We start from the raw sequence: 72,089 nt of genomic DNA, 5'->3' as shown, positions 1-72,089 counted from the left end.
CCTGTATGTTCTTTTAAGGTATTGTTTTTCTGTACAGTGCTATGCAAATAACAATACACATAAAGCTTTAAAACCATGTCACTCTACTATAATCATTTTTAAATGGTGGCTACCACAGGATGCATCATTTCTGTTCCATTCTCAGTATTCACCTGCTGATCGTCTGAATACTGCACGTGACCAGTATTGTGTTACAAAGTAAAATCTGCCTCTACATATATATATATATATATATATATATATATATATATATATATATATATATATATATATATATATTTATTTGCTAGGCCAGTTACTTTGATATTCCATGTACTCTGTTTCTACAGATAGTTCAGACAGGTGCTGGAGTTGATCTGTTTTACTGCTTGAGTCTTTGCAGCAGGAAATGTGGCAGTCAAGAAAGGTCCAAACCAAACCAATCCTGTGATCGATTACACAGCCCCACAGACCAGTTTCTGGCAGTTTAAGCCTCTGCCTGTCAGAATGTGAGGGATATGTACTATCACAAGGCATTGAATAAAAGGACTGCAAGTAGAAAATGCACCAATATGTAGTGGTTGTTTTATAAAACACTTTCCTAAAGATACAATATTAATTTTCCTCCACTGTTTTACACAGCATGATAAATAGGCATGTTAATATTTTACTAGTGAACTACTTCAGCCTCAGAACTTTATCCAGCTGTAACCAACTGAACCATAACCATGGCTCCAAACTGAAGACACGTGATTGTTTGTACCAGCTTGAAATTGTTTCAGCTTCAGAGAAAACATTTCCACTAGTGATTCCCCTTGTTTAAAAAACATATTCCAGCATAAATGGACCCAAACATATTGCTGAGTGTTCTGTTGCACGAAAAAAAGTTATTCATTGATTTTATTTTGCATGTTTTTTTAGTTTATAAATGGTTGAGATAGTATTAAAGGAAAGAGAAATGAAAGTAAAGGAAGGAGCTAATACTATATTTAAATATCTGCATAAATAATAAAACCTACTTGAGAATTTGAGATTTATTTAACGATTACAGTAATGACTGCATTTAAAAGCTATGACAGCATACCAATAGGATGTGTCACATGGGATGGTCATGCTTCTATGGATGCTTGTGCATATTATACACTGGACTAAGAAATATGTCCACTTCAGAGTTAACATTTGAATGAATATGGGGCGCTGAATTTCTTCACACAAATCTGGAATAGAACTTGCACCAGTTTTAATAGTTGTAAGTATTTTGGCATTAAAAGAGCATATTTACTAAAGATATAAACAAGAACTTCGAACAGATAACCAGGTTAAAATTCAGCTAATCTATATTCATTTCTAAGGAAGATATACAGGTATGGGACCTATGATCCAGAATGTTTAGGTATGGGACCTATGATCCAGCTATGGGATCTTTCTGTAATTTAGATCTCCATACATTGTCTACTTAGAATTAATTTATACATTAAATAAACCCAATATGATTGTTTTGCTTCCACTAAGGATTCATTATATTTTAATTGGGATCAAATGCAAGGTACTGTTTTATTATTACAGAGAAAAAGAAAATCAGTTTTAAAAATCTGAATTATTTGATTAAAATGGTGTCTATGGGAGCCTTCCTGTAATTTGGTGCTTTCTAGATAATGGGTTTCCAAATAAGGGTTCTCATAACTGTATTTATCAAAGGGTGGAAATTAACTAACTGATACATATAAATAAATGACTAGTGACTGGGTGACCAAGGCAAACTCTAGTTCGACTCTGATAAATACAATGCATTGACTACATTTTGCTGGAGAAAATTACCAGATTGTGTTAAACTGCTATAATTGCTTTGCTCATACTTTTTGATTTACTTACCTCTTGCAGACATACTAGGCACTACTGACACCATCAGAGAGCATCAAGCATAGAACTGCCAACACAATATGTACAAAAACAAGAGCTCAAGTGAAAGCAGGGGTCAGTTTTTTACATATAACATGGCTGCTAAACCAAAGCACAATTCAGATTTTTAAAACTGATTTTCTTTTTCTCTGTAATAATAAAACACATTAACTCAGTGGACAATAACATCAAGTTCACAAGGGAAGATGTCCACGAGAACAAACTTGCCTTGTTGGACTGTTTGATATGCATCCAAGAGGGGGGTAACTTGAAGACGGCAGTTTACAGGAAACCCACTCATACGGATCAATATCTGTTGTTTGATTCCCACCATCCGCTGGAACACAAACTGGGTGTCATTAGAACTCTGCACCACAGGGCAGAATGTGTGGCAACTGATACAGAGTCCAAAGACAAAGAGCAAAAACATCTTAGAGAAGCTTTGAAAGTGTGTAGCTACCCAGACTGGGCCTTTATCAAAACAGCAGCAACCAAGCCCAACAGGAACACCAATAGAAATAACCGCCCGGAGACACATAGTAGGCGAAACATAGTCATCCCATATGTAGCTGGAGTGTCTGAGAAACTCAGGAGGATTTTTAACAAACACCACGTCCCTGTGTTTTTCAAACCTAGCAACACACTGAGACAAAAACTGGTACACCCAAAGGATCCAAAACAACTGCTCACCAAGCAAATGGCTCAGCATAGGAGGGCGAACTCTATGGGGCAAGACTCAGCTGTCTTTCTACACCTAAAAGACAAGGGACACTCCTTTGAAGATAGCAAGGTCCAAATATTGAATAAAGAAGACCGCTGGTTTGAACGAGGCGTGAAAGAGGCGATTCATGTCAAGGTGGAGAAACCATCCCTAAACAGAGGCGGGGGCCTTCAACACCACCTGTCTGCTACATACAATGCTGTTCTAACATCTAAACCCCGGCGGTTTCAGAACACTTCACACATCCATTCATGCAACTTTCACAATTAACACCTCTTTCTAGGAGTTGCATGACACATTGGATAATCCTATCACAGTAACTACACAGAATCAACACCTCTGTGAATTTCTTCAGATGTCACCTCTTTCAAGAGTTACAATGTGCCATTGTGATTGGATTTAGTGGAAGAGTTTATATGCCAAGAATTTCCCACACCAGTCAGTTGAACTGAAGAAGCTGCTCGGATGAGTAGTGAAACGTCTTCATTGATTACTCAGCAAGTCCAGTTGTTTTAAATTTACCTATACTAGATATACCATGACCTGGATGAATGAAAATCTTCATAGTCACAAAGCACATTTAGGCAAGTTATTGATCAGGGCTTTAGTATGCTGCAGAGAAAAATTTGTGAAACTTGAAAATTGACGCTAAATTGACATTTAAATCTGAATAGTGTTGACACGCAACATATCCGACGTGCGTCCAAAATTTTCCAAAATAAAATGACCTATAACAATAAATGTGTAGCTTAACAGAGCATTTGTTTTTAGATGGGATCAATGACCCTCATTTGAAAGCTGGAAAGAGTCAGTAGGCAAATCATTCAAGATCTATGAAAAAATAATAAAGACCAATTGAAATGTTTACAATTGGCCGTTCTATAACACATTAAATGTTAACTAAAAGGCAAACCACCCCTTTAAAGGATAATGGCATTAAAACAATACGTTTTTTTCTAAATCAATACGTGAAATCCACTAAAACTGCTCTTTTCAGAATCTACTTTAATGCAGTTGTATACTGTAATTGATTTATTAAAAACAAAACTGTTGTGCTTTTTTAGGGAATACTATGGGAAAGACTGATAATGAACAATGCTGATAAATAAAACTAGAGCAAGGCTTTTGGGTACCAGAGTAAAACTGTGAGTTGGTGTAATGTTCCACAGAGGGCTCCAACTCCGTAGCACCAGATAGGTTTAGAAAAGCTGTGGGGAGAAATGGAAAATATGCAGATGTTAAGGAAGGGGTAGTGAGGCTTGAAATCATCAGGAAGGAACATTCTACAAAAAAGGAGAACGGCACGAGGGACAAAATTAATAAATAACACTAAGCAGGAAGGTGGAGATAAAGCTAAGCAAGGGGTGGGGATTTATCTGACTGACAGCTTAGCTTTCCACTAAGCACAAAAATGAGCAGAGCAGCAGCCAGCAGCAGCACAGACACCAGGAGGAGGAGGAGGAGGACGGGAGTCAGGACTGGTTAGAGCAGTGTGTTCAGGCTGTCATGGAGAATACAGCACAACCAAACTTGTCTGTGCATTAGTGATTGAATCATTCCACCAAGTATTGTTGTACAGCAGCACTGCAGCATGTCGCTAAACTGTTTATTCAGGGACAAAGACCACTGAGAATTGGCTTCTGTTGCAATTCACATACCTTTTAAGGGTTCAGTTCAGTTCAGTGTGAAAATAAAAACTGTGTAAATAGATAGGCTGTGAAAATAAAAAATCTTTCTAATATAGTTAGTTAGCTAAAAATGTAACGTATAAAGGCTGGAGTAACTAGATGTCTAACAGAACACAACTTTCTGCTTTTCAGCTCTATAACTCTGAGCTAATCAACGACTTAAAGGGCCACATGGGACATAACTGTTCAGCAGTGGTGGAACTACTGGGGGAGAAGGGGGTGCGAGCAGGCCAGGTCCCGCACCCCCTCAGGGCCCCCCGCAGCCCGACCGCCATTGAAATGCGGGCCATATGGAGGGGGCGGGGGCCCGGCTGCGCATCAAGCACCAGGGCCCGCCCCCCTCTAGTTACGGTACTGCTGTTCAGTGAGTTTGCAATTGATCCTCAGCATTCAGCTCAGATTCAAAAGTATGGGTCCCCCCTCAAGTCACTGATTGCTTACTGCCTGGTAACCAGGGTAACCAGTCAGTGTAAACCAAGAGAGCTGAAAAGCAGGAAGTGGTTTTCTGGCTATTATGTTACAAACCCAGTCACTCCAGACTCTATACATTACATTTTTGGCTAACTAACTATATGGGTCCGTTCACTAAAGCACGGTAAAAATATGCGCACAAAATATAGACAAATTTGTTGGCAAATATGTTTTCACCAGTTTACTAACCTGCGGTAAATATAAATTTGCGAATTTTCTTGTGCAAAAATATGTTTTTTTGCCAGTTGCCAGTTATCGCATTCGCTGAAAATAACACTACACACACATTAACGCCTGGTTTACTAAACAGCGAAATGTGCAAAAGACAAAATTTCGCCAAATTTTTCCGCCACTTATGTAGTGGCGTAAAAGTATTTTTTTGCCAGAAAATTCTCAAGGGGAAGGAAATATTCCATAATACTTTTTTTTTTTACCCATCATCCTTTGCTGACAGGAGAGAGATCTGTAGCTATTGCTGACAGGATGTTTTGGATTCTGCTTCTATCTGTTGCAACAGCAGCAGTTTTAGCTCAGAGGAGTATTATTGGCAGCAGGCATCACAGTCCAAGGATTCGTCAGCCTCTACGCTTTTTTGGTTTCATTGTGATTGGCTACATTAAACTGTGCATTTCTATGAAGCAAAGAGATTGACTGGTATGATTTCTTGTTCATATGATACTATTGGCAGAAGGGTTTATATGATGCAGACATGTTTGATTGCTGTCACTCTGGTGATGTTGTTGGATGGTATAATCATCAGTCAATAAAGTTTATGAGTTTTGAAGATGCATTTCTGGCCATAAATGTCACGGTAAAAATTGCCATAATAACCTCCATAAAACAAGACTATTTTATAGCATAAATATTCACAAAAACGTAATTTGTTGCCAGAAAATGTGCAACTCGCTAAAATTACCTCTAACGTAAGCTGGTTCGTTAACGCAGTTAACGCAAGTGATCGCAATAACTTCTGAGCGCATCGCTGTTTAGTAAACTTAGTCGCTGTGAATAGTCTGGCGTAAAAATATTCTCAGTGATAACATGCGGAAACTTTAATTCAGATATACCGCACTTTAGTAAACGGACCCCCAAATTAGAAACATTTTTTATTTACTATCTATTTACCCAGTTTTTATTTTTACACTGAACAATTCCTTTATAGATGATTTCAGTAAAACATGCAGCTGCAGCTCACGTCAGTGTATGTCACGCTTACAATGTAAAAATATATTTCCTCTCTCCTCTCTCTACAATGAACCCGTATTTTGCCATGATTTAGGGGCAGATTTACTAAGGGACGAAGTGAATTCGAGGGAATTTTCGAAGTAAAAAAATCGAAATTCAAAGTAATTTTTTGGATACTTCGACCATCGAATAGGATACTTCGACTTTGATTCAAAGTTTGAATATTTCGATTCAAAGTTTGAATATTTGACCATTCAATAATCTAAGTATTGTCTCATTAAAAAAACTTTGACTTCAATACTTCCCCAAGTTAAACCTGCTGAAGTGCTATGTTAGCCTATGGGGACCTTCTACAACCATTTTCAAAGTCTTTACACATCGAATAAAAATCGATCGATTGCTGAAATCATTCAAATTGTTCGATTCAAAGGATTTAATCGTTCAATAGAAAGACTTTTATTCGACCGCAGGATTGCCAAATTTGCTGAAAAAACTCGATATTCGAATTCAACGTTTTTTAATTCGATGGTCGAAGTTTTTTGTACTTTGAAATTTGACCCTTGATAAACTTTCAAAACCAGCCAAAGTCAGCTACAAAACCAGCCCAAAACTAGCCAAGAGGCATTTCAAAAGTAGCCACAAAATGAATATATATGAAAATATGCATTTTTCAAATTTTTCCATGAAGCAAAATAGGACGGATTCGACCGGCACCGTAACTATAGAGAGGGGCCCAGGAGGTATAGGTGCCCCATAAAGGCCTAATACATGTAAAATTTCAATAAAGATTGGTAAAACAGGTCAACCTCTAGACATTTTGGTGGACAGCAGATTTCTCCCAAAATTGTCTGAAAATGAGGACCAATCAACGTTTTTGTGTATCTGTGACTTGTCTCAGACTGTGTACCCTATATTCTGGATCTGTGTACATTTATGTTTTTGTACATGGCTATTGTTTGATCTTGATGATGTTGTTGTGTATGAGCCTGTGGGTGGCTTTAGCGTAGTCTAGAAATAACAGTCAGTATAAAGGTATGCCTGCTTGCTTTATACATGTTGTTTTGTACTGTTCTTAAAATTCTTTTTTCTAAGACTAGATGCTTCCAGTACATAAATAATGTATTTATCAGAGGGTTAAACATAGAGCTTACTACTTCTGTTCTGAGTAGTATTGGTTGAATTTATTCGCCAGGCGCGAATTCGCTGCGAATTTGCGCGATTCACTGCCAGCGAATAAATTCGCCCGAAAAAATTGCCGGCATCAAAAAATTTTTTCGCCAAAATGGACTCCATCAACAAAATGGGCGTGGTCAAAAAATCTTTTTGTTCCTCTTTCTATTTCCAGAATGTTGGGAGGTTTGTACCTGTACTACTAAAGACAGAGCTGGGAACTTTCCCTCAGAACTAGTGATGGTCGAATTTGCGCCGCTTCGCTTTGCGGGAAAATTTGCGAATTTCCCGCGAAATTCGCAAAATGGCGAAAAATTCGCGAAACAACGCCGTTGTCTCGTTTTTGACGCCGGCGCCCGTTTTTGACTCCGTTTTGCTTCGCCGGAAAATTCGCGAAACGGCGTCAAAATCGGCGTCAAAAACGAAATTCGCCCATCACTAGTTCTGAGGGAAAGTTCCCATCTTTGTCTTTAGTAGTCATATAAGTAACTTACATGTGACTGGTCCGCATCTACCCTCGTGGTGGCCCTCCGTCGGCCGGACTCCGCTCCAGACACAATAACAACATCCAAAGTAGCAGTAGTGCCAGAGAGAGAGAGAGGCACGAAACGAGTCAGGTGACTAGACACGTCAATGGTTTAGTTAAAGAGCTCCAGGAGGATGCCTGTTTGTGTTTTTAAACTTATTATCTTTTTTTGGCTGTCGTCATTTTAGTTACAGGCCGGGACTGTAGGTTGAGCTGTCAAAAGCGGGACTGTCCCGCGAAAGACAGGACAGATGGGAGGTATGCATGTATGTCCCAGAACACTTGGGACCTGGGGTTTTCCGGGTAACAAATCTTTCTGTAATTTGGATCTTCATACATTTACTAAGCTCGAGAGAAGGATTCGAAGTAAAAAAACTTTTTTTGGGTACTTCGACCTTCGACTACGACTTCGAATCAAATGATTCAAACTAAAAGTCGTTAGACTATTCGACCATTCTACCATTCGATAGTCGAAGTACTGTCTCTTTAAAAAAAACTTTGACTACCTACTTCGCCACTTTAAACCTACCGAGCTTCAATGTTAGCCTATGGGGACCTTCTCCATAAGTTTGCTAAGCTTTTTCTGATCGATCGATTAAAATCCTTTGAATCGTTCGATCCAAAGGATTTAATCGTTCGATCGAACGATTTTTCCTTCGATTGTTCGATTTAAGTATTTGTGGTAAATCCTTCGACTTCGATATTCGAAGTTGAAGGATTTTACTTCGACCCTTAATAAATGTGCCCCTTAGAGTCTATTAGAAAATCATGTAAACATTAAATAAACCCAATAAGCAGGTTCTGCTTCCAATAAGGATTAATTATATCTTAGATTGGATGCAATACAATATACTGTTTTATTATTACAGAGAAAAAGGAAATTGTTTAATTTTTTAAAAATATGGAATATTTGATTATAATGGAGTCTATAGGAGATGACCATTCCGCTTTCTGGATAACAGTTTTCTGGATAACGAATCCCATATCTGTATAGAATTTTCTGGGAAATATTTATCAAGGGTTCAAATTTATTCATGATAAACAGGCCTCTAAAATATATATAAAGAGCTGTGGAATTTCCCTCCAGAGAGTTGTGGCCAGCACTTTTTTCATTCTATGCTAAGAATGGCCCTATGTTTTCATACTCTGTACATGAAAATCAGTATTGCATTTATTTAACCATGTGTTTGAGGAGATAATACATAGAGAGCAGTACTGTACTTATACTATCCTGTTGTACTATCCAATACATTGAGTTGATATTGTACTGTATCTTGCCCTTAGTTCTAGGTCAATATATCATGAATATTGCATGTATTAACCCCCCCCAAAAAAATGAATTGCCTTCCACCTATAATAAAAAGCAGCGTTAATTCTGAAATGGCAATGTCTACTGCTTCAAACAATGGAAATTTATGCTGGGTCTATGAAAATAACTTATGTGGTGCATTTTCAAATTCTGTAGCCATTAGAGATTATGGAAACAAGAAAGGGATTTTAAAAGGGTGATTCACTTTTAAGTTGACTTGGGGTCAAATTTCGAATTCATGTGAATTTTTTTTCACTCTAATGCATTCAAATAAACACTAAATTCGATTGGGGGGTTACTCAATTAAAAAATTGAATATCTAAAACTCGAATGAATATTACCGACCTCTCCCATTGACTTATACATGAACTCGGCAGGTTTTAGGTGGCAATTCTAATTTGAATTTTCATTTCCACCCTTAGTATGTTACAATTTTTTTTTATTCCTAACAACTTTGCATTTGGGTTTGCTCTCCAAAGCTTCAATTTTATTATTATTGTTAGTTTTTATTACTTATCTTTCTATTCAGTCTCCTCCTATACCTAGTTTAGTGTCTTATTCAAACCATTGCCTAATAGCTAGGGAAAATAAGACCCTAGCAACCAGATAGCTGCTGAAATTCTGAACGGGAACAGGAACTGCTGAACAAAAAAAGCTAAATAACTGAAAAACCATGAAGAATTCAAAATGAAGACCAACTGCAAACTGTCTCAGACTATCACTGTCTTCATCGTACTTAAAGTTAACAAACATCCCCTTTAATACAGGTGTGGGTGTGGGATCTGTTATCCAAAAATAAATTCAGAGAATTGACATTTGCAAAGATGATTTAATTTTTCTCAGTAATAAAAATACTGTACCTTGTAGTTTATCCTAACAAAAATATAGTTAATCCTATAATCCAGTTATTTAATATTTAAATGATTTTTAGTAGATTTATGGAGTGTAGAGCCACAGTAAGGAAAGACCCCTTGAAAACCCCAGGTCCCAAGGAAAGGTGGCAGATGGATTATTTACATCTCCAACTTCACTTGGTATTCCTCCCTCAAAGCCATTTGTCCAGGGGTGATCCTAGCCCATTCGCCTCCTGAGGCAGCTTGATGTAGCTGCTGCCCCCCCTCGCCCATGTACTCACCTTTTTGCGCCGGAAGGGGTTGAGGGGCGGTCCACGAAGATCGCGTGGAAGAAGATGTCGTCTGTGAACTCCCTGGACTGGACCTGCCCAGAAGGGTAAGTAACAAGTTAGGGGCATTTGCCCAGCGGGACGGGTAGGCCAGGGGGGAGGAGGGAGGGTGGGCAACAAATGGGAGGGGGAGGGTTTTTGCGCCAACTAGGTTTCCTTCCCCTTTAAAGTTACCAGGAGTAGCATTTTTGCCGCCCCTGGTAACTAGTGGGGTGCTGCCATCTGAGACGAGTTTCTCCCCTGCATTTGGCAGCACTTTGCTTCAGTTTCCACAGCACAGTTTCGTCTGTGATGTCGCTAGAATTGTGATGAAAATGCTGCATTGTTTTACATGCACTTGCGCATGTAAAATAAGGACATTCAGTGGTATATGAACCCTTTAAAATTTTCTATAATTTTATATGAATGTGACCTAAAACATCATCAGATTTTCAAATGAGTCCTAAAAGTAGATCAAGAAAACCTAGTTCAACAAATAAAACAAAAATGATTATATTTGGCCATGTACTTATTGAACAAACCAGAAAAAATAGAACTTTTTGGCTTAAATGAGGATTGTTACATTTGGAGAAAGAAAAACACAGCATTCCAACATAAGAACCTTATACCTTGCACATATATGTCCTTATTTACTGGTCATTTTGTTAACAGGCATTGTGATTAATTGAGTATTGACTGGAAGAGAGGTATTGCTACATTGTTTAGGCACAGGACCCCCCTATCCCCCAACATTTCTCATCACCCTCAAAAATGACACAGAGACTTGAGTGGTGGCAAAATCTGTGGAGGTCACTTTCTTTATTTAACAATTTTGATAAAAAGGAATAGGTACACCCTGACCCCCAGCTGCGGCTCCTAAAATCCACTTGGGCAATGTGCCCACACCGTAATGAAAAACCAGGGAGCAGGGATCATGTGGCAAAGCGCCCTCTGTGACCAATCAGTAGCCCATCCTCCTGCTCCCAACCGTGTGCATAACTGGCGCTAACCCCAGCCTCTTGCAAGACCGTGCAGTCAAACTCTGCTCCACACTAGTGACTCTACAAAGGGTAAGTCTGCACTGTAACCGTCTTTTCTCCTGGAGCCACACTGATGCTAACATCTTGGAGCCGCAGCTGACTCAGGGAAGTACCACTGACCGACACAGATAATGGTGCCCCAGAGGAAGGCCAAACCCTTCAGTGGCCGTTAGTGATTTGACGCCGGCGCCCGTTTTTCGACGCCGGCGCCCGTTTTTCGACGCCGGAGTCCGTTTTTTCGGAAATTTTTTTTTTGACGCCGGCGAATTTTTGACGCGAATTTTCGCGGGCGTTTCGCGAATTTATTCGCTGGCGGCGAAACGCGCAAATTTGCCGCGAATTCGCGCCTGGCGAATAAATTCGCCCATCACTAGTGACCGTAGCCAATTAGCACCCTCAGGGGAAAATTCCTTCCTGACCCCTTCTAGTCGATCGATCAAGAGAACCCTGGAGCACCTTCTTTCGAATCCATTTACCTGCGGGTGGGAAACAACAAACAAAAGTTAGTCATTATAGACAAATGGCAGGGGACCTTTTTACCCATAAAGTGGATCACCGTACCAGAGACCACCCCTTTAGACTAGAAGAAAAGAACTTTCATTTGAAGCAACGTAGAGGGTTCTTCACAGTCAGGACAGTGAGGTTGTGGAATGCACTGCCGGGTGATGTTGTGATGGCTGATTCAGTTAATGCCTTTAAGAATGGCTTGGATGATTTTTTGGACAGACATAATATCAAAGGCTATTGTGATACTAAACTCTATAGTTAGTATAGGTATGGGTATATAGAATTTTAATTAAAAGTAGGGAGGGGTGTGTGTATGGATGCTGGGTTTTCATTTGGAGGGGTTGAACTTGATGGACTTTGTCTTTTTTCAACCCAATTTAACTATGTAACTATGTAACTATGTACCTGTCTTGGCTTTTACACCTCCTTAAGAACCTGCTTCCACTGCTCCAGCCCCCGTCACCTACCCTAGCCCTTTTTTCCTGCCGCCAGGTATTGCCTCCTTTGTCCCCTTTGTTTCGATCTGGGGGAGAGAAGGGGGCTGGGGGCAGCTATGTGACCAAACAGACCCATTAAAATAGGTAGTGAAGTAGAGCACACTCCTCAGTGTAATCGATGACGCCCGGTGCTCAGGGTAGAGGGCTCGGCAACCCCCTCGGTAAAGGCTTCCAAAAAGGTACACTGGCACACAGGGCAATTGAAAAAGCAGGGTTACCCCTTGCTACTTTTATTTAAGCGGACGTGCGACGTTTCGGGGTTCCTACCCCTTTCTCAAGCATGCTTGAGAAAGGGGTAGGAACCCCGAAACGTCGCACGTCCGCTTAAATAAAAGTAGCAAGGGGTAACCCTGCTTTTTCAATTGCCCTGTGTGCCAGTGTACCTTTTTGGAAACCAAACAGACCCATGCCATGGGGGAAGGGTTGCCCTGCCTAAACTCATCTAGTCCCTATACAGGCCTCATTACCCCTTACTTGTACATGTAGTCAAAATCAAACATTGCAGAAAATAGCTTTCAGTAGCAATGACAATTACAAATAACTTTAAAGTTGCTATATAAATATGTATTGGAAAGTTGAGTTTAATCTGCTTTCATTATGAAAAATCTTGTACTGGTTTGGGATCCGTTATCCGGAAACACATTCACCAGAAAGCTCTGAATTACAGAAAGGCTGTCTCCATAGATTCCATTATAACAAATAATCAGAATTTTTAAAAACAATTTCCTTTTTCTCTGTAATAATAAAACAGTAGCTTGCACTTGATCCAAACTAAGATATAGTTCATCCATATTGGAAGCAAAAACAGCCTATTGGGTTTATTTAATGTTTACATGATTTTCTTAAAGGAGAACCCTTAACTACAAAAAACTCTACCCCCCCTGCATAGACACCCCCCCCCCAGCCTAGCCCCTAACTTTTTACTTACCCATTAGTGCAGATTCAGGGATCACAGTTCACGGCAGCCATCTTCCGTGGAGGAGGGAGGGGTGTATATATAGGGTAGGGGGTAGGGTTTTTTTTAGTTTATGGTTGAATTTTCCTTTAAGGTATGAAGATCCAATTATACGGAAAGATCCATTATCCAGAAAATCCCAGGTCCCGAGCATTCTGGATAACAGGTCCCATACCTGTAGTTGGGTTTACATTCTTTTTTAAATGTAATGGAGTGCAAACTTTGTCCAAATGTCTCTCACAATTATTCTGAGTAATTTCTTTTGTTTTTAATTTTCCACTTAATATTACTATTAATGAGCTCAACTCTAAGCCTTTCAGCCCTTTATCCGCCACTGGAGATATGTTTTCTGTTTTCAGCTTGAAGCCACTTGGCAAGTAAAAAGTTAACTGCGTCATTTTCTTGGGGCCTCTCCCTGGATGCAGATTCAGTCAATAATAAACAGATTTCAATGCCAACTGCGTAAGAAATTATGAATGGAAATTTCCTATTGTGCCAGGGAATAAATGGAGGATAAGAGAGACCTCTCCTGGTGAAATGTTGCATTTCATGAGTACAATTCTAAGTGCAGAACAAAATGTTTCACTGAGGCATAACATCATGGACCAAACGCTTTGCGGTTTATTTCAAAATTCAAAATCCGAATCACTATTTTCTGAAAACCAAATCACATCACTCCGCACAGATTTTTCCCAATACATTTTTCTGAAAAGTTCTTGTGGAGGAAAAAATAAATAAAATCATGAAAAAAATCTGAATCGTACGAATTCTTCAGATGATGCCAAAACCTGCGACTTTTTCAGATTTGTCGCCCAAAACCTGCGACTTTTTCAGATTTGATGCCTGCAAACCATGAAATCTTCAGATTATTGGACAAAACCCAGCCCAGATCAGGATATCAGCATGCCATCTGCTATTGACTTCTACATGAACTGTGCAGGTCTGAGTTGGAGTACTTTTTTATTCGGACTTTTAACACCATCAGGGTTTGAAAAATCACAAAAAAATAGATTTTTTTTCCTTCTAACCCCCTTGAAGTTCTACTCTCAAAAATCACATCACACTCATGTTTCTATTATACTATTCTTAGGAAGAGGGTCTAAAAATTATAAAGGGTCTATATAAATTATAGGCTCTTAATGGCAGATTGATTAATCAATTACAAATACATGTACAGGATCGCTTATGCAAATATCACCCAGAAAAGCCCAAATTACAGAATTACCCATAAGATAATTTTTTAAAGATTAGCTTTTTCTCTCTAAAAAAACCTTCTACTGGGGGGTAATTAAAGTCTTGAATCCATATTGATGCCAAAATGATACTACTGTTTTTATTTCATGTTTAAATAATTTTTAGCAATGTAAGATATTGTAATCCAGATAACAGAAAGATCCCTTATCTGGAAAACCCCAGGTCCCAAACATTTTGGATAATAGATCCTATACCTTATAGATAAATATGCTTTTGTTCCTTGAAGCTGAGGGTGTTTCCCCTAAAATGTAAGATCACTACATCTGATAGAGCCGAACAGTTAGTCTTATGCTGTTCTACAAATAAACTTACTTCACATTTTTAAGTCCTGTGAGTGCTGATCCTTTTGAAATGGACGGAAATGATTCACTGATCGTGCACCCAGGCATATGAACACTTTATACGAGAATGTATATATTTTACCAGCTAAATAAATGTAGGGTTAATCTGCCCTGCAGCTTTAAGGCCCCCACCTTTTTCTTAGAGTGATCTGCCAGGAGAGAATGACACTCCCCTGCTACACTGCTATATAGTGTGTGTAGGGCGTGGCCACTTCCTCTTTGGCCTGTGGATGTTGATCCAGCTGGGTGTGCTCAGGAGAGCCTGGGTACAGCTAGGCCCAGAAAGGCCCATGTGCTTTGGAAGAAGAAGTCGGGGACCAGGAAACCCCGTGAATGAGGAATAGTTACACTAGGGCAGACTTGTCATAGTCTCTCTAGGAGAGAAAGACACAGAGGTGAGAGAGAAAGAGCAGCTGAAGCTCCAACAAGGATTTGCAGTAAGGGAGTAGCTTCCCAGAGGCTCTGTGTGTTGCCTCCAGTCAGGGACCTCAGTGAAGAGGGACTGTAGGGTAGAAGCTGCTTTCCTGACAACTTCCAGGAGGGAATGTGTGTGAATACTGCAAATGCCTAATGGAGATCTTTTCTCTGTGAGAAATGCCTAATGCCTGCAGCTCTGTGTGAGAAGTGTGCTATTGCCTCAGCTCCTGCATGAGTACTAAACCTGAAGTCACTTGCCTCGTGCATAGTTAATAAACCGTTTTCTGTTTTACTGCAAGAACCTCCTGGCGCCCATCTTTTGTTGTATGCACAGTAGCCTGGGGGATGTAGTTGCACTACACCATAGATGGAACACTTCCACATGGCAAAGGCCCTGACTCTGTTGTGTGAGTCACAGTGTAACCCATGCTTCTACTGCTAGCTGGACAGTTTAACTATTTGTGTGCTATGCAGCCCAAATAGGTGTTACATAAAGAAAGAACATGTAAATTGTTGAGGGTTGCTAAAAGTTAGACATCCCCACTGATTGAAATAAAATACCCTGGAGCAGTGCTCCTGTCAGCAGAAAACAGCATAGGCCCTGGATTCTTCTCAGAGAGCACTATGGAATGATCCTCTGCCTGCATCGTCTTTGAGTGAAATGCCAAACTTTGACAAAAAAAATCTTGCTTTTTACTTTGCTGTGCATGCGTTTGCCCTGGGCACTCTATCATGCAAATTATCTCAGACTATCTGTATTGTCTGCATCGTTCTGAAATGTATTTTAAAGCTAAACTTCCCATTTAAATTGCTTTTTTTTTTTTTTTTTTTATTAAACTTGTAGACACCAAACAGCTGTAGTTTTTCCAACAGTCAAACTAAGGATGACAGAAGGCAAATGTAACAAAAGTTTATTTATAAAAGGTTGCTGCTTCAAAAACAAACATTGTTCTTTTCATTGCATACACCTCGGTTCCTAGTTTTGTATTTTCTAAAGAGGTGCCATGAGTATCATCCATGTTTTGACAGCCACATTTAAAAAAATTTTGTACAAGTTTTGTGCAGTTTCCCGTTGCTTACGATATTTAATGTTTCATTAATTTTTCCTTTTGTTGCTGCAGGATTGTTGTGAGTAGGACTGCAAAAGAACCGCAAAGCCAGTGCTGAAGATACTATGAAACGTGACACTTAAAAGGTTCTCTCTTAATTGGTTTAGCTCAGAAACTTAAACAGGGGTTACAGGCTATATTGATGTAAACATGGGATGAGTGACCACTGTGACAGGTAGCTGCTGCTTTTGCAGAAAAAGTAAGAAAATACATCTACATAAGTAACAAAAAACAAGCCCCATATTCAAACACAAAACAATTGCTTTATTTAGACATCTGGATGATGTGTCCCTAAAGAAAACTATTACCATTTGCAATATAGGGATTCATTTGTTTATAACAAAGTTACCTTGAAATATACAACTCTGGTGAGGGGGGAGGCATATATAAAGATGAAAGATCTGACTTTCTAAGCTGCATGTGGCTGCAATAACGTTAGTCAGATCAGCCCCCACATTAGTCATACAGTAAGTTTGTTCATGCCTACACCGTGAGTCATTATGCATTAAGTAAATATACACTGTACACTGCATGTGTTCACAAAATCACAACTATGAACACACATATATATATTCCTAAAATATATATATAAAGTAGGGTTGCCACCTGTCTGGATTTCACCCATCAGCCAATCGCTGCTTGCCACATCATCAACCCAGCCCCTGATGTCACTGGCCCGCCCCCGACATCACCAACCCACCCCCTGACGTCATCTGCCCGCCTCTTGACCAGTTTCCAGGAACTAAAGAGTTTGCAACCCTAATGTAAAGCATTGACATATATATAGTCAAGAACAATTTTACGTCCAATTAAATTACAAATACAAGGCTTGGACCATCTTCTGGCCTTCAGCTCTTCTCTAAACTTCAGTTAGGGTTGCCACCTGTCCTGGGCGGTAAGAATAATGGTTGATCCCAATGTTATTAATAAGGAAAACAGATAAATATATAGGAAGGCTGGTATTTTTTTCCAAAAAAAGTGGCAACCCTAACTACAGTCCCCATTATCTTTATTTATGAGAATAAACATATGAAGAGTATAGAGGAGCACAGCTTTGCTATAGTCATTCTGAAAGAGCTTTACTGTCCTTTAATGAGTGAAAGTCTGTTTTTATGGGCACCAACCTGACTATAATAAAGCTAGTCTTTGCTGCTGTCTTCTAATAGATGTCCTAGCAAAAAAAAAAAAATGTTGAAAACACGGTGTATTTTAAAATGTAATAACTTAATTTTTACAAGACTACCTGAAATCAATCTGAATTTATAATAGCACTGAAGACTAGACTGTGATTTGCAGCCAGATTTCTTACTGCATTGTCATTGCATCAGGGGCGATCCTGGACCCTCCGCCGCCTGAGTACTTTAAGAGCGATCCCCCGGAAATTCGCTCTTAAAGTACTGCTCCTGGTACCTAGTGGGGCACTGCCGCCTGAGGCGACAGCCTCAACTCGCCTCATTGGCGAAGCACCCCTGCATTGCATCCAGTTAAACACTTCACTGATATAAACAAGAATTTTAGTGAACCAGTGAAATTCAAAGGGGCATATTTATTATGCTGTGTAAAATTACACTTGCAGAAAAAACTGTGTAAAAAGGCGTGTAAAACAAATGGTGATGGTGTGTATAATTTTACTGTATGCAAACACCAGATTAGACACCTTTATTTTACATTGCTTCCAGCAGTTTTTTACAATGCAAAGCGTGGCGATGTGTGTGTATTATGCCAACATTTTCTACACAGCATAATAAATATGCCCCTTTGAGTTCAATTAGTGTCTGGCATATCAAATAAATTGAACCAGTGCAGTTGAAGCAACCAATGAGATCTATGCTTTCATCTTCTTAATTGTAGCAAATAGAAAAAAAAAAACAAAATTGACTGGTTTTCAGTTTTTCACTGGTGCCTGCACTGGTGGAATGTAGCACCTAGTTTAGTAAAACATTTTTTAAAAAGTATGCTCATTTTTAGAATTATTTTGGCAAAAACTGCTTTTGATCAAGTATGTTTTCATCTAAAATATCCCACTCCATAAACATATACGAAATGTTGAAATTTGCAAATAAAGGTTACTTTCCCATGAAATGCTTAATTTACATATTCACAAATTTTCCAGATTTCAATTAGTCATTCATGTCTTTGGCTTTAGTTATGATAAAGAATAGAATCTGTACAAAAGACATGAAGGAAACAGATATTTCAGACTTCTTTTTTATCTGTACATGTTCCAAGTTTAATTATTTGCTTTTCACCCTCAGTTCATTAAGTCTTTCCTTGTTAGACTTTGGTGTCTGACATAGTCTGCTTCTTCGCTGAGTGTCCATTGGTTGTGGTTGGTGTGCTTGCCTGGCCTGTTCCGTTCTCTCGAGTTTCATTGTTGGCCTTTTCCTGATTGTGGGCAGACACAGACACTAGGGTGTTTCCTTGGCTATCTGTTTCAGTATAATATGGGTCCTCACCCTAAAGGCAAATTGAAAGGGAGCACATATAATATGGATGCAGCCATTCTGCAAAGCTACCAAAACTGTCCATGCTACTTTTGACCCAGTGACAACTTTAGTTATGCTTGTATATCTAAATAAAGACACGTTTTCATGTATATCTCAAACTGGTAAATTGTCGGTTATTTTATCAGCTGCATAAACTTACCAATCTCTGTCTGCCAGGAGTCCAGCTTTCCCGGTTTGAGAGATAGTAGCCAGTTACAATAATAAAGGCCATCAAAACACCAACAGTAACCAGGGCAATCAATGTCTTCTTCGTTTTTGTTTGATGATCAGAAATCTGCTCCCACTTATACACAAAGTCTTTCTGGAAAAATAATAAATAATAATAAAATATTTCCCTGCAGGTCATCATAGTTAGAATACAACCATTACTATGCATTTTTTATATGCTCCCATAATACTTTAATGCAGTACTTTAATTCTACTTCCCCTCATATCTTTTATTTTTTTATCTCACTTACTGTCTGACTGTCTGAGCCAGGGCCATATGGAATACACCCTCAAGTACTAACCGAGCTTAGTTCAGTTTTAGACTGGACTCTATTTCTGATTATCTGGTATGGTACCTATGGATTGTAAGAAAGCTGATGCAAATCCAGTATTTAAAAAGACATTATGATCTGAGCCTGGAAATTATAGACCAGTAAATTTGACATCCATGTGGGCAAATAACCTCCTTTTGTTGAAATGTTTTTTATGAATTAAAAAGTAATGCAATGCTACCCCACAGTGGGCAAAAATATGTAACTCTAATATATCATTGTTTATATAAATAAGTTCTTGTGGCCATATTGCTTCATTAATGGCATAGGACCCACATTTGTATGACAGATAAGTGGTAAGAGGGCTCATTTAATAATACAAGTGATAAATGCAAAGTGCTGCAGTGCCCACAACGCAGAGTGTTTTAAATTATTCCATCACTTGCACCTAATGAATTGTGATACATTATGTGCAATACTTTACACTATCCACAAGTTTCATTCAAAGTGTATACCTCATTTACTTACACAAACAATCCTGCTTTCACTTGTTTTAGTACTTACAGCTGTAAGTGGAAATTAATGGAGGTCAAAATTAATTAATTACTCGCTCTACCCAGCTGGAAATTGTTGCTGCCTAGAAACATTTTATTTGCAGGTGCTAGACACAAACTGTAAGTCTTAAATGTAAATAAAATAATTATACTTATGTGGTTACTGGCCCTTGGTGGCAAGATTTTTTTTCCTAGGTGTTTGTGGCATATAGCCAATGTAACTAGTTTGAGTTTTATAAAGTTCATAAAAAATGTTGTGGCCTTTAACCACTTTTAGTTAAAAGTTTACATTTGGCTTTTGTAGGCCAGCAATAATGTTCCTTAAATGTTTTATCTCTTTGCCTATTCATGTAAAAAAGATTCACACACAGATCAATGGGCTACGATTTTCTATCACTTTTCTTAGTTTACACACTTTTCTAGAAGATACAGTAGATCCATGGGACTTTTGCATCTTAGCCAAAATGTTGGGTGTATTCACTAGCAATACCAAAAAAATTAATTGGGAAAAGCAGTGAATATTTGGAACATTTGAACAGAAAATTACTTAAATATATTGAATGACATAAAAACATGTGAATAAAGTTATAGATTTTTGCAACAAGCTTGTGGGGGAGACCCACAATTCTATTGCATCCTTCCCCCTCACCCACTAATAGATTTATGTATAGGGAAAAGAGAGATGTGTAGAGTTTTCAGAAATGGTGAATATGTCTTTCCAGGATAATAAAACTTTTTTGTATTTTTGGAAAACATGCTGACAGAGGGAGTGAGAACTATACCACCAGTGGTTACAAGTTGGTGTCAGTCTGTTGTGTGCTTGACCTGTTTTTGTGCCAAGTCAGCCTACTAAAAAATATGTCCCTTGTGCTAATCATGAAAGTATCATAGAGGAAAGAAAGGTGTGGGGGGAATAACTCTTTGAAAGATAAAATGAAAGTATGCCAAAGAGAGATAAGGGCCCAAATCTGTGCTAATTGTAAAAGCTTGTAGGAACCTATGGCATTTTTTTGGAGGTAAGGGGATCTTGTTACAAAAAACTTGAAGTTAGACCACCAGTACAAAATTAGGTCACAAATGGCCCCTTAGTGGAAAGGTATAGGGAAGATATTGAATCAGAAACTTGTCTATCAAGATAAAATATTTTAGACAGTATAGACAGAGTTGATGAGACTCAGAGATAGGTAAGGCCATGTAGATGACGGGATTGTAAGGGATAACATAGAAAATAGAAGGATGCCCAATCAGAATAAACCTCCAAAATGCAGGAGGTATATAACTTCCTTTGAAGTCTTTGATTGAGACTTGTCCTTCACCACTATAAAGATATTAATGCACACATACGGAAAAAAAAACAAATTACAAAATGTATATGTATCCATGTGAATCACTTTAAAATAGATGTAAGAAATGGGGTTATCATCAGTATAAAGGGGTTATTTAATAATATCTGAAAATTTCTCACTATTCTCTTAAAATCACTGAGACCATATGCCCATGGTTGAAAATGAGAAAATTCAATAAATTTACTCGAAAAAATCTGGTGCTAAAAAAGATTAGATAAATATAAAAACTCAAAATTTTTTTCAGATTATATGTCCAAAAACTCAGTTTTTTTGCAGATTATCGCCAAAAAAAACACAAATTCTTTCGGATTAATGTACGAAATCAAGCGCAGATCGTGATATCTTCCAATGGCAGACATCTGCCATTCCTTTCTACATGACCCCTGCAGTTTTGAGATGGAATACTTTTTTATTCAGACTTTTAGCAGCCTCAGGGATAAATAAATTAATACATTTTGTTTTTGTATGAAAAAATAGTGTTTAAAAAATTTGGGACAGTTATATTGTTAAAAGGCAGGTGAAAGATTTCAAGATAATTATTCAAGCTGTTGCCAAGAGCTTCTATAACCAGTAGATGGTCTGTAGAAATTCTCGATTATTGGGGTGTGGTTCACAGGTTGTTTAATTTGTTAAACTTGAACTTGTTCCCTGCCTGTGTGAAGATTGAATTTTGCTTTATAATTTTAAACAAAATAGATTTGTCTCTTATATTTAAAACTTTATGTTCTAGCTTTGTTTTTTCCCATATGAGAATAAGCACTTACCATGCTACACAAGTGACATTCAATCACTTTCTGGACTCCCTTGTCTTGGGATGTTCAAATGTCATGTTGTTTATTGAGTTTATCAAGAATGTCATGCTTTTCAAGCTTATACAATGTGCTACGTATGTCCTCTTTTGTTGCTCATCTACTGAGAGTTCACATTCACACAGTAGGAAGGAAGTTATTCTTAGGATAAAATACAGGAGGTAGCTAGGAGACCCATAATGGAAAACATTCTCAAACAGTGAAACTTATTTTTTTTATTTGGGGGGAGAGGTTGTTTTTATTTCCTCTGACCTCTGGCTGTATTTTGGTCAGAAATGTTGGCAACTTTTACTGGACCAGATTCAAAATAATTTATAGTTGTTTTTACTCAAGAAGCAGAAGGAGAGGTTGGGATGGCCTTCAAAACATATACATAACAACAGCTGCGTACACAATGCAAAAGGTTAAGATGAGGTAGCTACATGGTTCCTTTTTGTTTTGAAGGGCTATCCCCATAATCCCAAACTAACATCGAGTGAAATTAACTGCAGCCATCCAGACATTGTTTCTACATGCTGTATTGCTATGAAGCCTGATTGTTTTTCACTGTAAGACCTACCATTCCAGTATCCAAGGACGGTATTAAGTCATAGTTCAAGAGCAGTTGGAGGTCTCTAGGGTTGACATTCCTGATGTAATAATATTTATATATATTTACTTTCATGATACTCCCAAAAGTCTTGGGAGTGGTCTCTATAAAGACCAAAAAATGTGGGGATTTTTGTTAACGAGTACCTTTTGGACTGAGCTAATCTCAATGTTGAGGGGCCATATTCACAGTCTGTTTGTATTGATTTCTATGTTTGTCGGTCTTAAAGGCCACCTGTTTACCAAAAATATTTTCCCCCTCCAAATGTGCAAGCTAAAAAAGGCTGCACTCCAATTGGGGTTACAGTAGTTTCTTTTTAAGTTGCTCCCTGCCAGCACTAGGACATGCTGGGGCGCATGCATGCACATAATGAGTGAATGCTGCAACTTCCTCATTATGTGCATGACATGAGCTGCTCATTATGCGCATGTGCTTTGCACAACATGGCCACTCCCTCCTGCCACAAGTGTCCTAGTGCAGACGGACAATTATTTTTTAAAAAGGGTAAATGATGCCCTTTAAAACAATGTGTAGTTTTTCTGTTTTGCCAATGGCTCAACTCATTGATTCAGTATCTTGATTGTGTAGAAAGACACCACTTTTCATATAGCCTTTAAGTCCAAATTTTGTTGAGTAGGCCTAATAATATTTGTAGTAGCAAAGGAGCATGATGCATTGCAGAGACCTAGTAGATGAGGGTTATGACCAGCTGTTTTATCAGAATGTTATACCATGTTCAGAAGCAATCTATTTAAAGACCTTACTACAGATCATGTTTGGCGATGAAAACATGCTATTAAATACTTATGGCTAGAACCCTTAATCCTAAACTAAAGGAAGCTGTTTTTTTTTCTATATTTTATTAAACAGCTGCTTGTCTTAGTTGATAGAGAAGCCAACTATGCTTTACTGGTCATGTAGTTTTTAAATATATAATAACAAATATCTGCATGACATCATATAAAGTACTGTATTTTTTTTAAAAAAATTGAGGTGATCTAGAATAAGAAAGTTAAACACAAACTTTAGAAAAAACAGCACTGTTAAAAATACCAGACTTGTATAAAGAAACTGGCACACGGGTCAGGCAATAATCGACCCACAAATGCAATGTGCATGTCCAGAAGATTATCATTCAAAAGAAGAAAGGGTCAGTGTAAAGAATTTTGCCATCCACCAAATGGGCTAGAAATAAGACGACAAAGTGCTATGTTGAGCTAGTAGAAAGTTTAGTGAGAAGGGGAAAAGAAACAGAAATAATCAAATAATAATAATTTTAGTAAAAATAAAAAATGAATGAAACTCTTGCATACAAACTTATAGTGCACCTAGCCTGTATATACAAAGTGAGGGAAAATCTTTAAAGATATGCCCTGTAACCTTAGTAGACATTTGCAAAAAGTAAATTGCAATTGCAAAGTAACTTTAAAAAAGGACTTTAAAAAGTAGTGTGCATGGTTGTCCAAGTTGCCTTTCTGATTGGTGGTCATACAGTGGACTCTTCCTGTGGGCCTGGAAGAAGTGTGTGTGTGGAGAAATACATAGCTTTTCATCCTTTGGTAAATATAAGATTGGAATAAATAGGAACTGGGTCCACTCCTTTACAATGCAGGCCAGATGTGCGTGCATTAATACAGAGGTTGATATGTCACCATACCCCTTGTCTTACTTTGAACCTGATGGCAAGTTAGGTAGCAATAAACAATATGGTATATTGGCCATGTTAGGATTATGCTCTTAGACTGAATGCTTTATGGCTTTGCCAAGGTGAGTGATAATCTCCTTTCTTTCATACACTGTAAATCAGAATGCACGTTGAATACTATTTTTCCAAATGGTAAGGGCCCAATGCTATCCCATTTACAAATAAAATACACAGTGGGTAAAATGTATGTTCTATATGTACAAAAATGGATTACTATTTAAGAAGTAACTATATCTTTGCATATGCCTAAACACGGGAAAGACCACACTTTAATTATGGATTGTAGATTTTCTTCCTTTTGTAGAGAGTTTCATAGACTTTAACCCAAAATTGGGAATAGATTATTTTTAAGGGGTTTCATGTATAGGAAAAACTTTTCATTGTGTAAATAACAAGCTGTAATAGGACGCCTATTTAAAGTAATGGGGTAGGGGGTTGGGGATGTGTTTACCATGAGAAAAAAAGGGATCTTTGTGTGGCCAAAATCACACTTTACACTTTCACACTTTAATCACACTTTAATTATGGATTGTAGATTTTCTTCCTTTTGTAGAGAGTTTCATAGACTTTAACCCAAAATCGGGAATAGATTATTTTTAAGGGGTTTCATGTATAGGAAAAACTTTTGATTGTGTAAATAACAAGCAGTAATAGGACGTCTATTTAAAGTAATGGGGTAGGGGGTTGGGGATGTGTTTACCATGAGAAAAAAAGGGATCTTTGTGTGGGCAAAATCACACACAGATCTTATCTCATAGACCAAAAACAAGACTTCCAGTCTTTGCCCAGCCTAATTGTTGCCATCTGTTAAACTTTACAGGATGACATGGATTAGTTCACTCATGTTGCCTTATCTGACATGAACTGTCTTTATTTATAGATGTCTCTATTTCCAGCATCATAGCTTAAACAACTTCTACTTTTCACCAAGGCGTATCATTTTTACTGCTCCCCCAGTATAATGCATGCAAAATCATATTAATTTACCTTTTGAAGTGCTGAATAATGACTCTCTAGAGCTTCCTTTGCATCTGCAGGGCAAAATAAAAATGATTATCCAAAACATTAGAAATGTATTGGAAAATATACCCTTTCTGCGATGAGCTCATTCAGTTGGGCTTATGTAGAAAAGGTGCATAAACACTGCCTAAACTTCTAAAACTAAATATGATCATCCCGATTCCATGGATTGGAATGAAACCATTGTGCTCATAAGAACCATTTTCCCCCATGTAGAACTCGGCTGCCAATTCACTTACATGATCAGCAAACTCCTTATGATATTAAGGCCTACTTAAAATATATTCAGTGGTAAAGAGGCTTCATCCACACCACACAGACACAGGGGTAAGTAGTGCATTTAGTATTTTCGTAACCCACCTACACAGAAATAATATGGAACATCACACCATTACTACCATCCTTCATAATTCCCCATCAGAGAGAGAAAACCCTTAGTTAATAAAATGGCACATGACTAATACTTCCCTCATAAGTTTTTGTGTTAACTGAATTCAAGCACATCACAGGTAATTTATTAAAAAGTGACATTTTACAGTCACCAGAGACCCTTTTATGAAGTGCCGAGTGAAACTACTCAGATTTCCATACTAAAGCACTAATAACCGCTCTAGACAAAACTGTGTCTATTTAGCAATAGACCTATCACAAATGTTTATGAGGGAAAACACAACCCAGGTGCCAGCAATCCTCACAATTAATGTATGAGCTTGACTGCTCTGGCAAATTCTTCTGGGATTTCCTTATTGTTATCAAAGTGATTTGTATTTTTAAAATGTTCCTTTTCTGTCTACTTCCAAAAAAGTTCTGCCCCATTAGAGGTAATTTGGAATGTCTAACTGCAAAACAAAGCTCATGCTTTTTAAAACCTAAACAACATAAATGGAAATCCTTCGACTTAATTAGAAAATATAAAGCTGGCCAAATTTCACAATCCGAACAAAACTAATGCAGTCTGTTGCCTTCACACGAACTGGTAACCACATAGCTGTGATTTTGGCCTCATTGTCCAATGTCATAATTTATTTTAAGTTGCACATTGATTTTATTACACTGCAAAATAGTTGTGTGTGGAACCCACGGTCATTTATGGAGCTCATTTGCTAACACAGAGAAAACTGTAACTAGGGAAGTAGCCAATGACAACCATTGGCTACTTCCCTAGTTACAAATATTTGCTTTCAATATTTTACTTGCAACTGATTAAACATAGCTAACCATTGATTCATGGCATGCGTTACTCAGTCTACCCAGGTTAATTTCACCAGCTTTAGTTACACTTTCATTGAATATAGAAGCATTATAGAGCAATCAGACAATATAGGAAGATAGATAGGGCTGTAATTTCTATATAGGCACCACACCTAGGGCAGCAGCTTCAGTAGTGGAGTGGCCTACAATGGCCATTTTTATTTCAGTTTATTTGCATATACTATATTGTGCATGCAGCAATTGGGTAGGAGCAGAAGCAGAGAGCGGACATTCCTATCGCAAAATCATAGATTTATTTAGTGCTGAAAATAAGATACATACCTTTGCTGGCCATTCCTTTTAAGACCCAAAGGATGCAGTTCTGATTGGTTTCGGAAGTGTAGAGGCTCAGATGGCACTGGCTAGTGTAAGAATTGGTGACATTGCACAGAACAGACCTTAGTGTATCTCCCTGGTCTAGTTTCAAAAGGTCATCCTGGCAAAAATAAACATAATAAATATAACAAAATAAAAATATAATAAAGCTATTAAGCATTTATATATGTATATATTTAAATACAAAACGTGATAAACATATAGATGCAAGCTTGTCAATGCTTTGCTGTGTAAGTGCTTTCTACAAAGTGTGGTAACTATAAATTCTTTTTTTTTTTCAGGATGGCAAAGCTTGACTCTATCAGACCCCTTAAATTTGCCCATCTGTAAAGTTTGTCCTAAAAAAATATATACACATATATAAACAGATGTAGATTTCCTATTTCCTGTAGATTATAAAAATCTACAGCAGCTTCCCATTCAGTTTGAAAATGTGCTCTCTGTAGCAGATACCCTAGCTGATAGAAGAGTATAATTCTTGAATGTGGAAGTGACATCTGTCAAAAAGCCCTGTTGAACAAAACTAAAGGTAACTTTAAAACAAAAAAATGTATTTTTACAAATTCACTCTACAGATGTCAAAATTAATCTAACAGAACTTTCAATGGCTGGTGTTAATTGCCTAACTTCCATAAGAGATGCTCTCTAGCTAAGGGATGGTTTTAATTGATACTTATTTCACCATAAGTACTTGTAAGTAAGAGAAACCCCAAATTCAGGTTCTGTAGTCTTTACAATATTATGCTGTTTAGGGATTTCAAGTGTAACTTTAGAATTCTATAATATACCGTGCAACAACATCTGTGTTTGGTCTTCATTTGAAACTAAAGTCCAGCAGTATTGGCAGCTGCTTAATCTCAATCATTGTGTTGCATTAGTATCCAGTGCTGTCTAACAATAGAGGGCAATATATTTCTAGGCAACCCACTAGAGTATGGGAGGTGTCTTGCATAAAACTTTATCTGACCCACAATATCTTGTCATGCAAAAGCACAAAGCTTTCTAGGATCCTATGAATTCTGATCCCCCCCTGCTGAAATGAAATTTGGACCTGATAAAGTTGAATTGAGTGAATTGAGTGTTTTGTTCATGCATCTACATCTGATATCAGTGTATTTCAATGAGAATCAAAAGTCGGTCAGACACCATCAGATTTTATCTCATCAGCTAAAGACATAGCATTCATCAAGTGTCGGGCGGCAACACTTCCGTGTAGTTAACATAACAGTTCTATTATTTTTCGACCCATCCAACTACATCCAACTTGTAGGATATGTTCTGTCGATCCAACACCATCCTATAACATCTCACATGTAGTTTAGCTCCAAATGATTTGATTTATGAAGTACATATTACCCGTCCTATCAGAATTAATCAACACTACATACAAACTTATTAGTACACCCCCTTTCTAATGAAAAATTACTGTTTTAAAAACCATACCCATAAGAAGGTATCCCTGCCCTCCTTTATTTTTAATTATTTAATATGAATTAGTATAGCAGCCACTACATATTTATGTAGGCACATTTGAAGTTTTAATATAGGCCTTGTACAGTTTTTCCTTCTATTTTCTTCTCTACAGCTATAAACTTGTTACAGTGTATTGAAATTCACCTAGGCCCCTAACGTGCAAGATATAAAAACAATATATATAGATAATTGAAAACAACTCAATGAATAATTAAATAGAGTGCCTAACAATAATAATACCAATATTCACTGGTTTTGAGATCCTCATATAAATTTAATTCTCATTTTTTTGCTTTTTAAAATCTTAATATCATATTCTTCCTTCTCAGCTTTTTCCTTTTGATCACATACCCTTTTGCAAAGGATTGTGGCTTAAACATTGAACCACTGTGGAATAATATAATATTACCAGCTTGCACAACCTGGCTCTCCGTAACTTAAATGCCCGGTGCCCGGTAAAGAAGGCTTCGGGAACCTCCAAATTCGTGAGTACAAATAATTTAACTGGCACTCAGTTCAAAGTCCAAGCAGGGACAAACCCTTGTTGTGTTTATTGGTAAAAGTGCAAAGTTTTCGGGTAAACTCCTTCATCAAGCATACAAACCGGTGTGTGCATAGGCTATTTAACACCACCCCTTGTGAGGCTAATTAACATTATTGCAATTGATCTAATTGTTAATGTTCAAAAATCTAATAAGTTTGAAGGAAGAACTAAAGTGCAACAAAACAAAGCCCAGATGTCTCCAAAAAATAGTTGAAATGTCCAAAAAGAGTCCATTAGGTTACCAAAATATCCATAAAGAGTCAAAATTATTTTTTTTGTGTGACCTTTTGGAAATGATGCTTACAAAAATAATTTTTTGTTCAATAAGAAATATTATCTACAGTTACAGGGCTGTGCCATGGGTGCCAACATGGCACCCGCCTATGCCAACCTCTTTATGGATTATTTTGAAAGAAGGTATGTGTTATTTGATGAGGAATTGAGCCCATTTATGCACACCTACATGCGCTCTGTGAATGACACTTTCCTCATTTGGAATGGCACTTTAGAGAAGTTGCAGGAGTTTGTGGCTTATCTTAACAAGGTTCACCCTACAATAAAACTCACATTGGAAGTGAATAATACCGCATTACATTTCCTTGATGTCAAAATTAAATATGTTGACTTCACATTTGTTACTTCTCTTTACAATAAGACAACCAACAGAAATAATTTATTAAGAGCTACAAGTTTTCACCCTCAGGGCTTGTTTAAGGGTCTGCCTAAAAGCCAACTAATGAGAGTATAAGAACCATAACAGATAGTGAAAAAACTTACTGAAAAAGGCTATTATGCTTCCAATTTAATGACCATTCGTGATGAAGTAGCCGCTATTCCAAGAGGGGACACCTTGGTTAGAAAGGCAAGGGGCAATACAACAAATCAGTGTATCCCGTTCATTACATCTTTTGACACTAATGCCAAACCCTGTAGGAATATTATTTTTAAACATTGGTGAATCTTGCAGTCTGATCTAAAATATGAGAATTTGTTTAAACAGCCACCAGTTTTTTCTTACAGGAGAGGCAAGATAATAAGTGATCTGATTACAAAAGAGGAAACAACTACACAGGGACCATTAACACCCTTTTGTACAAAAACTATGGGCACATACCCTTGTAGGAACTGTGGACACTGTACGGCATGTATATTCATCAATGCTGGACACATTTTGGACTATTCCTGGTTAACGTTTTTTTTACTTTGGTAACTTATTGGACTCTTTTTGGACATTTCGTCTATTTTTGGGGGTTTTGTTTTTCTTCAGACGTATTAGATTTTTGAACATTAACCAATTGCAATAAATGTTGTCATTGGACTGTGAAAAGTTAAAATCAATTATGTTAATTAACCTCACAAGGGGTGGTGTTAAATAGCCTATGCACACACCGGTTTGTATGCTTGACAAAGGCGTTTACCCTGAAACATTGCACTTTCGCCAATAAACACAGCAAGGCTTTGTCCCCGCTTGGACTTGAGTGCCAGTGAAATTATTTGTATTTAAACCTTAAACCAACACTTGAGCAATAACATAAATAAAAATAATAAAAATGTTATAATAAGGTAAAATGCTTTCAGTGGCACTCCCATCTAATTGCTGCATAAATGGAACAGTGGTGAAGGCTGAAAGTGTTGTACAGCCCATTATGTCATAGTTCTGCCCCTTCTCTGTTCCACCCCCACATTTACGTCATTGCCTAGTAAGGATACAACCAAAAGGTGGCAACCCTATATTATATATATAGAGGGCCAATTATATGTTATACAGCACGTTGAAGGGCTGAATTCAAGTAAAATGATAATGTCTTATAATGGAGCCTCTGAAAAATCTGGCCTACAGACATTTGGACAACCCTGATCTAGACAGCTGCATAATGTAAATGTCAAATGAAATGCTTAATCCTTAATATTCATTGGTGCTACTATGGTTTGAGTGCAAATTATTCTGCCTGAAGTTCAAAAAAAGCCAAAATAAGTGTACTCTGCTAAAATTAAATTGCAAGAAGAGAACTTGGCATGTAATGTATATACTGTATACATTATTATATGCTTCTTTTTGGATGTACTGATCCTTGTTTATGTAAGACCGCTAACATGGGCAACGGCTGCTATTCTTTTCCACAAGGCAGGATACAAGAATAAGAATGTTGCCGTGCCTCCTAATGAGGTTTTAGACTTTCTGCCACATCCTTGTGTCATTTAAAGAACAATTATAGGAAATAGCATAGACAGGCCATCAGGGGACATTCATTTGTGGTACATTTGAAGCTCATTGTGTTTGTTTGTGCTGTATAACCAACATATGTGTTCTGTTCAAGGAAAAGGTTTCTATATACAATAAATCTATATACAATGAGTGAATTTACTTAAAGTGACACAGTCACATAAATAAAGTATTATACTGTTCCTGGAAACAGGAAAGGATTATGAAGAAAGTTCTTATTTTATTAGTATGTGTTTACACAGCAATAATAATAGCAATACCAACATTTCTGACCACATTGCTGTACAATAAGGGAGGGTTGGAAATTTAAAGATATTCATGTCTATTTTTGAACCAGGGATCTTGTGTGTTTAAATAAAACAACCCAGAGAAGTAAAACTGTATTGCATAAAAAGATATTCTGTTTAAATTTTACACGTGCTTCCTTTATATCTTGTTTTTTTGTCTCTAAAGCTGGCCATACACAGACTGATATACTGTAATCAGGCAGATGTTGATTGGCCATGTTTAAAAATCCCGTCTGTATTTCCTGCATTGTGATCCGATTGTTGGGCCCTAAGGCACACAATTGGATTAGCCCAATATCTCCCACCTCATATCCCTTCAGTACTGAACAATCTGATCTCACTAGAGATTGGATTGCTGGTAAATGACAATTAAATGGTTGGCATCCATTGTCATGATATCATAGTGCAGTGATTCCTGCAGAGCCAGAAAACCACAAGGAATGGGATTAGCAAGCAGAGGGAGGACGTGTTCATATGTACAAGCATCCCATCATCTACAACCTCCCAATTTCAGAAAGCTCCTTCCCTGACATCCACTGTCAACACTGTTAATTGAACAGCCAATCAAATGAAAGTCTTGATCTGCCATTATTAGTACAACTCCAGGGCTTATTTGCCACCTCATCTCATTCAACCTTGCACCATGAAATGCTCAATGCTGGTTAACTCCTCAAAATTTAGTGGGTCTGTGGTGTAACTGTTATGAAATGCTGCACATTAGAAAAAAACATGACGATTGTGCACATTTACTTGTTTTGCATAGGTGGCAGTTGATTAAACCTCAAGTTTTTAAAGGCACTTGAGACAAAAAAGTTTGAAAAGCTCAAGTCATGGGACCCATACTGCCACAGCAGACTGTCGTTCATACTGGAAACTGCTTATCACTATGTATTTGGGGTGTATTTCAACCTAAAGATGCACACTTGTTTCAAATGTTTCTTTTGTGTGCACTGAAATGCGAGTGCAGTCTGCACTGCCTATTAGGTATTGTAAAATATTTCTTCCCTGCCACAAATACAACAGTGGTAAAATGCTGTGAGTGACATAAGCTTTATTTGAATAAATAATAATTGCCATAATGTATATACTGTATGCAGTAAGCGTTCTAATGATGGAGAAAGAGACAGTTACTTTTTAGTTATTTGTTATACTTACACACTTGACTTTCTCCTGGTATTCAAAACAAACCACCTCTGCATTAGTTTTATGGTTTCTGAGGTTGCTGCAAGTCTGTAATTGAAACAAGAAAATAACAATGAGCAGTAATAATCATATCCCAACGAATATTGATATTGGTCAGTTTGTCAAACAGCTTTGGAAATTTCATCTGTCAATTCAGCATGTGATCCATGTTGGTCCCAACAAGTAGAACAACAGAGATGTGAATTAAGTACAGAAAACCGCGCTGCAACGGAAGAATCCCCGTATTGAGGGTTCATACTAATATACTGTTATCAGAAAAATCAGAAAAGGTCACTTTATTATTACAACTTTGAAAAACATTCACTTGTAAACATGTGCAGAAAAGTCAGTGGGGCTCATGTATAAAGTTAGCACAGAGCAGAATGATTCGCATAGTGAAGATATTTGCCCTTTGCATGGCTATATTATAAAGCTGGATAAGAGTGGTGTATTTAATGTGCAAACAGAATTGCAAATATTTTTTCACACTAAGGGGCAGATTTATCAAGGGTCGAAGTGAATTCGAGGGAATTTTTGAAGTAAAAAAATTTGAAATTCAAAATAATACCACGACTTCGACTTTGATTCGATGTAAAATAGTTGAATATTCGACCATTCGATAATCGAAGTACTGTCTCTTTAAAAAAACTTTGACTTCAATACTTTGCCAAATTAAACCTGCCGAAGTGCTATGTTAGCCTATGGGGGCCTTCTAGAGCAGTTTTCTAAGTTTTTAAAGTCAAAGAAAAATCGTTCGATCGATCGCTGAAATCCTTCGAATCGTTCGAACAATTTTACTTTGACCGCAAATGGGCAAATTCGATGAAAAAAAAACTTCGACTTCGATATTTGAAGTCGAAGTAATTAAATTAGATGGTCAAATTTTGAAGTATTTTCAACTTCGAAATTCGACCGTTGATAAATCTGCCCCTTCGAATGTCAATAGATTTTAAAGTATGTAATAATCTCAAACTGTGAATATTTATGAGAACACTCTGCGTTTGAGTTTTGCCACGACTTTGGTGGTGGAGAAAATTTTTGCAAAACAGTTGCGAGTTTAATTACTGTTAACACTATTTTCACACACAATGACCTGGCACAGTGCCTGCACTCACGCAAACACCCATCTCATTTGAGAATAGTTTTTGAGCAATAAAAATTTGCAAGAAAAACTAAAAGACGGGAACATCAGTGCAATATTTTAACATGGGCAATATTTTAACATGGGCAATACAGCCATTAGCGAAAAAAATATGCACTGCACAAACTTTATAAATGACCCCCAGTGATCCTAAACCATTGCTTTAGCCTAAGTACCTGGTACTGAGGGAAACTTTAGTTTCACCCACATACACTGATAATCTAGTGTGTACACTACTTGTCATTTGATAAATGTTAGCTAGTAATTAGTGAAGAACTCCTTAAATTACTTATCCAAAACCAAGTTTTTATTTATAAAACACTAATAATACAAAATAATTAGTCATAGCAGCAACTGAATTGAACCACCGGTGGTAGGTGAGAATTCTTGTTACACTTGTGTGTACCGTCCGGTGCCTTGAGATCCCCTTTTTTATTATTCAGTTGTTTCTATGATAAATTATTTTGTATTATTAGTGTTTTATAAATGAGAACTGGTGTATGGATAAGTAATATAGGGAGTTCTTCACTAATAACTAGCTAACATATATCAAATGACAAGTAGTGTACACACTGAATTATAAGTGTGTGTAAGGGAAACTAAGTTTCCTTCAGTACCCGGATACTTAGGCTAAAGAAATGGTTTAGGACTGACTAAACCTGTCACTGACTTTTTTTGCACATATTTTTAATAATAAAATGAGCTTTTTTTGACAATAGTATACTTGTGTGAGCGCTCAGTACAGGGATTCTTCCATTCTAACATGGTTTTCTGTACTTAACTGGTATATTTTATACCCGGAGGAGCTCCCTCTGAATTTTCAGTGTTATCAAGTTACTGGGTAATATAATCAGTGCACCCTGGGAAAATAATAGGTATATATACACCTCTGTTACAAAAGAGACGTGGCCATAACATGTATGGTCCCTAGTATGGTTTCTTCATGTTAAAGACTCATTATTTGTATTAAAAAAAAACATTTCCCCAAGGGTTTGAGATAAGAGGTATAACAAACAAGGGAAAGTTGTGCTCACCACTATTTTTTAAAAACCATTAGGCGGGGGTGCAATGAGGGTGTGACCACAAAATACATATAGTCAACTACAAGAGGTCCTCTGCACTCAACCCATTATCAATATATTTAAGACAGCGACATTTTGTGCATACTGCTACTAAAAAATGCCTTAACCTTTAAACAACACAGGGATTGTTTGTCCATATATTGCAATATATTTAAGCTGGCCAACTACGTCAAAGTCATCCCATATCTGGCCAGTCCTACGCTTAATTTTCATCTGATTCATTAAGAATTCAATTGCTTAATTATACATTTTACAAAGGGACTAAGTTTTACCTGCAACTTACTAGCTGCTTTCAAAGTAAAACTCCCAAACTTGGCTGCCCTTTTATTAGACACCAGTGGGATCACCTGACTATAGCTGGGAAGGGTGGGAGCTACAACATGGAGCTGGTCACTGCTCCTGTATAACTATAACAAACAAGGGAAAGTTGTGCTCACCACTATTTTTTAAAAACCATTAGGCGGGGGTGCAATGAGGGTGTGACCACAAAATACATATAGTCAACTACAAGAGGTCCTCTGCACTCAACCCATTATCAATATATTTAAGACAGCAACATTTTGTGCATACTGCTACTAAAAAATGCCTTACCCTTTAAACAACACAGGGATTTAAAACTATTATGCCAATGTGCCAAAATACACACTTCTTTGCAAAATCAATTGAACAAGTTATTACTAAAGAAAATGCCACACTAGGGGGCTGATTTATATCTAGTGTTCATATTTTTTTGTTTCTGCAAATGAAACATTTGAGCACTAAAAATTGGGTATAAAAATAATTACTCTCCCACCAAAAAATTGTTATTTAATAAGTGTAAAAACCAAGAAGAACGTCTCCATCTAAAAGTTGGCAAGGTCATGTGGAAGTCAGTGAGAGCTGTACTTTTCCAATTGGAACATTTTTCTTTGCTTTGAGAGGTTTTTGTGTTTTTTTTTTTAATTTATTCACACTAAAATTCTTATAAAAACAAAGGGTTTTGAGGTTTTCATATTCTTTTTCAGAGGTTTTTATTATTCAATCGTGCTTTTCATATTTACACACCCCTATTTTTTTAAATTTGAGTTTAGCAAGGGTTGAGAAAAACCTCTAAATAAAAATCACAAATTTGATAAATTGTCGTCTAAGGGCCCTATTTAAGATTGCTCAAGCTTTTTGACCAATGATTAAGGAAACCTTAAGTTTCTTAACTCACACTGGGTTTTGGGCCACAAAAAAAGCAAAATCGACAGCTTTTAGGTTTTCTTTGTTTCAAAAGTTTGGTAAAATAATAGAAATTGACAAAGTTTTTCAACCCCAAACTCTGTGCAAGTTAGAAAACTCCATGAGGAGTTTCATTTAAGAGTGCTCAAGCGAAAAACTTGGTTAGTCTTATATAGGCCCTTAATTAAGGATTTCTTTTTTTGCTAGAATTAACTTTGCTTGTTTTGCTCCAAGTTAAGTCTGTTTAGAACCTTCTGTGTGTTTTCTCCAGTCAAGATGCAATTAAGTTTCCATGTAAGCAGCACTGTGAATATTGATGATTATAAAGTGAAGAGTAAAGGGATGTTTGGATTAATGAGCTGATGCCGGCAATCACTACCTAATGGATATTCTGTGTTAAGGGAATCTGTTTGTTAAAATCATTTCTTACAGTACAAACAAATCTGCCTGTTTTCATTTTCCTTCTCTCCTTTAACTAAGCTTTATTTACTATAATTGCAATTTAGAATGATGTGAAAGCAAAATACAGACTGGAATTATTTCTGAGGAAATGGAACCATTGTGATTAGAATACAAAACACTGATTGAACACTGGGAACATGCTTACAACTGTTACTGGTTCCGTGGAGTTCTTCTGACTTTCTGTTTCTACTGTTGGCTGAGTGCTGTCAAGAGTTGAGGAATATGTGGTTTCTGGAATATTTGAGCTATTCTGAATAAACAAGATTGTGGCTGTGGCTGTAGATGAGTCCGAAGAATCTGAAATCATATTCGGGTTTAGAGAAGCACCTAAAGTTGTGGCGTTGGGAGCAGACGGTGTGAAAGTCTCTGAAATGGTTGTTGAATGTATATCTGCCAGAGTTGCTGAAATGAAACAAAGAATTTGTAAATGATACACACACCTCAATGTAATGGGAACTAAACTCTCATACTTAATGTAAAATTCTTAAAATTTCTCATCTAAGCACTTTTGCAATTTACATTCATTTTGTTTACATTATCATGATTTATCCACAGATGCTCTCAACACTGGTGCTGATAAGAACAGCTAGAAAAAGGTCCCGACTGAATGAGAATGATAATACATGTGGCATTTTGTACCTTCTATCAGGGCAAAAAAATAACAAAAAGGATGGTATAAAGGTGATACCTTTATTGGCTAAATAAGATAATCATAGCAAGCTTTCAGAACATTTTAGTTCTTCTATCAAGCTGAGGAGCTTCTATCCACTCTGGACCCCAGACTTCTTACTAAGCAGGGCATCATGACATTTAGTTAGTTACATAGTTAAGTTGGGTTGAATAAAGACCAAAGTCCATCAAGTTCAACCCCTCCAAATAAAACCCAGTGCCCATATTTATACACACTCACACCAACCCAGGGCCGCCATCAGGGGGTCACAGGGGGGACAGTTGTCCCAGGCCCGCAGGATTTTGTGTCTAAGGGGGGGCCCGGCCATGCTTCACTTACTTGATTAGCTGGGCCCCCTGCTTTCAGCGTGCTGCACAGGTAACGTTAGACCTTCTTTGATCTACCTGGAGCCGATCATTGGCTGAGGCTTTTTCATTTTGGCTATTCTTCTATCTTCTTCAATCCATTCGAATGGTAGTCTTCCACGTCTTTCTGGTTTTGTTTGCTATTTTAAAGCCTTTAAGATCATTTTAACGGAGCAGCCCATCAATTTCTGCACTTCTTTATATGTTTCCCCCTCTCCAAAACTTTTTAATCAAAGTACGCTGTTCTTCTGAACAATGTCTAGAACTACCTATTTTACTCAGATTTTCAGAGAGAAATGCACTATAACCAGCATGCACAACATTTGCTGCCTTCCTTCCTTAAATAAGGGCCATAATTGACACCTGTTTTTTCGAGAATGAACGAGTTTACTAATTGAACTCCACACTGCTATTATTTGGAAATTGCTATTATAATTTTTAACACTAAGCCTCAATTAATGATTCAATTACACAGAATCAGCAGCATGCATGTCATGACTGTTGGGTCTGTTGGTTTTCTATTACTCTACTACACCTACTAGTAAATTATTTGCTATGTAGAAATATAATTTCTACCAAAAACTGTGATTCATCAGGTTAGTGAATTCAGAGCTATTATTCTAAACACAACTGTGTATACCAATATCTATACTAATTGTAGATTTTGGTATCACAATAGTCAGTGGTATTATGTTTGTCCAAGAAACCATCCAAGCCCCTATTAAAAGCATTAACAGAATCAGCCATCACAACATCAGCCAACGGCATTCCACAACATCACTGTCCTCACTGTGAAGAACCACCTACACTGCTTTAACTTGTAAGGAGTAATCATGTCCCCTTGCAAGTGTCTTTTTTCCAGTGAAAACAACCCCAACCTTGACAGTCTACCCACATAATTTAAATCCCTATAACCAATTTAGTTGCACATCTCTGCACTCTCTCTTAGGACTGGAGCCCAATACTGCACTGCCTACTCCAGGTGAGGCCTTACCAGGGACCTATAAAGAGGCATAATTATGTTTTCATCCCTTGAGTTTAATGCCATTTTCAAGACAGAACTTTATTTGCTTTAGTAGCAACAGAATAACAACGGAATTAGACAACTTGTTATCTACAAAAATACCCAGATCCTCTCAATTAAGGAAATATCCAACACGCTGCCATTTAGTGTATAACTAGCATTTATATTATTTCCACCAAAGTGCATACCCTTGTACATTTTGACAGTGAACCTCATTTTCCAGTTCGTGGGCCAGTTTTCCAATTTAGTCAAACCTGCAAATTGGCAGCATCATGCACGATATTGCACATTAGTATCATCAGCAAAAATAGGAACAGTAGTTTCAATATCCACCTCCAAGTCATTAATAAACAAGTTAAAAATCAAAGGACTAAGGACAGACCCCTGCGGTACGCCACTAACAACACTGGTTAAATTAGAAATTGTTCCATTTACCACCACTCTTTGTAGTCTATCCTTCGGCCAGTTCTCTATCCAAGTACAAATACTATGTTCCAGGTCAATATTCCTTAATTTAACCAATAACCTTATCTGTAGTATTGTATCAAATGCTTTAGCAAAATCTAAGTGTATTTCATTCACTGCCATCCCAGAGTCGAGGTCCCTGCTCATCTCCTCATAAAAGACAATCAAATTAGTCTGGCAAGATCTGTTGCTCATAAATCCATGCTGGCACAAACTCATAGTATTATTATTTGCAATGAATTCAAGTATTTTATCCCTTAATACCCCTTGAAAAGCATTCCTACCACTGATGTTAGTGTATCCCTTTTTGAATAGTGGCACCACATTAGCAACTGTCTTATCGTCCTAGGGTATGTTGCAATGGTATTAGAGGTTCCAGGGTGCTTAATGGCATGTGCTAGAAAAGCTGTCACCATAATTATCACCTAATGTCCATTCTAAGGATATTTTAAGACTGTTTATTATATTGTTTTGCTGAATGTATTTCATTATTAGGGCAAAACAAGAACATTTTTTACATGCATTAGCCATGTAGTGCACTCTCATATTTGGACTTTGGTAGGTTTACTAAACTTTGGAATGAGGATCTTACCTAGTTAAAGAAATCAGTAGTTAGTTTTTATTCTGTCCTGCTTTCTTGCTGGCTAATGGGTGGGATGGGTAGGGGTTTTGTGGTAAGAGGTAACCTATGATCTTCTCGTTTTAGAGTTCCCGCTCCACTTTGGTCACCTATCAGAGAGGTGCCAGTCAGTGCTATTTTCTGCCTCAAGGCCACACAGAAGCAAAAACCATCCACATTGTCATTAATTAAATAGGTTCAAATGCAAAGGCTTTCTGAATTAATTATGTCCACTTCATTATTCTGTTCTGTTTTTCCCAGAATGTATTTTATATATACAAAACTAAGTGGTAAAATACATAGCCACTACAAGTGCATAATAACAACACAGCTATACATCATAGATGTAATAATTCTTACTCAAGTCTGTTGAATTTTGTGACACTGTCACAGTCTGTGTGAGGTCCACTGACACTGTGTTATGCTCTGTGGTTGCGGCGCTCCTTTCTGTATTTTGAGTTTCACTTGAAAGGATGGATGTGGCAGTTATAGGGATGGTTGGAGTATCTGTGACATCTGAAAAAAATCATACAAGTACCACATGTGAATATAATGATTAACAATTAGTTTTCAAGTATAAACACAAAACTGAACTTGGTTTTGCTTTAAATACAATGGTACATTAGATAGGCATGATTTATTTAATGATAATTGCCAATATTACTGTAGCACAATGAAACACTTGTTCATTAGCAGCCTACTTTACTATTTACAGTAGAACACTGGAACATTTGTTATAATTAAGGATGTTCGGTTTACCAGACCAGATAAGAACTGTAAAAATGTATACATGTTTATAGAACAGAATAACGTGGAACACTGGAATATTTGTTAAAAATATGGGGGTGCAGTTTACCAGAACTGTAAACATTTCTATAAGTTTATCGAACTGATGAGTTCTCCTGAACTCATCAGTTCGAGGCAAAATGTCTGATTCTCATTAAAATATGAGTTTCTGCCCTTTCATAAATATTTTCAATAGAGGGAGTTTTCAGTCAAAGAAATTTGCAAATGCTGTATCATGGGTGAAAACTGGCAAGCCCAGATAGCATAATTCAATTTCAAATTCTTCACCCCCACCCCCTTCCCCCTTGGGTCCAGGAATGACAAAAAAAATCCAACAGCAGAAGTAGGTTTTTTTTTTTGTAGGAAGGAGATACTGGACAGCCAGGGTCTGGGAATTCTAGGCCCTGCCCCACACACAGCAGAAAGGTCAAGATCTTACAATTGCCATATGATTTCAATCTTTGAATGGAGTGGAGAAATCTGGTGAATTTGAACTGCTTAATAAGGAGCTCTGAAGCGTTCAAAGTTGATAAGATCACCAAATATTGTTTTGCAACATTTCTCTTGCACATTTGTGCGATCCTGTTGTCTATCTAGGTATGGAGAAATTGAATGGATCATCCCCTGCCTGTTTTACAAGGCAAGTAAAATGTAGCAAATAATGTAAACTCTATCTGGAATTAGTCATTCTAGTGAGAGGAAAAGTCATATTGCAATGTACTGTGTGGGCAGGCACTTACCCTCTGACTGCTTTAGAATACATTGTGGCAGCAATACTTCCTTAATCATTTTTTTTCCCAAAATTGCAATTGTCTCTGGATGCCAAATATGATCTATTTTCAATAATACTTTGAATTGAGTCTAAAATAGTAATCCAAATTACAGGGCTCACTCATACCTTGCATACCTTGTCACTTCCCAGCAAGCACACTCTCAGTGGAATGCTCAATAAAGGATGAGGGGATGCCCACGTGCCCAGGACCGGATTTGTGGGAAGGCCTTAAAGTCCCAAGCCTAGAATAGCATGCCATCCAGCCATGTTAAATTTTTTTTCTGGAGCATTGAGAACACGCAGGTGAGTTCATAGCTTTTTAAATCTCCTGTGCGAAGTCCCCATCTCTACAGTCCTGATGATTGGAAACTTGCATGCATGTGAACAAACTTGTGGGGAGGGGGGCCGGGGAGAAGTGGGCAAAGGGATCATCTGCCCTAGGGTAGCGCAGGTTAGAAATCCAGGCCTGCATGTATACAGTGCTGCCAAAAATGAGCAGTACAGAATACAGAGTGAATACAGAGTGATTTGTGGCAAATTAAGTGGAGTTAAATATGAAGTCATAGCTTACTGTATGCTTAGGCCATTCCCTTTGTTCATATTTTGGAGGTAAATGTCACCAACTTCAACTGCATCACTGACCATTAGCTGTAACTGCTCTATTGTAGTTTGCCTTAAAAGAATTTAGCAATACAAATTCAAAATACAATTTAGCTAATAATCATTTAGCCACAATGCTGCCCCAATTTTCCCTAGTTATCTAACCATCTTTAGCCCCATTTAGCTCGCATTATTCTATGCACAAAACTGTAGCCCACACCCATTGCCCCCACAATCCCCAGTTTATGTACATCACAGACAAAAAGTCAAGTCATGCACTTCCCAGCACAATAAACTGTGAGATAAAAAACGAGGGTATAGTAACATTCAGGGACTTACAGGGTGCCCAGTGTCCAGGCAGCTCTTACTGTGTATGCCTGGATCTCCAACCATATGTTCAGAGATTCAAAAGGTGAGCTAAAGCTGTAAGCCAAAGCTTTTGATTGGATCAATTCTTTTAGCATACTATGAGCACCCGAGCCAAAAAATTAATATGGCTAGAAATGCTGTATATTATTTACTAATCTTACTGTGCCAGCATAGAAGTTCAGCAGCTCGATATCAGTAATGTTCCAAGCCCTGAGAGTTGTTGACATTTTTGAGTGTCAGTGAAACTGCATATGCTCACTGTGTTCTTATGTAGAACACGCTGGTTTCTTTGATTCATTGTCTTCTGGCTGTGAATTAATATTAGGGATGCACCAAATCCACTATTTTGGGATTTGGCCGAAACCTTCATGAAAGATTCAGCTAAATTCCAAGCCGAATCCGAACCCTAATTTGCATATACAAAGAAAGGGCTAAAGAGAACCATGCACATATGAGATGAAAAAGTCATGTGATTTTAAAGATTCAGATTGGATTTGGCCAAATCCTGCAGTTGATGCATCCCTAAGTACTAATCAGCCTTTTTTTTGTAAATTTGATATCATATACATGCTGCAGATTGGTCTTAGTCAGTATGTACTGTAAATCATCAGAAAAGCAGACAGGGAGCTACTAGAGGCAACTTTGGAGTTTCCTCTGTACTGGCCCTGTACAAAAGCCCAAAACATAATGTGTAGCATTTCTAGCCTCCTTAATTATAAAGCTCTACTTCTCCTTTAAGCCACAAAACATCATTGTAGCTTTGTAATCAAATGGGTGGCATTCTCTTCCACAATAGGAAGAAATTCATGATGGAATCTTACCAGAACCCCTATAGCGGTGAAGATTGTACTTCCTCATCTCTTATCAGAAATACAGTACATAGATGTTGGCATAATTGCAATACTGCATGAAACAGTATTCTGCTGTACTGAAATTTTTGTAAACAAAATACATTATGTGGATGCATTTATTTAGGGTAACTGTCCTTTCCCTTTTCATCTATCCAGTGTGCAACAAAATAGCAGCAAAAAATAAGAAAATTAGGGTATGGGGCACCCCATCTTTCCGTTCCCCATGTGCAGTGTGCTTCTACAAAGAAATAAGTTACTGGGGCTGGATTAATATACATTTGTGAGTAGCAACATCTCTAATGTATCATCTGCTTCACTCCCCTTTTATATTTATTTATGAATATGCTTTCAAAGCACCATTCTTACCCGCAAGAGGATGGTCGCGGTTGCTTTTAAACAATATTCCATATAAAAGAACAATTTATCTAGCCATCATCTGATTAATTTATTGCCATTAATCATCATAATCATGTAAATAAGAATCTGTGTTGATTTCCTCACTCATATGTAGGATTGTGTCTGCCCTTCAAGTTCTGTTGGATCTAGACCTCAGTGACTGGGCACAGAGTGTAATCTTATAGTTGTGTGTTTAGCGTGCGCATGTTTTCTTAGCAGAGAGATTAGAATGATTCCAAAACAAAGCTCATGGGGAAGGCATGATGGTGACGTGATGGAAGGAATGGCCAGCCAGGTCTGGGAGAGCTGCTCACTGAGCGGTCCCACAGTGTGTGAAAGTTAAAGGTGGGGCAAGTAGTGTACATTGTTCTGTATAGCTTTGCTGTCTGTCCAAGGCAAAAGTCTGAGTTTGCTTAAAGAAAGGGACTTTCAAAACCATCCACTGTTACCGCTGTGTTTTAAACTTAAAACTATGAAGTAAAAATATGTTTTTGATCTTAAAGCGCAAGGAAAGCTTGATTCCCTGGGGGCTAACAATATGTTAGGCAGTCCAGTGAATCCAAGTTTTTTTCACTGGGTATAAAAAGTAAAGTAGCGATGCGCCAGCATGTTTCTTAACTTCAGTCAAAAAAGTCATATCTTGGCAGACACATTCACAGTAGAGTAAAACATTCAGTTAAATGTTCAAATGTGAAATTCGACCTCATCTCAGAAAAACACACCCACTTCTATTCATTCCTAAGGGATTTTGTGAAGCATATTTATCAAATGGTGAAATCTAACTATCGCCTATCGATAAACATGCTTCTAAAAATCCCAGAGGATTGCTGAGTTTTTCTGTGATGAGTTTTAATTTTATATTTTTTATAAATCTGCCCCTAAGTCAGCGATAAGAACACCTAGGAAAGGAAAGTATGATGAAGTGATTTTGGCTTTACTGTAAAAATACTATGCACAAAGTATGCAAAACTGACTTGCGTCATACAGTTTTGGTCTCCATCACTCAAACAGGACATTATTGTATTAGAGAGGGTACAGAGAAGGGCAACTAAGCTGGTAAAAGGTATTGAAAATCTTAGCTATGAGGAAAGACTGGCCAAATTGGGGATGTTCATGCTGGAGAAGAGGCGCTTAAGGGGTGATATGATAACTATGTATAAATATATAAGGGGATCATATAATAATCTCTCTAATGCTTTATTTACCAGTTGGTCCTTCCAGCCGACACAAGGTCACCCATTCCAATTAGAAGAAAAGAGGTTCCGCGTAAATATTTAGAAAGGTTTTTTTACAGTGAGAGCTGTGAAGATGTGGAATTCTCTCCCTGAATCAGTTGTACAGGCTGATACATTAGATAGCTTTAAGAAGGGGTTGGATAGCTTTTTAGCAAGTGAGGGAATACAGGGTTATGGAAGATAGCTCATAGTACAAGTTGATCCACGGACTAGTCCGATTGCCATTTTGGAGTCAGGAAGGAATTTTTCCCCCCTCTGAGGCAAATTGGAGAGGCTTCAGATGGGGTTTTTTACCTTCCTCTAGATCAACTAGCAGGTAGGCGGGTTAAAAAGTTCAAAGGTTGAACTTGATGGACGTGTGTCTTTTTTCAACCTAACATACTATGTTACAATGTTACCTGTGCTGTCTTTCATTGACATAAATGGCAACTGTCTGGCAATGATGTGCACATGGTTTCACATTAATATAATAGAAAGATTGTTGCACTGGCTGTTCCTCATACTAGTTGATTCTACCACTGCATGCTGACTGTCAGAATCAGGTGCTGTCTCTAGCAATGCTCCAACTGCAAGCGACACTCATGGATGAACAAAAAAATGCCACATCAGTGGAGTCTACCTTAAATCCACAATTTATTTATTAAATCTTCTAAAAACAGCTTGGCCAAAATGCCTGACACATTTTGTGCAAGCACAAATTGTTTGCATAATTAAGGACCTATGATTAAAGGGTGCATACCCAAAACGTGTCAGGCATCTCAGCCGAGCTGTATGGCGATGTTTTGAGAACAGTGAAAAAATAAATTGTAGTTTTAAGGAAGACTCAGATGATGTGGCTTTTTTTACTTATATATTTAGCCATATTTAAACAGTCATCACTGGCCAAAGTCAGTTGCAGGAAATAAAAATGAGCCTTATAAAAAAAGTTAGAATCTCAGCTAGAAAGCATGAAAGAACTGCTTTGTGAGAAAGGAAGGACACTTAACCATAAGACTGCACTTCCCCATGCCGCCAGACCTGACTATAACATTTTTTGTTTACATTTAAGTAAATATATGTCCAAGCTTAAAGGAATAGTACAGTGTGAAAATAAAAACTGGGTAAATAGATAGACTGTGCAAAATAAAAAATGTTTCTCGTATAGTTAGTTAGCCAAAAATGTAATATATAAAGGCTGGAGTAAACAGATGTCTAATAAAACAGCCAGAATCCAACTTCCTGCTTTTCAGCTCTATAACTCTGAGCTAGTCAGTGACTTGAAGGGGGGCCACATGGTACATTTCTGTTCAGTGAGTTTGTAATTGATCCTCAGCATTCAGCTCAGATTCAAAAGCAACAGATATGACCCATGTGGCCCCCCCTCAAGTCTCTTATTGGTTACTGCCTGGTAACCAGGGTAACCAGTCAGTGTAAACCAAGAGAGCTGAAAAGTAGTGTTGTGACTGACATGTTATACAGTACATCAAATCACTCCAGCCTTTATACATTGCATTTTTGGCTAACTAACTATATTGGAAACATTTTTTATTTTGCACAGCCTATCTATTTACCCAGTTTTTATTTTCACACTGAACAATTCCTTTAATCTACTTTATAGTGCTCATGGTTTTCAAGCTGAACTGCAATTCCTATGATGAAAGTATCACTTTAAAAATATGCTGAACACCCAGGGTACGTTCAAGCAGCCAAAATGAAGTTGAACAAATATAGTAAAGTCAATGCAAATATAATTGGGAAACACTGAACTTCAATCTTTTTAAAATAAATGCTGTACACTGCGTTTAATACATAGCCACATACCTAGCAGTTGACAGGGCTTTCTAGATGTTAGTATGAACTTATGGTAAATTTGAAACATAGCACTCAATTCTAGGTGCTTGTTCTCCCCATTGAAATGAAGCAGAGTGTGGTTTGCATAAGGGGTGAGGGGTATTGAAAACAAATACACTAATTATTTAAGTCAGTTTGCAGAAACAAAATCCCTAGAACCACACAAAGGAAGCATGGTAATGTAAGTGAATGACCTACAGCCAGATCACACAGGTCATGTCTGGAGGGTGACGAAATCAAGCTTAGCAATTAACACAAAAAAGGCGGATTGTTTCAAGAGCCAGTATACCTTGACTTCAAATGTTGAATTGGCCTCAAATGGGGGGCTTGAACCAAAAATTGACATAGGGAAAAAGGGCACCACGTTTGTGTTTGTAAATGTTTCCTACAAAACACCTATATAAACAATTACAGAGGTGCACCAATTCCTGCACATACTGTATCAAATACCTGCGTGAAAAGCTCAAAAAAGTACAGGAAGGGGACATGTTATCCAGAAAGCTCAGGACCTGGTGCTTTCTAGATAACAGATCTTTCTGTAGTTTGGATCTTAAGTCTACTAGGAAATCATGTAAATATTAAATAAACCCAATAGACTGGTTCTGCTTCTGAAAGCATTACATCTTAGTTTGAATTAAATAGAAGGTACTGTTTTATTACTACAGCGAAAAAGGAAATCCTTTTTAAATATTAGAATTATTTGAGTAAAATAGAGTCTATGAGAGATGAACTTTCGTAAATTCAGAGTTTTCTGGATAATGGGTTTCCAGATAACGAATCGCATACCTGTAGTAATTTGAACCAAGTAATGTCTGAACTATTTGCCATTCTATTCTGCTCTTATCTAGTATGAAATGTCTAAAAGCTAAATTGGCTAATGGGGTCACTGACCCCGGCAAACACAACATGCAAACACACTCTTTATGTACTCACCAAAACCACATAACTTTCAGTTTATAGATGACTAAGAAATGTTATGCACTAGTACTGAGACTAGCAACATCTGAATATACTGTAATTTAAATAACTTTCTGAATCTGGAGTAGATCAATATTTGAAACATTTTAAATTTACATGGTATGGGTATATTTTTATATATTTTTTTCAGCCTTCTATATATTTCATATTCTCTCAAAAATGTTCAACTATTTGCCATTCTATTCTGCCCTTATCTAGTATGAAATGTCTAAAAGCTAAATTAGCTAAAAGGGTCATTGACCCTGGCAAACACAACATGCATACACACTCTATGATATAGCACACAGCAGTTCTGTCAACTTTCAATTGTGGAGAGTGGAAATGTCATAGTTATAATTAGTGATGGGTGAGTTTGGCCCATTTTGCTTGGCTGAAAAATTTGTGAATTTCCTGCTAAATTTGGAACGTGAATTTTGACTCCCGCGTCAATTTTAACTCCCACATTAAAGTCAATGGGAGTCCGAATAATGTTGACGCATGACACTTGTTTGACGCAAGTGTAATATAAAAACAATAAGTGATATAGCTTGCCATATACATTTATACGTAATAAAGTATGAAACTATAAAAGGACATATAAAAGAACAGACTTTTGTTTTCAGAAAAGAAAGGTTAAACGTCTTTATGGTAATCATTTCAGCCTGTAGGTATACACTTGCACCTGTATAGTCTCCCATTTCAAGCAATCATTTGTAAACTTGTTAGTTATATTGAGGATGGAGATAACTTACCTTGAGTTGCAGTTGTTTGCTCAGTTGCATGAGCTGTCGAAGAAATTTCAGAACCAACAGCAAAAGAGGTGTTTTCTAAAAAGAAAGAAAGCACATAAGGTAACTAACAGTAAAACAGCAAATACCTTGTCTTTTAAAGACCAACCAACAGTTACTTCATGGCCTTTACAGCGCCCATGCAACAATAACTATTGCTGTCCTAGACATAACCCTGCACCTTTAGGGCATGGCCCTTTATGGAACTTTTTTCTGTTATGCAAGAATACACGAAGCCTCATTTTAATTCCATATTAAAGACAGGTGCTGTTTCTGTTTTTTGTTTTGGGTTTTTTTGGTGTAAGAAATTATTCACTACATAATTTTCCTTGACTTCAGTGCAAGAATTAACTCCAAGGATAGTAGGAATAAAATTTGGACTCCAAAACCACATAATAACTTTCAGTTTATAGATGACTAAGAAATGTTATGCACTTGTATTGAGACCAGCAACATCTGAATATAATTTAAACGACTTTCTGAATCTGGAGTAGATCAGTATTTGAAATATTTTAACTTTACAAATTATGGTTCTATAGATGTAGTTTTTGCCGGGTGCTTGGTCAAGTTTAGGTATATAAAATTGTAGAAAGGACCAGCACTCCGTTTTCCAAAAAAATTCAATGGTTTATTCAAAACTCACAGTGGAGACACTGTGAGTTTTGAATAAACCATTGAATTTTTTTGGAAAACGGAGTGCTGGTCCTTTCTACAATTTTTTTATATATATATATATATATATATATATATTCTTTCAAAAAAATTATTTTGTTCAATATTGTCAAATCTCAAATGTGCAAAAATATGATAGAATCCTTTCTCTACCTGCGTGTGTGTATGTGAGTGTGTATGTGAAAAACGGATCATCTAATTAGTGTTAAATACATACATGCTGGTTTACATATAAACTCTCTCTTGCCAGTTTCACATTAATATTAATAACAAATTCTACATTCTTTCAAAAAATGTTCTTTTGTTCTATATTGTCTCAAATGTGCATACAGTTTTACATTAAAACTCTCTCTTGCCAGTTTCACAATGCAGATTGAATAAAGTGTGGGAGTTCATCTGCGCCTGCTGAAACTGGGAAACCCTAGAAAAATTGCATCTGTTTCGACAGATCAGGCACAAATAAAATGGATGCAGCTTGACGGGCCCCAACAGTTATGTGTAAGAAACTGCACTTTGCATTCTACATTTGTTTCTGTAAATGACCCCTAGTGTATTTCAAACGAATAACACCTCATTGTATAAAATTACATTTACTGGTTGGCAAAATCAGTCAGAAAATTAAAAACCTGCTTCACACGTGAATTCTGGACGTACATTTGATTTTGCTGATGGCTTTGGGGAAGCATGAACCACAACAGGATGATCAAAAATAGACTGTAACCAATTATACCATGTCCAATAATAGCTACAACCCTACCAACCTTTTCTAAATTAGGAACTGACACTAGGTCTGTTACATGGAAATGGAACAATTAGTGTGTAACCTCCTCCCTCTGAAAACATTAGATAAAATATATATGCTATTACTAAGTGTCAGACAGGATGCTGATGACGTTTTTTCAAAGGCACAGAGAGAACACAGAGAGGAAACAAATCTGCATCATGACATCACTTGGGCTTGAACTCTATCCCACCAGGCATTTGCCATGCCTGAATCCTTGCCGATAAGACACAAGAATGTGCACCTCATTACGCTAATCACTTGTGCTTTAATCACTTTTGTACAAAACCACCAATAAAGCTGGGAAACTCCCAACCAATGTTTATGATATCCTTGCAGAAAGTATTATGACAGCTGTGCACCTTAGGAAATGGAATTTGACTTCAGGCTTGAAAAAGACATTCTTCACACTGGATTCAATTCTACAGGACAGTCAAGAGCAAGTCAAAAGCTTTGGCAATACAAGTAGAGGTGATCAGTATGGCAGGTGACTAATAATGATGGGTCCCAGTAGCTTAGGTCCCACAAGTTAGATTGAAAACATATTGATGACTATTTCAGTGGCAATCGATTCCTTGCTATTGACACTTCTGATTGATGCTTAGATTAAAAAGGCCTTCTGTGCAATAGCCCAAAGTATCAGAAGAATTATTCTGTCTTAGCAGTGTGGAAGTCATGGTAAACACAGAAAAATATTGTTGGCAAATGCTCACACTAATTATCTGACATATATCTTTGTGAATGGGCCTAAATGCTGCAGATTTTCTAATATGCTCAATTTCAATCAGATTGTGACTGGACATGTTAAATATCTATTGGCCAATGTATTACTAGAGAACCCACATGGTCATGGAATTGTTCATGGAGAAACAGATCATATACAGTCAGGGCTGCCACCAGGGGGGCACAGGGGGTACAAGTGGACCAGGCTTGGGCCTGAAGGGGGCCCGTAAGTGCAGAACTTTTCTAAAGCGATGGCCCCCCTTGACAGCGCCAAAGCCACGCCACCTTCTTCCAAAGTGGCGGAAAAGCCGAACAGCCGACGTCCCGAAGCGGTAAAAATACCCAAAGCCACGGAAATATCTGAAGCCTAAGTCCCGAAGCGGTGAAAAGACCCAAAGTCACGAAAACAGCAGTAATTGAAGTCCTGAAGCACCGAAAAGACCCGAAGTCATGAAAACAGCCGAAGCCTAGGTCCCAAAACGGTGAAAAGACCCAAAGTCATGAAAACAGCAGAAATTTAAGTCCTGAAGCAGCAAAAGACCCAAAATCACGAAAAAGAGGTGACGTTGAAGTCCTGAAGCCACGAGTTCAATTCCTCTGAACACCAATGTATGTTTTTTTAATCCCCTGGCCACCAATGTATTATTTTAATACTCTATAGGCCACTGACACCAATGTTTTTTTTGAAAAATATTCTTTGGGGCCCCAATTTTAAGGGGGGCCCTGGCGCCAATGTTTTTTTTTTTAAATATTCTTTGGGGCCCCAATTTTCTTAACTTGTAAGGGGGGCCCTGGTGACAACATCTTGTTTAACTTATGGGGGCCCTGATCACCAATGATTTTTTTTAAAAAATCTTTTATGGGGGGCCCTGGCGCTACAGTTTTTTTTTTACTTATAGGGGGACCTGACCATCAATGGCTTTTTATAACTTGTGTGGAGGTGGGGTTGCTGTTTTTAGCACTGATGTCTGTGTGGTCTTTTAACTGTGGTGTGGATCTGGGGTGTAGCTTAGGGGCTCGGGTGGGGCCCAGGGGGCCCCAAAAATGTTTTAATGGCGGCACTTTGTACAGTTACCGGACAGATGGGTCAATAATCCATTAACTCTGCATGCATTTCTAAACAACTTTTTACAAAACTATGTGTAAGACTAATGTCCTCAGTTAATTTCAGTTAAATTAATGAAAGTTTAACTTCTGTGGGATTTCATGCAAATGTATCTTATCTAAAGAATCCACATTTGATCATCAGCTCTATGCTGTGCCTCATTATCTAAAGCTTATAATGCCCTTGCTTTTACCACATGTTTTAATCTGCTATATTAAAATTGCTTTTATGGTACCAAGCCTAGTTCAGCCACCACACCCTTTAATTCAATTTATGTTAATCTTAATAAAATCAGACCCCAGATGTTTTTTCTTTACAGATAGGCTCTCACTAACCCACATTAAATCCTCCCCCCATTGAACTCCCACTGTAACATGGGCACAAATAACAAAAGGACTGATGAGGGGTATGTGCAGGAATTCAACCTAGCTCTTTAGAAAAACAAACCTTAGGAAATTGTCTTAGGTTTCCCCTACTAATGTTAAAGGCCAAAGGGTGTGATTTGTCTTTCCCATGTTTGGAGAATGATGTAATACATGAAATCTAATCCCTACTAACCACCCTGATCCAAAATGTTACCTGAACCTACTACATTTGGTTTGAATTTACTTTATACACACGTCTCTAACTTGGGCACAAGTGGTTATTGTCTGTCTCCTTTGTCATTTTCTCCAAAATTAGGGAGAAAAATGCTTTAACTGTGCTATAATCTAGTACTCTATGACAATTTAGAGGAGGAACACACTGTGACCATGCTAGTCGGGGTTTTGGCTATGCTTCACAGGCTTGTTTAATACAAATTGTTGGATACCCAACAGATTGCCTTGCATTATAATTAGACAGATCTTAGTGAAAATAGACCACACACATGCATGGATAAATTACACTCAGCAGAAGTATATGGAGTTCAGGTCCTGTGTTGTTTCAGGTTGACCACTGACATTACATACATACATTTTGCTCCAGTCAAGTTTTAGGGGAACGTAAGTGTACAGGCAATTAACAATACTGTTTCAGTTTAATAAACTGTGTGCAACTTGATGCATCCCACCTGCTTTTGGGTGCGCCTGTTTTAGTATGGGTTAATAAGTAAGAATAGGTTGAGTTTGTCCTGTGCTCTCCTGCTGTGGAATGCAGCAGAACACAGGGCAAAACACTCATGTGCAAAAGCCCTTAGTCTTGGGCCACACTATAAAAATTCTTTGCAGGTGGAAAATCCGTTGCCTCACTGCTCCCCTTCTCTTCTGCAGGTTTTGAAGGTATTGCGGATTTTGCATGATATGCAAAATCTCACATTTCTGCGCCAAAATCTGCCGAGTGAGTACTGGAGCCAACACATGGCTTCTGGACGCAAACAGAGAAGAGGATTCAGCTATAGGTGAGGGACTTAAATTGGACTTTGGATTTCAACAGGCTGATTTCTGCCCCATCTGACCCTAGCCTTAGTCCAGCTAGAGCACAAGTTGTCACAAACAATTAAAAAAGAACTCCTTAAACAATGAGAAAATAAGCACTTTCTGATAAAGGGAAACTATAGTATCATAGTAGAAAAAAAACAACTAAACTTTTGAGGCAGTGGATTCTTAAAAATTCTATAGGTTTTTTTTCCTTATAGTTATTGAAATAGAAACGGCTTATGTGTTTTCTCAACCTAATGTGTTCTTCCTAGAACAAACAACCCAGTCAGTAATACCCTGCAATTTCCAGACTCAAGGTGAAAATTCACAGTTATTAACAGATCAGTTTGTTGGTTGCAGCTGCAAAAAACATGTTAGCTTGACAAATTTACACATTTATTATTAAATATATGTTAAAAACGAATAAAACTATAAGTGAAACACAAACACATTTATTAAACATCCAGTGCTATTGAGTGAATTATTATGATAGTGACAGTTTCCCTTTAATCACTTTGAATATATTATTTCTCATTGCATATGAAAAGACAAAAAGTCCAAGACGGTATAATCCCAAACTCACGTGTATAGTGTTCTGTATTTGCAGATTTTATATGCTATATAACATGTGTTTTTTAAATACCGTACCTTGGCAGCAAAAAATCATCTATAAACTGGGAAACAGAAATTCACTCTCCCATAGCCAAGCAAACCACTGCATTAGCACATACCCAGCTGTACTTTTACAGAGGTTCTGTACAGGAACAATGCAGTTACTTGAGTTCACCAACATTGTGTATTTAAGAATGATTAAAGGAGCATGAACAGAATAACCCTTTCGAATCAGAGAATGTTTTTGCATGTGTTTACAATGTGCATTAAAATATTTTCATGCAGAACATACTGGTAATCCAGTGAAAGGGGCACAGAGATATAATAGTGTAATTACACTCATTTCTCTCTAATATCTCTTGGCAAAAGCAAAAACAAATATTCAGGGGTCAGTGGGCGCTTACAGTTATCCTCTTAAATGTAACATTGTGCTCATGTCTACAAGTCCTGTCTTTAGGACAAAAAAAGCAGAGAAACCTCTGCCATGCAATGTGCCGTGAACACAATGAATTGCTACTCACCAAGTAGTATGAGCATGCTTAACAGACTCCCCAAAAGATGCGCCTTATTCAGCTTTCCGAGGCAGCACGTTAGCATCATTCTTGCAGCTTTTGCAGTCGGACACAGAGAAGCACAGATGGACCAGGTTCTTGATTGTTGTGTAATGTTAATTTTGAAAGTTAGTGCATCCCCTAAGGTCAGAGCCGCACAGATTGAGGGAGAGAGACAGACGTTGTTTATGTGTGTGTCTGTGAGTTCAGACCCAGGCAGCTATGAGGTGGAGTTTCAAATGTCCCATGTTTCAAATGATATGTTTTTGTACTCCCCCCCAGAATGCAATTACGTGGGGGCGAGAGGATTAACCCTTTACTGGGTTGACTTATTCTCCTGAAAATATACCATGTGAACTTAATATATAAAAAGAAGCATCATACATTTATGTTTTATGGTAATCTGATATTATATATATATATATACAGTATATATATATATATATATATATATATATATATATATTACAAGAAGTCGGTCTCAAAACAGTGTAAAGTTTGAGACACTGACGGCATATAGAAAATATATGAGTAGATCTTAAACATGAAGAAAAGGATATGTATTCAAACACAGCATCACAGCACATAATCTGCATAGTTATTCCTGTTCTGTTCACTGAGTGGTACTATGAATGGTATCATCCTTTATTTGTATAACACCAACATATTCAGTAATTTATACCACTATCAGACCTTTGCCCACAGAGCTACCTAACTCATTTCCCTATCAAAGTCACAGAAATGCTAGGGATTTTAGCAAAAGCCCACTGAACTGCCTGTATGGCTTTGAACGACTTGAATAGACCCCCAGTGTCGGACTGGGGTGTCCAGGGCTGCTGCCTGGGCCCCCAGAGCCCCGTTGTGAATGCCACCAGCTCCCCCCCCTTTTCCCGATACTCACCACAAACCTTGCTTACCTTTTGCAGTCATCATCATTGCTTGCCTTTTGCGTCATCGTGGGGAGAGAGCTCTGGTATACCTGCATACATATTCTTCGGCACACCACTTACTTTTCCTTTTTCCTTTAGGGTGCATTCAACTCCTCCAGCTACTTCCAAGCCTGGTTTTCATACAACAATTCCCATAGGGAGGAAGCACACCAAACATATGATTTTGCCTTTTAGGACATTTATTCAGCAGTGTTGGCACAAGCTTTCGGGGTCAACCCCTTCCTCAGGTGATTGCACCTGAGGAAGGGGTTGACCCCGAAAGCTTGTGCCAACACTGCTGAATAAATGTCCTAAAAGGCAAAATCATATGTTTGGTGTGCTTCCTCCCTATGGGAATTGTTGAGAGAGCTCTGGTGTCTGCAGTTGCCAGCGGGGCACAAGGATCAGAGCCCACCAGTTTTTTTTCACTGTGTCCCACTGGAACAGCCCAATAATTAGCAGTAATGGTAATTATATTGCCCACTTATGTGCTAGCATCTAGTTTATCACAGATGCTAGCACATAAGTGGGCAATATTTAACAGGGGTGCTGGAGTACTAGGGCTCATACATGGACCACTTGTATCTGAACTACTGGTTAGTGCAAATCGAGCTGAATACCTTGCAAATATATAAATACAAGGGGTTTGCCATGCTTTGTCTGAATGACAAGCATGAGGTATGCCAGGGGACATCCAAGTGCTGACTACATTTTGCCTCTCACCGGGGTGAAATACAGGAGGTCCTGTATACATAGTAAGGTGCAACTCTGCACTCTAGAAGCAGCATGCACATCTATTTTTGGGGCAAGTTGAAAAGTGCACTTTAAACCCATGTTTATTATTTTGCACCTTGCCCTGTTTTTTGTAAATGGGCCTGGCATTGTGCAAAGCAAAGACGTATTAATCTGCATTATCTTGGTTTTACTTTACTACAACATTTGACATAGAATGTCAATGTAATTTGAAAAAATCCATATAAATGGCTGTGTGAATATATTGCTATAAATTGTGTCAAATCTCTTGCTTTGCATGCTTGTAGAGCATGCTTTAGTTGTAGATGAAAATAGAAAGAACAAAGCAAAATAAGGAGGGTATAGTAGGAAGCTAGCGGGAAGAGTGAAAAAAAGAGAAATACAAAGAAGCATATTCTATCTTATATAAGACTGTAGGTAAGTGTAAAGTGTCTGTCAAAAGTCATCAATGTATTTTCCAAATACAGTTTTTAGTTGGGAAAATGCTTTTGAGCAATGATGTCTGTGGGATATTAGCATGGAGGTTTTGATGTAGAGATGCAAAACTGGCTGCTTTATTTTTATAGCAGTGGTTTGCCAGCCTGACCCAGAAGAGATGTGTCTTTGTGAGAATTCATTATTGTACTCATAGTAAATTGCCCAATATTCACAGTTTTGCACTGGAGATAATTCACCTGGCCAAAAGATCTGAATGCTCACTGATGCTAAGAGAATATTCACCAAAACAAAGTTAATTCACGAAAACGTGTTGTACTCCCATAGGCGTAGATTGAAGATGTTGATGTGAATTTTCATTTTTGGTAAAAATACAAAGGGAAATTAAAATGGAAGGGTCTGAGGCTGATCATGTTAGGGACAATGGGTAGTGGGGTGGAGAAGAGACATCGTACAGAGAAAGTAATTGGGAATATCTTGTGAAACCTGGGACTTAAACACAGAGCACTTTCATAGTTATACCTCTGTAAAGGGGCTTGAAATAGTAAGGGTGGAGTGCCTGAGTGAAAGAGAGGACAGTAATGCCCAAAATAGGACGACAGGATAGAATGGAATTGAACAGGAGAGTGAGAAAAAGAAAGGAAAATTGGAACACATGAAGTGATTTAGGGAAGGCCCACAGAATAACTGGGAAAATATGCTAAATTATTAAAGGAAAACTATACCCCCCAAACAATGTAGGTCTCTATTAAAAGATACTGAGTAAAACAGCTCATGTGTAAAACCCTGCTTCATGTAAATGAACCATTATCATAATAATATACTTTTTTAGTAGTATGTGCCATTGGGTAATCATGAATAGAAAATTGCCATTTTAAAAAATAAGGGCCGCCCCCTGAGATCCTACGATTCACTGTGCACACAAACATACCAACAAACCATACTTGTTAGGTCACATGAGCCAATTAACAGACAGAGTTCTGCCTTTTGCTTCCTCACTTCTTCCTGTTACAGTTAGTGTTGTAGTATTTCTGGTCAGGTGATCTCTGAGACAGCACAGATAGAGTCACGAAATGGTGGCTCAAGGCAAGAGATGTAAAAGGGCAATATTTATGTAAATATATATTCCAGTTTGGTAAGATTCTTTAATATGTCATTCAATTTGAGATAAACTATCTGTTGCTTAAGTATTCATTTTGGGGGTATAGTTTTCCTTTAAGGGGGAGGAGATTTATAGAGTCAAGGTGTTTCCACAAAAGAAGAAATGAGGTAGAGAGGAAAGGAGAAAAAGAAAGAAAATAAGAAAAATCTGAAAAAATGTTACAAACAAAGACTAAAAAAATTAAGGGAGAGGAGAATAAACACAAAAGGGAAGGAAAAGCAAACAGAGAATTAAAATAAATTGAATGATAATTAAAAAAGGGGCAGGGACAGAAAAAATGTATGGAAAGGCACCCATAGAGAAGTTATTTGTGTAAAAGTAGAAACACAGAATAAGAATTTGGCAAGTTTAAATTTATCCACATGGTAACAATAAGTTACTGACATCAAGTTACATTGGTTATTGACTTCAGTTAACAAATTTACTGTAACAAAATACTTATATTTGGATGAACCCTCACAAATGTAGATCTGTTATAGTCCTCTGTGTTTTAAAACAAGGTATCCCAACATATTCCAAGTTACTATTACGTAAGACAGGAAAAGATACATACTCTCTCATTGTGGTATGGTAGATAACAGCTGGCCAAATACTACAAAAAATTCAATCTACATTAACATATATCTAAATGGCATTAAGAAAGCATACATAAATGGTCTCTCAACTACGTATACATAATAGAATAATAATCTTTTATATGGCATGGGCAGAGTCTTGTAACAGTGGCTCATTGTACTTTGTTGCTTCATCCGCAGGATAAAGAATTTTCACTTTGGAGGGGGTTGAACAGGTGATACTGTGCATATAATAAATCTCAGCAAACTATCCAGATGTTCAAGATAAACTTGTTTAATCAAAGACCTTAATTAAATAAACAATTGAGAAGGAGAGGTCAGCATAGGCTGGCCTAATGTAAAATGAGACTAATTCAAAGGGATTTCACAAATTTTTATGTGCAACATTTTTTGCTTTCACCATGTACTTTTGCACAGTTAGAACTTGCTCTATACATGTAGAACTGTTCCCTCTAACACCCCCCTAAAGACAGATGTGACACCCTATTATTCCTGGAAAATAGTATATGTTTTCAGTTATTAGGAAATATACAGAACTCAAACTCATAAAGAATGTGGCCTTTTCAGGTGTTTTCTTTAATTGTGTGACCTAAGCCTTTTCTTTCTTTCTGTCTGTAAATCCACATGAGTTATGAAATCCTCTCATTCAAATGCACAACAAATAGTTAATATTACCAATAAACTCTGCCAGAATAGCCTCAACTGGCAAACTCCCGCCTAGGCTGAGAATCTAATTCCTCCACCCATAACAAAGTGTATTAATGAGAGAACTGTAGCTTTTTTATTCCTACTAGCTGCCAAATTGCATCACAGACTAAATGGGTCCATATGCAGAGCATGTGGGATTTTAGTTCTACTACCCAGCATCAGCAGCTCATCTCTTGAGCCACACTTAACTGCAACAATATGGGCTGTATTTATAAAGCTGTGAAAAATATTTTATATCTAAAAAATCTGTAAAAGCTACTACTTGCTTAGGAGTGTTATTTATATTTAAAAACTTTTATAAACCTGACTACAGATGCTTTGCATATCATCTGGAGATTTTTTAATGTGTAATATTGTGTATAGCTTTTTTTGTTTACTTGTTTTATATATTTTTTTGGACCTGTATGCTTTTTGAGCTGTGATTTAAAGCTTGTTTTACTAGACCATAAGTGTAAAGGCAACAGAAATATATTAGGAGAGTGCTAGTCATAAAAGAAAGGAAGCTAATGGCTTAATGAAGTCTACACAACCAACCCTCTTCTTGTTGGCCCTATAAATGGTAATAATAAATCAACTAAAATAGAACCTAGGTAGGACCTGCATCAGACTGTCACTTTAGTGTCAACATTTAGAATTTACGGGGTAATGTAATAAACTGTCAGTTTGCTTTTTGTCTAATAACCCATAGCAGACAGCTGCTTTAAACCACTCGTCTGATTGGTTGTTAATGTTATGAGTTACTAGAAGTGGCAAACGTTAGGCCTTTCATTCCATTACCCTTTGGGGCTGGCTAATAAAGGATTGAAACAGTGCTAGGATCAACCCTAATATTGCCTCTTTTTACAGGGGAATTCCACTATTTAGTATGATACACACAATCCAGCCTGACATTTAAAAGGCGTTCATATTTAGAAGAAGAAATAGTGCATGATAAATGCGGCAAATTGCAACTCTGGTTTTGAGAAAACCACTAGTTTAGGAAAGCTTTGCAGTTTGATCATTAGAGTTGAAATAAATATTTCCCCATGTCAGAATGTATACTTTTCAAAAATATGGGTTTTTCTGGGGTTTTAATACGTGTTCTTATAACACATACACTAAAATGCAGGCAGTGTGACTGCCGTCATTCCATTTGTTACAAGCATGAATCTTTAGAGGTGCAATTAGACTATACCAGGGGTCAGCAACCTTTACTATCAAAGAGCCATTTTGCCCCCTCTTCCACTAAAGAAAAATAGTCTGGAGCCGCAAAACATAACACAGCTTATAAACTTTTTTCTCTTGTCACTCCTGGGACGTCTCTACAGCCCTCGCAGCTGCAGTTGTGAGGGCTGTATAGACGACGTGCCGAAGCAAGCAGGATGAAGAGCCGCATGAGGCTCCGGAGCCGCAGGTTGCCTACCCCTGGACTATACACTAATGTAGCAGATTCTGAAGACTGATGCTGCTAGCAGGTGAGATTGGCAGTGGAAGAATGGTGAGAAACATGCTGAAATTAAATCTTTCTCAAAAAACAACAATTCAGTGGTGCTGCAAGAGGATAAAATACCTGATTTCTGAAAGCATTTCCTGATCAAGACAGTTTTAATTATTTTATTATCAATTATTCAATAAAATAAAAGAGATATTTTTTGATACATGAATGTATTTGGAAAACTGCTTCTTTTCCATGTTGGTAGTAAAGGTGAATACATGATAAACACATAAGATGATTGAATCACCCTGTGCAAATTGAGATTACTATTGCTCTGGGACACCAATTTTAATTTTTTTTTATCAGAATTAATTTACTACAGATAGTAGGCATGCTGCAAGCAAAGATAATCAAAACACCCCATGTAACATAAACCTAACCTCAGACATGGGGCAAATAGCAAGATCAGTTCCAATAAAAATTCCCCTCCCTGCAGAATGCTGCTTCCAATTAGCCTATTACCGAGATCCCTGCTTTCCTCAGGCTCACTCTGAGCTTAATTTCTCTAGTATCAAAGCTCCGCATCTATGGCATGGGCTGGGCAGCTGTAGGTAGTATGCAGTCACTTCCTGCAGGTGCTGTATGCATTATACTAGTAGGAATGTGTAGGGGCCCCTATGGGTTAATCTGCCCTGCAGCTTTAAGGCCCCCACCTTTTTCTTAGAGTGATCTGCCAGGAGAGAATGACACTCCCCTGCTACACTGCTATATAGTGTGTGTAGGGAGTGGCCACTTCCTCTTTGGCCTGTGGATGGTGATCCAGCTGGGTGTGCTCAGGGAAGCCTGGGTACAGCTAGGCCCAGAAAGGCCCATGTGCTTTGGAAGAAGAAGTCGGGGACCAGGTAACCCCGTGAATGAGGAATAGTTACACTAGGGCAGACTTGTCATAGTCTCTCTAGGAGAGAAAGACACAGAGGTGAGAGAGAAAGAGCAGCTGAAGCTCCAACAAGGATTTGCAGTAAGGGAGTAGCTTCCCAGAGGCTCTGTGTGTTGCCTCCAGTCAGGGACCTCAGTGAAGAGGGACTGTAGGGTAGAAGCTGCTTTCCTGACAACTTCCAGGAGGGAATGAGTGTGTAATACTGCAAATGCCTAATGGAGACCTTTCCTCTGTGAGAAATGCCTAATGCCTGCAGCTCTGTGTGAGAAATGTGCTATTGCCTCAGCTCCTGCATGAGTACTAAACCTGTGGTCACTTGCCTTGTGCATAGTTAAATAAACCGTTTTCTGTTTTACTGCAAGAACCTCCTGGCGCCCATCTTTTGTTGTATGCACAGTAGCCTGGGGGATGTAGTTGCACTACACCATAAAGGGAACACTTCCACATGGCGAAGGCCCTGACCCTGTTGTGTGAGTCGCAGTGTAACCCATGCTTCTACTGCTAGCTGGACAGTTTAACTATTTGTGTGCTATGCAGCCCAAATAGGTGTTACAAATGTGTTTTCTGATGCAAGGAAACAGCACTGGTGCTTATATTTACATTCTGAAGCAATATTAAGAGACACTTGCTTATATATAATCAAGCTGACAGCATCGTTTCATGTAACATATTAGTAAATCGTTTTTGTCCAGTTTGGAACAGATTCATTTAGAGTTTGCATGATTTCCTTAAACCAAATTCCCTGAATCCTCCCAATCCCCGTCACTCTCCCTCCCTCTGTTTTTTCTCATAGACATGTCTTCCTACCATTATTTGAGATTTTAATGGATGTGGATTGAGCTCATAGCCAAAGGAAATCCTGATTCTGTGAGGATAAAAATAGTTATTTAATGCCTGTTGTGACTAATTGCATCCAGTGCCAAGAATTCAGCCACACCACACCTTAACACAAATCTCTCTATGTCAGACTGTCACAGACTCTCCCTCAGTCTCACTAGTGCACTTCTAGAGCCATCTCCTCATACTCTCATTGCATCACATTTGTAACATTCAATCTCTAACCTTTCCATAGCAATCTGTAATATCATATCTTGCTATTATAAGATTTTGGACTTATAGCTCTTGACAAATGTACAGCTTTAACATTTATCCAGCCACAGTTCTAATACTTTGTAGAACATCAGGAAGATTGGTGGGCATCATATTACAGAATTATTTCTGTACTTGATGCAACTTGTTGTTATTGTATTTGTTGCTGTTATAAATATTAGTCTGCAACTATTAAAGGAGAACTACCATAACATTTAATATAAGCTTCAAGAAACTTTATAAATATAATCCATTCAAAAGTTTGGACAGTTTTGACTAGTGCTCTCTCAGCAATCCGTATCTCTTTAAATCGAGGTGAGATTTTGATTGACAAGTAGGTCTAATGCATATTTTAGGGAGGCTGCCTTTTCTAGCAGATGTATAAATAACCGACTCCAGCTATCTAAATGCTTACTATCTAAATGCTTACTATCTCTAGTAAATCACTTCAGATATAAAATTAAAATTGGTGTCCCAGAGCAATAGTAATCTCAATTTGCTCAGAGTGATTTAATCATCTCATGTATTCATCATGTATTCACCTTTAGTACAAACGTGGAAAAGAAGCAAAATAACTGACTTCTCTACAAATGTTGCATATAGGGGCAAATTCACTAAGAATCGAACTTGTGCCAGGCGCAACTTCGCCGCACTTCGCCAGGCAAATTTTCGCCAGCGCTCCGCAAATTCACAAAAATGCGAAGTTGCGCACAGGGGTAGCGTAATTTTGCGAAGTTGCGCTAGCGTTAATTCGCTATATAAAGCGAAGTTGCGCTAGTGAAGGCTAATTTGCATACGGCGCGAAATTCAAATTTCAATGGAGGAACACGTATCTGCACTACAAATGCCTAGAAAACCTTCAAATCTGCCAATAAAAATTTTATTTTGCCCTACACATGTGCCCACTGTCTAGGTAAGTTGCCATGAGTCAGGAAAAGTAGGGGGGAGAAAGGGGAGCCCCAAAAAAATTTCGATCTTTTTCAGCCTATCAGCCATCATGTAGGAAACACGCCAGCGTTTTTTGGGACTTAGAAAAAATTTTGACTTTTTTTTTTAAACAATCCCTATCTACTCTATTGCACTTCGCCAGGTCTGAGGTGGCGAAGGAAGTCTAGCTTAAAAGGTAGCGTTCGCTACACTGCGCAAGTTAGTGAATTTGCGTAGTTTCGTCGCTAGCGAAAATTCGCCTGGCGTAAGGTTGCGAAGTAACACTAGCGAAACTACGCCAGCGCTCGTTAGTGAATTTGCGCAGTAGCAAAAATGCCGAACGCTAGCGAAAAAACGCTACCGTTCAGCGCTTCGCGTCTTAGTGAATTTGCCCCATAGAGAGAGAGAGGATTTCTGTTAATTTTCTGAGTGAGCTCTAATACATCTTCTCAGTAAAGGGAACAACCCCCAAAGGATGTATAAGACCTAACTGTCAATCAAAGGCTGACTCCAACTCCTGCATGAAGAGAGAATAAAGAAAGACAGATGCTGAAAGGGGGATGGTGAAGAGTAATATCTGTATCAGACACAGTGCAAACTGTTTAATTAATTATACTTAGAAGTTTCTAATTTCAGTGAGATGATGCTTATATTATATTTAAATTTTCGCTGTAGCTGTCCTTCAGTTGGTTAAGTGATATGCCTTCCTAAGAAATTTGTTCAGCAAATAAAGTTCCAGTTTGTTTCTAAGAACTGCTAGCACCCACTTAAAAGTGTGTGTGTCAGCTTGGAGACCCTTTTCTTTCAATACTACAGCAAGGCCCCAGTTGAGAGAGAAACAACTTTACTGTTGGCAACCAATGAGCAAAGGTTTACTCTAATGAGCTAAAACATTTAAGATCACAGACAAGTTTTGATATTTTCAGACAGCTGCTTTTTTTATATATTATATTAGTGGATAATTCAGTATTGGGCCATTTCTTAAATACAATATTTTCAATTCCTAATTTCTTAATACCACAATGAAAGTGATACACTATATTGTTTCCTTTGTTTTATTTAGCTTCGTTAATACAAAAATCTTATGGAAAGTTCATCAGAAGAAGCTGCTGACCATAGTGACCTCATCCAGACATGGAAGTTCCTCCTACAAATTTTTGTAGAGTGAAGGGTTAGTTTTAGATTCCTCTTTTCCGCTAGAATGGGTGTAACAAGGGAGAGGGTCTCAAAGTGAATAGAAGGAAGCAGGAAGCTGGTAAACAGGAATGCTGAAATATTAGCAGTAGGACAAATGCCAAAAAATGTCAGGCTATTTTTTTGTGTGTTTTTATACACTAGGCTACTATCAATCTTATTTCAAAGTATGTCTGTAAGAGACTGATATAGTTATATAGTTAGTTACATAGTTAAATTGGGTTGAAAAAAGACAAAGTCCATCAAGTTCAACCCCTCCAAATGAAAACCCAGCATTCATACACACACCCCTCCCTACTTTTACATAAATTCTATATACCCATACCCTATACTAACTATAGAGCTTAGTATCACAATAGCCTTTGATATTATGTCTGTCCAAAAAATCATCCAAGCCATTCTTAAAGGCTTTAACTGAATCAGCCATCACAACATCATCCGGCAGTGCATTCCACCACCTCACTGAAGAACCACCTACGTTTCTTCAAATGAAAGTTCTTTTCTTCTAGTCTAAAGGGGTGGCCTCTGGTACGATGATCCTCTTTATGGGTAAAAAGGTCCCCTGCTATTTGTCTATTATGTCCTCTAATGTACTTGTAAAGTGTAATCATGTCCCCTCACAAGCACCTTTTTTCCAGAGAAAACAACCCCAACCTTGACAGTCTACCCTCATAATTTAAGTCTTCCATCCCTCTAACCAATTTAGTTGCATGTCTCTGCACTCTCCCCAGCTCATTTATATCCCTCCTAAGGACTGGAGTCCAAAACTGCACTGCATACTCCAGATGAGGCCTCACTAGGGACCTATAAAGAGGCATAATTATGTTTTCATCCCTTGAGTTAATGCCCTTTTTATGCAAGACAGAACTTTATTTGCTTTAGTAGCCACAGAATGACACTGCCCAGAATTAGACAATTTGTTATGTACAAAAAGCCCTAGATCCTTTCATTTATGGAAACTCCCAACACACTGCCATTTAGTGTATAACTTGCATTTATATTCTTTTTGCCAAAGTGCATAACCTTGCATTTATCAACATTGAACCTCATTTTCCAGTTTGCTGCCCAGTTTCCCAACTTAGACAAATCACTCTGCAAAGTGGCAGAACCTATAGTTCTGCACAATTTAGTATCATCTGCAAAAATAGAAACAGTATTTTCAATGCCCACCTCCAGGTCATTAATAAACAAGTTGAAAAGCAAGGGACCTAGTACAGAGCCCTGCGGTACTCCACTAACAACACTGGTCCAATTAGAAAATGTTCCATTTACCACCACTCTTTGTAGTCTATCTTTTAGCCAGTTCTCTATCCAGCTACAAATACTATATAGATTTCATATTGTGTGTTTCATGTTTTTTTGGGATGTTTTAAAGAAAGAGCTGGGACCTGATAGCTAAATGCTAAAACAAGAACCCTAGAGAACCCCTTGTAGTAAACACTTGCAAATTCATTGTTTTGCTGATCTTCCATCTAATTATTGACATCATCCTAGTAGTACTGAAAACCAAACACTAAAGTTACTATACTTTCCACTTTTTAGCTTACCTTTCTATTTGTTTAATAAAAGTTGAACTCAGGAAAAAACTCCTACATTTATATATGGGGAAATACCATAAAACTGGCCATCATTCTATTGTGTTAAATATAATTCTTCTTGGTAGTTATATCCAACTTCCATTAATAGACACATCTGGTCTTCTTCTACAGAAAATTCTATGTTGGAGAACATCTGCTAATGTGTAATAGATCCAACCATTCGATTTTATTTTTGTTATTTTCTCACATCACAAATTATATGAAAAATGTCTAGAGAACAAAAGAGAAAAACATTAATGGGCAACTAATGCTTTCAAGGTCTATTTATTATTTACTTTACAGCATAAGGGTGTGTAACCAGCAGCGCATCACTTAGGGCTGTCCCCTGCTACCAAAACACTTGACCAATCCCTGAGATGCCCTACTTCTCTATGTCCTTGAAATATTATATGTGGAATGTGCTGTGGATAAGAAGACTTGGGGGAAATTGATGCACTGGATAAACTTTGAAAGTAAGTTAAGGATTCATGTAGGCCAGGGGAAGCAAGACATCAGCCCTATGTTTTTATTTTTCTATTCTCCCTTATCACATACTTAGCACTTCCTGTTGTACTTGATGAGTTGAGTAACACTACAGTGTTAATCACATATAATAAATGCATGACAACCTTGATATAATATAGCAAAACAGTTAACTAGTAATTATTTCAATTCAAATGGAAATGTGGATATAAAGATATGTGAGTATATACTATATACAGTATTTTGTTGTTTCTGTAAAGAAATATTGGTTAAAGATAGAAAGGGCTGAAGAAAAGCCACTTACTAATTTTACACTTACCAGGAAATAACTACAGGGAAAACAAGATTCAGAACATAACTAGCCCCTGGGAACAGAGCAGGATTGTCCATGAACAGAAGTAATTAAATATTCCAGCAAGGAAACATTTTAAAAGAAAAAAAAAAGACCTTTCAATATTCCAGCATGGATTAAAAAAAACTTAGAATGTATTGTTCAGTGCATAATCACCATAGAAGGGAACATGGTATAGAGGATAGTGGTTAACAAGATGTTACTGAAAAGGGTATTTGGGTAGTACCGTAATATATAAATATAAACCTGGATTTTGCACAGGACACCTGCAGCAACTGCTTACATTACATGTACAAAGTACAGAAAAGCATAAATAAAACAGTAGCACCCTATTGAAGGCAATTATATTTATAATTATCCTTTATTATGCCCATGAATTAGTAGAACTTTGCAGAGATGGTGATCATTTACATTAGTCCCTGCCTCAGTCGAGTGGGTTACAGCACTGGAAAGCAGCAGCTCCAACCCCTGAGATGCCTTAGCACTGATGCTGGCATTGTTCTATAAGTTGAATCTCTCTTAGTGTTTTTTTAAATTGAACAAAAGAATTTTAGTTATGTTATAACAAGAGGTCAATCCTCATGGTATCCTCCTGAAATAAGCATTGGGCTTTTGAGTATATCTCTGTGACAGACCATGGAATGGACTAGGCTTAGCATCATTATACATTTCCTGAGGTCCTTCCTTGCCAGGAACAATGTAACCACCCAAATATTTAGGAAGTGAATGACTGACCTTTAGTCATATATATATCTGCTTGAATCCAGTGCACAAAGGGTTGTATCTAGATGGTATTTTCTTTTTTAAGTCTGGATTATAAAAATGATGCTTAATGCTAAGGTTATTAATAGGGAAGGAAGCTATAAAAAGATAGCAACCACATCTGCCTGCCTAAATATGGTGGGCATATCAGGAAGATCATTCTTTATTATGAAAGAAATATTAGTAAGTAAGAATATTCTTTTAAAGTAAACTGAGATTTGACAATGAAAGCCAATTGGCAGCGTTTGTAAATAACAGTCTAAATGAAACATTTAAAGCTAATTTAGAGTTCATATTATGCTGTGATGATTGGGATATCATGCTGCATTGTGTTTTGCAAGTCAATATTTAAAAAGAGCATTATAACAACGTTCATGTTTGTTCAGGTTGTGTCAAGCAATGACCTTTCCAAGATATCACTTTATTTTAGCAAAGAGCCAAGGGCTTTCTAACTTACATTTATATAGTGATAGTAATAATTTTCTCCATACTTAAGGCATTCCATCTGTAGCTTGCGTTCAATGCCTGCTTGGAACTGTCTTTCTTTATAAATGGATGGCTTTTAGAGATTTTTATGCCTCAATACAGTGATACCTGAAATTGTGTGTGTATCTTTTCAAGTTGCAGTGGAGTGATAAGATTCAGAACAATTCAGAATTTAAAATTAATTCCAAAAATTTGTCCTGGTTAAGAGGCAGCAAACCAGGCCCAAACAATGATACTGCCACCTCCATATTTTACAGAGAGGATATAATGTTCTTATGCTGGAATGCAGTGTTTGACAAACATTTGTTTTTTGACAAACATATGTTTTGACAAACCAAAATGTTCTATTTTGATCTTGTCTGTCCACAGAACAATCTTCCAATAGCCTTCTGACTTATCCAAATGGTCCTTATCCTTAGCAAACTTGGGCAGGGATGTTCGTTTTTGATAGTAGTGGCTTTCTCCTACCAACTCAATCATGCACAACGTTGTTGTTCAGTATTCTTCTGATGGTAGAATTCAGTGGCATTCACCAATGAAAGAATGGTTTTTAGGTTCTTAGATGTTAGCCTGGAATTCATTCAGGTCTCTTGAGTAACATGGCTTTCAGTTGTCTCTATTTGCACATCTATTTGAGAGTAGACTAGTAGAGTCCATAGTCCAGTTTTGCAACCTTCTCCAGTCTGGTGAGCATCAGTAGCTTTTCTTTGGAAGTCCTAAGAAATCTCCTTTGTTCAACACTCCATGAACCTGTTTTAAGATAAGACTTCCACAGTGAGAACCCAGATTTGTGTCCCCACACTCTCACCTGATTATCACCCTATTGACTCTAATTTCAAGTGAACTGAGAATCCTTGTTCACATACATTTTTCTCACACAAATATTTGACTTAGCTCGAGTGAAGGAATAGAATGAAAATCAAACGATTTGAACTAAAAATCGTTCGACTATTCGATAGTCAAAGTACTGTCTCTTTAAAAAAAAACTTTGACCCCCTACTTCGCCACCTAAAAACTACCGAGCATCTATGTTAGCCTATGGGAGGGAAGGTCCCCTTAGGCTTTCCTGGGGTTTTTTTGATCAAAGGAAAATCGTTCGATCAATCGATTAAAATCCTTCGAATCGAACGATTTTTCCTTTGATCGTACGAACGAAGGAAATGTGGTAAATCCTTTGACTTCCATATTTGAAGTCGAAGAATTTTACTTTGACGGCCAAATATTGAGGGTTAATTAATTAATCAATAGTAAATGTGCCCCTTTATGTTCCTATACATTGTTCAGTTCTCAGTGCTCATCAGAAATCTATTTCCTTTGTAGCAAAAACAGCAGCCTTGTTTTGCTTTACAGCAATAATTTTAAAATCACACTGAGGATAGCAGCACTCAATAAAGAGAAAGATTATTTATCTTCTGCCTGGGAAGGTTTCTGTGTCAGTTAGCCAAAAAAATGAAAAATATAGGCCCACTGTTTGAAATATTCAGCTAAACTTTTAGCTAGAATGCCACATTTTTAGCTTAATTTTTTTAGCTAAACTTTTACATGAATATATAATTACCTCCAATTTTAAGTATAATTATTAAAAAATATCACAATGATATAGGGACAATATTAAATTTTAATACATAAAAGCCATGAATATCTTGTAAATTACATCCTTACATAAATGGTGAGTACTGAGTACAAAAATGACATCACTTCTCACAGTTAATAACTGTCATCAGTTATTAACTGTGAGAAGTGATGTCATTTTTGTCACGACTCACTAAAACTTGTGCATTATAATAAAGTACGCCATGTTGCAAAATATGAGGATGTTATAAGTTACCTCGGAGTTCCATGACCTGTATAAAATCACTCAAGAAACTACTCTGTAATTTATAATATCCTTATATTTATTCACTATGTAAACGCCTGTTTTCAACATGAGCAATTTAAATAGAGTCTTATGGTAAACATACCTTCTATTCATTTAATTTAAAGAAATCAGTAATGGAGCATTGGTTTGCTTTCACACTTTACTTTTACTAGAGATACTGTGCTCTGTATAAATAACCTCCTCACTTCACCCCTTTATTGTGACAGATGAACAGAAGTCCAAAAATTATAATTTTGCACACTCCCTCTTCATTGAACTCATATTAACGTTACTTAAACCTTTCTTATACAGTATATTGGTTAATGATGACCTGTGATATTCTAAATGGAATGTCACATTTAACTATTAAAGCTCCTGTATGAATTCTGCACATTGTTTGGCTTTCCCTCGTTACTTGGGCTTTATGGGATTCATCAAATAGTACTAAATATAATCAACTATCTCCATTATTATCATGCCACGTCTACTTGACTTCTTGCGTCTAGCAAGTGGATTATAACACAGAAGAAAAGCTAAAGATGCCATAAGTATGCCTGGCCTGTCTTCATACATATGCACCTATGAAAGCAAGAGATACATATATGAAATATTCTGCATATACTGTCTTCTATTTGTGCACATAAACATTCTTGTTGATTGCTTTTCATAATTCTGTGCATTAGCCATACAAGGCTGCCCTAAAATATTTGTCTTGTTATACCTCCTGTGTTTGCTCTATGTACAGTATCTGTCCAGTATAGTGAGGATGTTGGAGTTGTTTGTTCCATTCTGCCTTTCGCCATATACTGTCACCTGATGTGATGAAGTAGATGAGAGGAAATGTGCGATGTAACAAAAAGTGAGTTCTGAGATGTTTCCTTATCTGCACATCCCAGAAGAACAGGCCATTTCCTGAGTTGAATAAACAGAATTTCTTCACTTGCAACCACACTTATTCTGTTTCCAGCTACTCACTACTGACCTCACCCCACTGTATACCATGAGGAACAGCCCTTACATTCATTACAGCTCTACATATGCATACCAGCGTCCTCACCTTTTTGTGGTTTAATTAAAAGAGTTTTAATACCAAATCAAATTATGTTTGCTTGTAACATTTACAGTTACATATAGGTCCGAAGGCAGATTTCTCAAAATTTTTTCCTCTGTACATCATTTGATATGAAATAATCTGGAATAGTCTGGACTTTCAGCCTTTATTCATGAATTCCAGAACTACCATATGAGCCATTTTTAATCCATAGTCCCCCCATTTTCAGATCAAAATTAATTGGACAAACTGATATAATCATACGTTTCAAAATAATTTTTCATACTTTGTAGAAAATCCTTTGCAGTTTATAACTGCCTGAAGTTCAGGACCCATGGACATCACCAATATCATCATCATCATCATGCTGGGTCTTCACCGTACTGGTGCTTTGCCAGGCATTTTCTGCAGCTGTCCTAGTTGGTGCTTGTCCATTGGTCTTTCTGTCTTCAGCTTTGTCTTCAGCAAGTGAGGTCAGGTAACTGACTTGGCCATTAAAAAATATTATACTTTTTTAGGTTAAAAACTGCCTGGGCTGCTTTAGCAGAATGTTTTGGGTCAATGTCCACCAGTTTTGCAGCATTTAGTTGAATCTTAACATATATTATAGAGCTATACACCTCAGAATCTATCCTGCTGCTTCTGTCATCAGTCATACAGTGTATATCAGAGCTGTCCAACTTCTATGGTACTGAGGGCCGGAATTTTTCTGATGTACATGGTGGAGGGCCGATAATGGAAGCCAGTGTTAGCCACTCCCTGTTTTTAGACCACACCCACTTTAAAAAACACCCATGTTAACGAAAGACCATGTCCATATTAATAGCACACCAAAAAACCAAATGGTTGGTGCTCACTGCAGGGATCAGGGTCGGAACTAGGGGTAGGCAGAGTAGGTGGCTGTCCAGGGTGCCATCATTGAGAGGCGCATTTTTAAGGGGATTTTTTTTGTTTTTTAATTCTTTCAAGCGTTTATTTAAAAATTTGTTTCAGTAATCATGATCACCCAGTTGGGTGGAATCCATCTCCTTCACCTTCTCCCTCTTGCAGGCAAGTAATAGCTCCTTCTTTGCGGTGCGGCAGTGCGACGTGCATACACGCGTCAATGACGTCACTGATGTGTTGGATGACAGAGAGAGGCAGAGAGCTGGTGGGCTGCTTGGTGTGACTCGCTCTCGCTGCTCTCAACCTTGCACAGTTGCACTGAACTGAAGACATTCTTTCTAATACTGTAACGTGTGAAGCTTCCTGCTGGCACATCCAGGTACAGATTTGGGGCCCATATGTTTGCTGTTGCTGCTGGGTGCTGTGATGTGATCAGATTTATTTTTGGCTGCTGCTGACACAGGTAAAGATTGGGGGCAATATGATGGCTGCAGGAGGGCTGTATGATGGATGGCTGCTG

The 72,089-nt window shown here is 37.6% G+C and overlaps 1 protein-coding gene across 1 annotated transcript; it reads right to left on the bottom strand.

Annotated features, from left to right (window-relative positions):
* Window positions 1-16,015: 16,015 nt before the first annotated feature.
* On the bottom strand, window positions 16,016-54,947 carry LOC108709385 (hematopoietic progenitor cell antigen CD34). Its single transcript, XM_041584718.1, has 10 exons — window positions 54,936-54,947; window positions 53,963-54,212; window positions 48,116-48,190; window positions 39,928-40,083; window positions 36,570-36,826; window positions 32,510-32,584; window positions 26,773-26,926; window positions 25,207-25,250; window positions 18,877-19,038; window positions 16,016-18,687 (listed from the first exon to the last, which is right to left on the bottom strand). Exons 1-10 carry the CDS (start codon window positions 54,945-54,947, stop codon window positions 18,505-18,507), a joined length of 1,368 nt encoding a protein of 455 aa, XP_041440652.1. The 3' UTR covers window positions 16,016-18,504.
* Window positions 54,948-72,089: the final 17,142 nt, after the last annotated feature.

This window comes from Xenopus laevis, chromosome 2S, assembly GCF_017654675.1.
Source record: "Xenopus laevis strain J_2021 chromosome 2S, Xenopus_laevis_v10.1, whole genome shotgun sequence".
Taxonomy (NCBI): domain Eukaryota; kingdom Metazoa; phylum Chordata; class Amphibia; order Anura; family Pipidae; genus Xenopus; species Xenopus laevis.
Note: the sequence above shows the minus strand (reverse complement) of the source record. Positions and strands in the feature narration are given on the sequence as shown.

Excerpts from the sequence above, each read along its gene's own strand:
- LOC108709385 (XM_041584718.1), bottom strand. Across the intron at positions 48,191-53,962 it reads AAGCATGCTCATACTACTTG|AAAACACCTCTTTTGCTGTT; the intron begins GTGAGTAGCAAT and ends CTTTCTTTTTAG. Across the intron at positions 36,827-39,927 it reads ACAAAATTCAACAGACTTGA|CAACTCTGGCAGATATACAT; the intron begins GTAAGAATTATT and ends GTTTCATTTCAG.